At 43.7% G+C, this 72089-nt stretch overlaps 1 protein-coding gene and 1 long non-coding RNA gene across 12 annotated transcripts; one reads left to right on the forward strand and one right to left on the reverse strand.

The window, feature by feature from the left end:
• Positions 1-2737: 2737 nt before the first annotated feature.
• On the reverse strand, positions 2738-54138 carry SKOR2 (SKI family transcriptional corepressor 2). 10 transcript variants are annotated; one of them, XM_039545815.1, is made up of 10 exons: positions 54010-54138; positions 52021-52243; positions 39010-41180; positions 38068-38131; positions 37672-37743; positions 25080-25145; positions 24597-24695; positions 18730-18797; positions 6889-6954; positions 2738-3481 (listed from the first exon to the last, which is right to left on the reverse strand). In XM_039545815.1, the coding sequence occupies exons 1-9, from the start codon at positions 54094-54096 to the stop codon at positions 6892-6894; spliced, it is 2913 nt and encodes a 970-aa protein (XP_039401749.1). In that variant the 5' UTR covers positions 54097-54138; the 3' UTR covers positions 2738-3481; positions 6889-6891. The 10 variants fall into 10 exon arrangements, with proteins under 10 accessions (XP_039401749.1, XP_039401753.1, XP_039401751.1 ...); XM_039545819.1 differs by lacking the exon at positions 24597-24695; XM_039545817.1 differs by lacking the exons at positions 2738-3481; positions 6889-6954 and adding an exon at positions 10263-11600 and having other exon boundaries at positions 24597-24692.
• On the forward strand, positions 39101-43437 carry LOC120408657. 2 transcript variants are annotated; one of them, XR_005600849.1, is made up of 3 exons: positions 39101-39237; positions 42011-42063; positions 42732-43437. It is a non-coding gene; the product is annotated as an uncharacterized LOC120408657 (long non-coding RNA). The 2 variants fall into 2 exon arrangements; XR_005600850.1 differs by lacking the exon at positions 39101-39237 and adding an exon at positions 39774-39924.
• Positions 54139-72089: the final 17951 nt, after the last annotated feature.

Here is a 72089-nt window from a genome sequence, read left to right on the forward strand (position 1 = left end):
CTGAATATTTTGTAATTTTGTAATTTTGTAATTTTTGGCATAAGTGACCATTTATCATTAAATCCATTTTGTCTGGGTAGCAAGATAGACTGGAACACCCAAGGGGACTGTCTGTAACTCCATGTTAGGACCATTACAGAGATCCAGGAGTCCACATTTGTTTCTCGACTGGTAAAATCTAATGATAGAACATACCACCAGCTTGGGGTGTCTGCTCTGCTTTTGACACTGTCCTGAGGTTGGCACGCAGTCATGAGCCACTCCAGACACTGTGGTAGTCTGCTGCTTGGGTTTACCTTGAGCGGGTCCTGCGGGAGGGTGCTCCCCGCACCCCAAGCCCTCTGGACCTCTTCATAGGCCTTGTGAGCCGCCAGGCCGCCCCACCCACACACCCCAAGCCGGCTGCATGACCTGCAGCCGGTTCATTTTCAAACTGTGCCAAGGGCATATCTGTACACACTCGTGCTCCATACTCTCCATTTCCTCACCCTCGTGTCCCGCCCTGATGCTAAGTGGCAGGACCTATTGCCACCTATTGAGGGTGAGGAACCCCAGTGGGCCAGCCGATATTCCACCTTGGTTCCATGGCCTACTGGGAATATTGGTTGGTGGCTCCTTCACAGAGCTGTGAGCACGGGCGTGTACTTGGTGCGGTTCACCTCTGTCCTTGATGCCTGCCCCTTTTGTGGTGTGAGAGAGACCCTGGCACACATCTACCTAGAGTGCGCCAGGTTGCAGCCCCTTTTCCAGCTTCTCCTTGACCTACTGCTGCATTTTTAGCAGCACTTCTCCCCTCACCTCCTTATATACACACACCCTACCTGTGGCGCCACAAAGTCACAGGACCTCCTCGTCAATCTCCTCCTAGTGATGGCCAAAGTGGCCATCTATAAAGCCAGGGAGAGGATGTTGGCTGAGGGGGTTCTCTGCGACTGTGGGGCCTATTTCCGATCCTCCCTCTGTTCATGCATCCAGGCAGAGTTCCTCTGGGCGGCGTCCACTGGCTGCCTTGACACTTTCGAATAGCAGTGGGCGCTGTTGAGGGCTCTCTGCTCAGTGTCCCTTCCAGGGTCCCTTTGTTTTGACCCTTAACACCTGCCTTTGTTATATTTTCTGTTATCCCCTGTATTCATTTGAGTTCCTGGGCTCAATGGAACCTCCCCACAGGCTGGGGAAGGGTCCTTTAGCCGTGGGTGGGCTTGCCCCCTCCCACCTCCCCAAAACCCAATAGGACCCTGTCACAGTGCCTATGAAGAATCCTAAACACACAGTCAGTAACTGGAACAACAATGCCAAGGTATTACATCAAAATCTTTGACCAAGTCTATCCAGACTCCTTTGGCTGGTGCCATGCCATTCTAAGTAGTAAATTCCAGTAGAGTATGACTCTTGGCAAGTAGCAAATCAAAGACATATGATTTTAATGTCTAAAGTGATCAGGAGTTGGACTCAGGAAAAAGTATTCCCTCATTTGCAACTGGCCAGGTGTTTTATAAGGTTTTTGCATTTCTTTGAAGAATCTGTTGATCTGTTGTGGTATGGCAAATCTTATAGGCTTGTTTTAGACAGTATTCCCAGTAATAAGACTTTAGTGTTCTACTTCAGATTGCAGATGTCATTTAGTTATATTTATACCACGATTCTCACTCAACCAGGCATGCCCAGATTCTATGATCCAGCAAAGAGGATGCACAGAACCTAACTCTAATTTGCATGCCGTTGGCAAGTCAGTTCTTGATGTACAGTGCATTTGGAGTAAACATGAGCTTGCAAAGCAGAGGGCATACCTGTTTTCTTGGATTACAGGATAAATGCTTTTTCTTTTAAAAAGAAGACTACAACTTTAGTATCTGCTTGTTGGGAGTCAATAGGAGCTGTGAGCACTCAGCAGCTCTGAAAATTAGCTCCCCATTTAGAAACTGACAGGGTTCCTCTTCTAACTGGATAACCTTCGCTATTGATACAACTCTAGAACAAGGGTGGTCAAAAGCACAACCTGAAGGTTGAAGGGAGTTCTACTACATAACTAATGGATACCTTCAATTTTATTAGAAGAGAGACATCCTGCAGAAACTACAGGTCCCAGCATGCAATGGGACCCGCAGCCTCTGCAGTTTGCACCTCCATCAGAGTGCCTTCTTTCCACTACATTTAATGCCACTTTGGCCCTGAGTCTCTTTACCACTTACCAACACAGCTTTGTTTGGGTAAGGTCTGGAACAAAGGTAAAACTCACAATGGTGCCGAGGGAGCATATAAGGTCCTTCACACCCCGGAACCTCTACACTGAAGGATCATGCGGTGTCTAGGGCCTAAAGTGGGTCACCTGAACGGGGGTGAATTTTACTCAGCATTAAAGAAATCATATTGCATATAATTTGGAAATACGTTAGCAGACTATGGGTGTGATTTCAAAAGCCCTCAGAACTGGCCTAAGTCTACTCCAGTGATGTCAATGGTAAAACTCTCGTTGACTCTAATGGGAGCAAAGGTCAGCTAAAACCGCAGAGCATATTTAAAAAGCGTACATCTCTAGTAACGTCATTCATCTGCTGCCAAACTTCACTTTCTAATAACCATTTAAATGGATTTCCACTTTAAGAATAAATGCATTTAAATGATTACAAGCTAAAATATTTCCTTGAAGAAAAGTCCCCATGTACAGAATTCCTGTTCTTTTCATTAGCAAATCAATGTACCATGAAACGACAGGGAAGCACAACTATTATGTCAGTTTTCTTTTTTTTTATTATAGACTTTTTATCCACATGAATGATAAAGAAACTACAACAGAGTTAAATACCTTTTTTTCGATAAGTGATTATATTCTTAATTACACTCAATATTAAATTGTAAAATATTTCCAGAAGAGTACAATCTTAATTCATACAGCAGGCAAAGTACCGGAGGAGGAGGAGGAGGAGGAGGGAGGCCGGGAGGAAGGGGGCGTTAGAATTTTCAGTCTGCTTTTCAAAAGCACTGTGTATGGCTAATGCTTTTCCTTCCATTCAGTCAAAGGTGATTCTGGCCCATCTGATAAGACACACATTTCTTTTCATAAAACAATCACTATTCAACAGCAAAAGATGAACTTGCAGATGTTTCCAGTGTTTGTAGCGTTGAAAGGTTTAGCAGTTCCTTTCGCAGCTTCTCCATGTGCTTCAAAAGCATTTTCTCAGACTCTGTCAAGTTCAATTGTCCTTCTAAAAACACAGAGACTTAAACTTTGGTACCACCAAAAGATCCAGGACAGGCATTTTTTGATTTTTTTTGTTTTTACTAATAAATGGCTGCTACATTCTATTTTACATGGTTGTCCATGATGCTTTGAGGTCACTTGTCCTTGGGCTCACAGGAACCTGAATTTTTTGTTTGCATTTTAAATTCCCAAGCCCTTCCATTTCTCAGTCTTTATACAAATCAGATTTCTGAGTGGTGGGTTGTATCTTACAAGATAACAGCTGCAGAGGATCCTGTGCTTCTGTTATTAAAAGAGAGGGAGAGAGAGAGAGCGTGAACACGAGAGTTTATCAGTGGTAGCACTTTTTTATTTCTTTACTCAATTTTACAAAACGGATGTCTCCCTTTTATTTCATAACAGTAAATTCAAATGGAACAGGTAAAAGAGCACTTCTTCATCAAGGGTGTCACCTAGTGGTTAAAAGAGGGGAATGGAGTCAGGACTCCTGGGTTCTATTCTTGGCTCCCTGTGTGACCTTGGGCAAACCACTGCCTTTCTTGTGCCTCAATTAATGCCATCCATTAAACGGGATAGAAATAACAACTTACCCACCTCACAGGTACTTTTGTGAGAATTAGCTAGTTATTGTATCTAAAGAACTGTGAGAGCCTCTCATGAAAGGTGAAATGCAAAGAGTTAACAAAGCGTGGTCAATACACCACAATACAGAGTACAAACAATATCCCACTTCAGGGCAGCTGAAGGAAGCAGCAGTGCCAAGCACACAAAGGTTTGCTGAGAGGCACAGAGCATTTTCTAAAAACCGTTATATGGTTTATCGGAAGGAGGCTGAACACTGTTACAAGAAGCTTCTTCCCCTGGACGTTCACAATACACCTGCTGGCAGTGGAAGGAGAGATGATACTTCAAGGGTGACTTTCATCAGACACATCAGGCATTAATTGAGTAGCCTGTGGCTGCTCAGCAATGCAAAGTTTCTTTACCTCCCTCAGAGTATTTTATGTGTGTGCACATTTCCTCTTGAGGCAACTCCTTTTGGCTTGGCACATTGAGAATCAGAAATTACTTCTAACAATATGGTTGTGATTCTCCGCTTGGCTGATTTAGCTTAGCATTTAAGTAACCACTAATCTTTCAAAAGCACTAGGGTCTACTTAGAGAAATCCCTGTTGTCTGCAGGGATGTCACTGAAAACAAAAACAGCATGAGAAATGCATCAATCCTTCGCTCTTTCTGCACATAAATGTGAGGCATTGCTAGCTGTGATGCCACTGTCATCTCACTGGTACCAACAGCTTCTGTGCGGTGCATAACTGGGTGTGAAAACCTGACCTCTAGCACAAGAGCATTAGAGGGCTAATGTCATGCTCAGACAAATGGTTTTCTTTTAGATCAACACCTTATTGAATTACTCCAGTGGAGGCCCCTCTCTCCCTTAGGGATTTTTTTTTAGTATTAAATTTATTAATATGTTTTAATTGTATTTTAAATTGGTATTTAATACAGAATCTATTGGAAGGCAGTCAGATAGTATGGTAATGAGAGTGGTGGAAGAACCTATACAGAGTAGAATAGAATGATCTGACTGTTATGTTGACCTGTGTAACTAACTATGCGATTGCTTGGGGGCAGGGAGCATTAGTTATCAGTCTAGCTACTCTCTGTTTATGTCTAAGTTTTTTATTTTTAAATCAGTTCCCCCCCCCCCCAACAAAATGCAGGCAAGCTTTAATAATCTATGTTATCAGAACTTTGTTCAAATGCCCCAGACTTTCTCCATAATTCCTTCCCATTGAGGATTACCGTGATCTCTTTGTGTAAATAGAAGCTCTCTCTTTTCTAATCTCTCTATTCCTTTTGAGGGATTTATTCAGCGATGCCACAATACAGAGTTTGTGACATGATAACTCACCACCAAGTCTATATGCTTTGTATCTCTCTCCCCCTACCAGCCTTCTTTGCTTTGCCAGACAAACAACAGAAACAAAAATGCCAGGGGCTTCTGCCACCTGGAAATGGAACCTCCAAAACTGCCTCATCCTCCCAGGACTTTGGGAATGTTATTCTTCCTGCAGTGCCTTTGGCCCAGGTCAGCAAAGGGACTTAGGTGCCTAGAAAAATCACTGGAATCCCCAAAGCCTGAATTAGGTGCCCGAGTTCTTTATACAATGCAGGGGAAGAGAGAGGTCCAAAGAATGGGATTCTCAAAAGCCAGCATGCTAGGTGGGGTGCTGCCTTGGTTAGCCAATGGGAACGGCTGGTGAGAGGGATGTGTCCTAAGCCCCGCCCCTCTCATGGAGCCTGGTGCCTAAGTCCGGGCTGCAGGGAGGCACCTCTCTTTGCTTGCCATCCACAGCCAGGAACGCCTCTCCTGCAGTCAGGTGACTTCGGCACCCAGGCCTTTTCCCACCAAATGGCCAAGGAGGGAGTAGGAGGAGGAAGCCTCCCATCCCATCCCATCCCATCGCATCCCATAACCATTAGCCCAGTGGCTAGTATATTCACCTGGGGAGGTGGGAGGGGCCTGGCTTGATTCCCCCATCTGCCTGAGGACAAGGAATGTGACCAGTGGTTTCTCCCCTCCCACTGGGCTACAGAGCGATTCTCATTCTGTCTGTGGTCCAATTAATATTTAACTATTTAATTTAGAGAACAGCTTCTACAAGAGAGACTGAGGGAGACCCACACCAGAATATCCTAGAGTCCCAGTGGTTATGGCACTCACCTGAGAGTTGAGAGGTGGGAAACCCCTGGCCAAATCCTGTCTCCTCAGCAGCCAGGTGGGGGAATTGACCCAGGATCTCCCACATCCTAGGTGAGTACTGGACTAGAGGTTCTAATGGAGCCCCCATGCATTTTGTGTGGAATTAGACATGCTCAGAGCACACCTACCAGCTCAGGCCCTGCAGGTGAGATAGAGCAACACCTGTCTTCCCCTGGCTTGAGAACTGCACCGGGGCTAAGGCATGAGATAGATGCCTCAGAGCTGGCCTGAAGCAGCAGTGTGCATGCCCAGAGGCAGAAATGTAGGCACCTAGAGGACCTTTTACAGCAAAAAATGTAGGAACCGAGTGAGTTTAGGCATCCATGCGGTTAGGTGGTAGCTGAGTGGGGCTTTTAGGGATCGCAGCAGTGCCTAAATCTGGGCTTTAAGCACCCAAGTCCCTTTGAGGATCTGGTCCTTTGAGTCCAAATCCCTCTCTACTCTGCCTATAGAATGTACAAGACTGCCAATTAGAGACAGCACTGAAGAACCCAGCAATGACTTTGGAAAATCATCAACTTGGTCAATACTGCCATCAACATCAGGACGAGATGGTGGAATTAAATTATTAGGTGCAAGACATCACTGAAAATATGAATTATTAAAAAAAACCTAAGTTTGGGAAGTCTTTAAAGATCACGTGCACCCTAGAATTATATCCATTTCCTTCTCCTTCCTGGCATTTATAGCATGCTGTCCATGGGAAAACCCAAATCCTGGACACGTACCACATGCATGATGGGTGAACCCCTCTATAGATACCATCAGGCCAGAGTACTGACTAAGCCAAAATAAAGCTTTCGGGCTAGTACTGGTAGCAATGCTTCTGTCTCACACAACGAATCTCTTAATACTTGCAATGGCAGTAATTAGAAATATGAAGAGTTAGTTGCCAAAATACATTCCTTTTTAACAAGTTCACCTTTTAGCTTTTGCTGAGGTGTGTGCCGAGCTTTTCTTTCCTGATCAAGCTTGCTGCATAGGGAATCTGCAACGACACGGAGACAAAGCCATTGCGGTAAGCCAAGAATTTGATAATAAGGTGTCAAAGCCAGATCCTTCAATACAATGGAATCCTTGGAAGTTAATTTATTTTGCCTCGCTGTAATATTTTAGGACAAGATGGTTTGAAATAAAGCAAGGAGATCTTTAAGCAGTTGGTACAAATGTGAGGCAGAGACAAAATAAAAACAACACACCAGGTCTTACAAACCAATGTAGTATATAAGTTCTGAGAGGGTTTTCTTAAACACATATAGCAGTAATCTAAAAAAATGAACCAACCAACCTAGCAGCAAAAATCAGCTGCTGTGTAATAAAGTGGGCAGAAGTATTTACCTCTGTACAATTAGAACAAAAAAAAGTAAGGGTCTCATTCCCTATTCATTTATATCAGCATAGCCCGTTGGACTTTATAAGTTTCCCCTTGATTTACACCACCTACAGTGGAATCAGTAATGAAAAATGGAAGGAGAACATAGAAAAAAAGATACATACATGAGAAAATATTGCAGCTGGGAATGATTTATGCAGTAGGCTACAGAATACAGCAAAACTCTGCCACACCCAACATTTCTTCATGTTTGGGAATCCAAACTACTAGAGATTTACCAAGTTTTGACACTGACTTAAATGTTCGGAAGTGCCTTCATCATGACTGCAAAATGTACCGCGCGGGGGACACAAACAGGTAATTGCACATGAGTGACCTGCTTTTGCTTTCAGTTACACCAGTGTAAATCAGGAGTAACTTCAAATAAACCAGTGTAAGTGAGATAGATCAGTCAGGCCTAAAGCCTGAAGCTGCTTGAGCAAAAAGGACTGACTAACTGTGCAAATCTTTGAAAGAGGTCAATGAGCCACTTTGCATATACAACTGCATATTTGACACAGGAAGACAGGGATTTGCACTCACATACATACATTTTGTAGGCTTAACCTAAGAAATTATTTCTGAAAATCAACCCCTCTCAGTTGTCCCAAATTGTAATATTTTAAAGTCCTGTTCTGGTTTTCATTACACTGAACCCCACAGCATCCAAGAGTATCTGTATTATACTCAGGGTATCAGTGTACTTGTGTAAGTTACCATACCTCAGTGTTATCCATCATCGAATGTGCTTGGTAACCATATATGGGAGTAAATGAGAGACCTGGTAATTCCCATGAAAAGACTAAATCAAAGAGCTTCTACAACTCAAGAGTTATAGAAACGCCAATGAAGGGAGGCCAGTCCAAATGAAAGTGGCCTGACACTACAAGAAGGTGCCCAAGAGCCACAACAATGAGATGTTAGAGAGAACAAATGCATGAGCCTTCTTGGCTCTAGTCCTTCAAGAAGTATTCCCCTCCCACTAAGGTGCAAACAGCATGAGAGGGGAGTGCACACGGACAGAAGGGGAGAAAGAAAAACAGAAAGAGGTGGCCTAAAAAGTTCATGATTTTTCAAAGCTCAGCTGTTTAAATGGCTAGTCCTGCCTCCCTTTCCCTTCAGAGCAGGAGAGGCCTGCTGCCAGAGCCTGGATCACAGTAGAGAGTGCTCTCTCCCTGGTGGAATCTGCTCCTTCCAATGGCCCTGCACTATTTGAACCTAGTGATCTCCAGCATATAGTGAAAGGCTTCCCCTGTTTACACAGGCTGGTAAATTAGCAATCTTTCAGGACAGGGATTATATACATGTATTTTATTGGGTTACTCATTTGGGTGACTCACAGTCAATGCTGTTAAACTGAATGTGAGATGCCCAAACACTAATACAATCAGTGTTTTACGAATAGTTTCATTGCAGTGTTCTCACCAGAAGGTTTAGAAATCTTGCCCATACACACAATTGTTAGCAAACAACATCCACTTGGATGGCTGGCACGAATACCGGAGATCTGCCAAGGTTTTACAGACCATGCAAGTATAACAGGTTCATATTATCACAAGTTAACTGTTCTTAAATAATTTCTCTGATATATTTGGCATGACAGGCTTTTTCTCCACATGTGTAGGTCTGTCCGTTTTACCTTTACAAATATGTAGCTGTAGGCCAGGAGGGAAATTTCCATTTTGTTCCAGAAGGAGTTCAGCTATAGGGCAGTACCAAATCATCTTCTGTGTTCCTCTCTGGAAGATTCCATTTCAAGCCTCCACAGCAGCAGTGGAACTAGCAGAGTTTAATGCTCTTCTCTGACAACAGGGTCCCCCGTTTTTATGCTTTTGTGGTGGTGATCACAATAGAGATAACCAGAAAAGCAGGAACGATCCTCAAATAGACATGAAGATCCAGTGTATTCCTTATATCCTACGTCACAAGAATGTGTGCTGGTATCAGCAATAGTAAAGGAGTTTCTGTGTACCATCCACTGAAGGTGGCTCCATCATTGTGTCGTAATCCTATGTGAAATACACGTGGTTCACTGTACTGACTTGAAATCGTTACCTGTGCGGTTGAAAGTTGGAATCTCCATTTGTCCAGTGCCCTTGTTTTAACTCTGTATCTGAATAATCTGCTTAGCCAAACTGCTCCAGGTGGGTAGACACACAAAATTAGTCAGACTCTGGTTTAGCTAACGCCTACCACAAAGACTATCCATAAAGGGAAAGAAACAGATGTGTAGTTTAACACACACATCAAATGTTGCTTCTAAGAGCCAGACTTTCAAAACAGCCTGTATTTATGCATGTGGTATTTTTGCATAAACCAGGTATCCAAGCCAAAAAAGCATGCGTTCAGAAACCTCCATTTAGCATGTGCCAACTGGAGCATAAATTCAATGCAAATGGGTTTGCACTGGAAGGGTGTGATTCTCTTCCACCTTGTGCAATCATTTAAACAACTATGGAGAGTGAGTATCAAGCTCTTTCATTGTGACTGGGTAGTAGTGTAAACTGTCACTTTTTTGCACTTTGTGCAATCAGGTATGGTGCGTGTATATTCTCTCATATGTATAAGAAACAGAGCACAAAAATTGCATGCTTTTTTGTGCACATGCACAAGCAGTGGCTAGTTTCAGGCCCCTTTGGAAAGCTGGCTTTGGATACATAGGACAACCATTTTTCAGTCAAATGAATAAGTGCCGATGACTCTATTACAAAATTACCTAAAAGGAAAGCCATTCGGTTTATCCCTCTTTATTTTTACTTTTTGCAACCACTGACTCCACAATCAGAGGGGTAGCCATGTTAGTCTGGATCTATAAAAAGCAACAAAGAGTCCTGTGGCACCTTATAGACTAACAGATGTATTGGAGCATAAGCTTTCATGGGTGAATACTCACTTCGTATTCACCCATAAAAACTTATGCTCCAATACATCTGTTAGTCTACAAGGTGCCACAGGACTCTTTGTTGCTGACTCCACAATGACATCCTTTTCCAGTCTGGATTTACCAAACCTTGGGAAAGGAGCATTGTTCCATCTTATTAACATAGCACATTCAGGGACACAGGTACAGGTTTGGTATTTTAAAAAGTAGCCATTGGCAACCAAACAACTAGATAAAATGGCACCTGATTACCCAGCAGAGCAGCTTGCTGTATGTATTCAGAGTCATATATGCTGACGTCAGTAACAAAAGGAAGTTTTACTGCTTTATGCCCCAGCAGAGCCAAAACCAACTGTGGGGGAAGAGAGTTGGATTCTATTCCAGCTCATTCACCAGAGTTGTTAATCAAGCAACTGTGGGACTAAGTTCTGCTCTCGTTTATACTTGTCTCTCTGTAAAGAGGTCAAATGACTGCAGAATTTGAAGACAACAGGGCTGCATAGTGTCACCAAACATAGAATTTGGCCTGAAGTATCTCCATTACTGGTGATAATGCATCAGATGGAGAGAACCAAGCTTGCAGAACTGGCAGGTATGTTTGGGAAGGGAAGGGAAACATCTTTTCATTTGTAAAGTGAGACAATCTGACTTGGATATCAGGAAGAAACAACAATGGGGTCCCACAAAGCCACTTTTTACATAGTTAGCTGGGTATCAATGGACATAAGTACCAGCTGAGGACAGGGCTGGGCTCGAGGAATCCAGAGCCACTCTGTAACACTGATTTCTGCCTCTATCCTTGCCAAGGTTAATATAGTCTAAAAACTTTAGGCAAAGAAACAAACTGGTAATGCCATTGACACACTGAGTTGCATTGCTACTCGCAGCCAAAGAATTCTGAATGGCAGACAGGTCCTAATCTGACTCATTCACATACAACTAGATACACTCTCACACATACACTGAACATCGTGGTCATAAAAAGGGGCCTATCCTTCATAGAACATAAATTGTGAGCTCTTTAATTTTAGTGCAACTCCATTGGTGGGTTGTTTTTTTAAATTACAGTAGCACATTAAGGACCCAATGAGGAGTGTGGTCTCCTGCCCTCAAAAATCAAATTGTTGGGCAGAATTTTGTTTTTTGGTGGCTCATGATCATTTAAAAACCTGCATGAATGGCGGGACTGAGAGGTAGACATCAATTCTGCAGTCAAATAGTTGCTGGATTACTCGGTTCTTCAAAGAGGCCAGAAATGGAGATAGCTCCAAAATGCAGCACATCCAAACTCTGAGGAAATTCCAGTTGGATCAAATTATGGATCTGAACTTTGTGACCAGCCCAAAGTTGAGCAAACAAAGAGGAGGATTTGCCAGAGTCCCTTTAAAATAAAAACCAAATAGAAAGTGAGGTCACTGTTTGAATGGTTTACATTCCTAGTTTTTATAAAAGCACTGCTGCATTACACTGTAGAGTGTAGAAGGGTCTATTAGTTACCCTCTGGAGAGCTGAATTATAATCATAGGATAACAAAACAGTAACCTTTTCTGTTGCCCTGAACAGACTAAAATGTCACCTCTGATCTGTTCCACGCATGGGAAGACCGTATGAAAGGCGTTCGCCTCACCTGCAGGATGTATTTGACAGACAAAATATCCAAGGATATACAGGAGCATACTAGACGTCGATCAGAAGCCATTGTGAAAAACAGGACAGAGTCAAATCAAAACCAAAATGGAAGCATTTGATGAAAACCACTGTGCTCTCTCCATCTTTGGAACACAGGGTGTTGCCCATTGTTTATTGCTGCCCAGGTTTTTTCCATCTGGTGCACAGATGGATAGGCAACTGCTCAGAAGACTATACTAGCAGATTTGTCGGACCTGGAGTCTCAAGCAGGTGCTCAGAGAGTAGCTGATTAGATTTTTGAAGTCTGGAGATGCTCATCAGTTTGGTCAAGTTGGACCAAAATCAGACCTACCATAAGCCACATCTCAACTGGGGCTGCACCCATTTACACTAGGTCTGAATTTACCCCACCCTTCTAGGAGGAGATTTTCATTCTCATGAGCCATTAGGTCAAGTGTGGTGACCATTCTGGCTGAAGCCGTTGTATTTTATTTCAAGCATGTAATCTTCCTCCGAACATAACTACTATACTTTGTCAGTTTTTGGTGAGGGAGAGGACTCCAATGTTTTAAAATCCAGTTTCTCATTAGAGGCGATGATTAGTTTCTTCTCACAGGGCTGCCCAGAGGATTCAGGGGGCCTGGGGCAAAGCAATTTTGGGGCCCCTTCCATTAAAAAAAGCTGCACTACTATAGAATACTATATTCTCGTGGGCCCCCCGCCCCAGGCGGCCCTGTCTTCTCAGCAGAAGGAGCGAACAGATTGGAACATTTCCACTCGCTACAGTGCACGTAGTGAATGAACCTGTTGTTGATCGACTCTTTTCTCGTTGACAGTTGCTGTAGCTCACATTGGGGTCAAACTGCTGTTAAAAAAAAACCAACCCCACACTGGGCCAAATTCTGCAGTCAGTTACCCCCACCAAAGTCAGTACCCTTTGCAGAGGGTGTAGCTGAGCGCTGAATTTGGCCCATGATTTTTCCAGAAATTAGTAATTTTGCTCCTGCCTGTCAGGAAGTCATAAAATAATCTTTACAAGTCCATAGTGGAAAAAACATTAACATTAAATGTATTGATTATTTTAATTGAAGTTTTTAATGGAGAACTTTAAAACTATGAAGCGTCCTGGCTGCCATAACGTGCAGTAATCACATGGAAACAGCAGAGGGCACTTCAAGACTAATATATGGCTTCAAAATACCTGTCACTCCAGTTCATCCAATGTTGTTGGTTTAGCAATTTATTATCTATCAAGTGTTCTGCATTGCAATTTCACAATGTAATTCAAGAACAGTGACAAAAGAATGTGCATTCAACGTAAGTATTAGCTGCACATGAGGCACTAGCTTCAAATACTGTTTCCACATTAACAATCAAGACACAATTGTCATTTACATTAGAAAGTCTTGGGAGTAATTGGCATCTGAAAATGATGCTTCAGGCTAAACTCTCTCATGCTTAGTCTCAGCCCAATGGTGATTTTTTTTGTCCTCAAAATGCTATTTTTGCGCTTGAATAACTCAAATTCAACTTATTTTTAAAATTCCAAATGAACACTGGCTTAGTCAGCAATGATCAGACCTGAACAACTTTGGTATAGAACACTGGTTCTCAACCAGGGGTACATATACCCCTGGGGGATGCAGAGGTTTTCCATGGGGTAAATCAACTCATCTAGATATTTGCCTATTTTTACAACAGGCTACAGAAAAAGCACTAGGAAAGTCAGTACAAATGAAAATTTTATAGACACAATGACTTGTTTATATTGCTCTATATAAAATATACACTGAAATGTAAGTACAATATTTATATTGCAATTGATTTATAATTACATGGTAGAGATTAGAAACCAAGCAACTTTTCAGTGATAGTGTGCTGAGACACTTTTGTATTTTTATGTTTCATTATGTAAGCAAGTCGTTTTTAAGTGAGGTGAAACTTGGGGGTATGCAAGACAAATCAGACTCCTTCCAGGAGTCTGGAAAGGTTGAGAGCCACTGGTTTAGAATGAGCAAAGTTATAAGTGTTTGAAAATCATACAGTGCAAGCATGGTATGAATTGTTTTTAATATCATGAGGTGAGGAGCTAAAGACATATCTATGCTCTTCCGGAGTTCTGCCCATTGAAATAAACATGCACAGATAATATATTCACATTACACGACCCTATACACATGAGAACATTCATATAAAACTTGTTCAGTGTGTTTATGTGACTCTTACATTAAACGAATGCAGTTGGTCGAATTCTGCAGTCAGTTACACAGTGTAAATTTGGACTAACTCCTATGAAGTTAGTAAAAATACTCCAGTTACACTCTAGTGAAAATATAATCAGAATTTTGCCCATGTGTTTGTTTGAATAGGCAACAAATAGTTCTTCTCTATATTCTTCTTTAAGACTTCTTTCAGTATAAAAGGAAATTCAGTGCAGACAACTAAATTAATGCAATGCTATCACTGGATGCACAACCAAAAAAATCAAGAAATTCAAACTATGATTCCCAAAGTACCCACAACGTACATATATTTTAAACCAAATTAATCTATGATGTAAATCCCCTGAAATTAATGGAGTTATACCATGGATATATTTGGCCTATAAAGATTAAAACCATATGTAACAAAACAGAATATACTCATATGCAAATAGCTTACAGTTCCTGTAGGAAGCTTAACTTCAAATGTACTGACTATGTGTTTAAATTCTCAAGCGAAATATTAATGAAGATTTTTGCACTGAATTTAAAGAAATCATCAGCTATTTACTGCATTATTTTATGCTAATTCTTTAAATACAAAGGGCCATATTCTGACCTTAATTGTACTGATGCAGCCTTGCTGATATTAATGGGGCTGCACAGATGTGATCAGAAATTGGCCTAAAAAGTTGTTATTCTTCCCCCAATATTCTGACAAAATTAAACAATAATGGAAATTAGGCAGTCCCAGTGAATGGAGAAGAGACACCTAGATTTTTGACACAGGACTTAAAAATACAGGTTAGAGCTTGTCACTGTAAATGTACACATGCAGTGCTATGTAGCCATTTATTAAACAACTATTAGTATATTTCTGGCAGGCATTGGGAAACGAAGATGGTATAAATTGCCATGATCACATTTCTATTCCTGATCATGAAAACAATAAAACACTGAACCTTGTGATTTTTGCATTTGCTGTAAATTAAGGAAATTTTCCTAGTTGATTGGATGGAGAAGAAAATCTGGGAGATCTAGTTTGCGATATAACTTCAGAACTCTGATTCCTCAAAACCTATGAGCATTACAGAGGTGCAACTATATGTTGTCGAGGCAAAGCTGTTGTGAACCCATCTAAGTGGCTACTATACAGGGAGGCAAAATGCAGCTTTAAATTGTTATCCCAGTTTCTGATTTTACTAAAGAGATTTCAGAAAAAAAAAAAGTGTTTGACCCACCACCCGGTTTGGAGGTTATGCTATTTAGCTGCATATCAATGACCATAGTAGTCTGCAGCAAGTGAAGATAAAACAAGAGGATTCCAGGGGATGGGAGGGGAGAGAGCTAATTGGGCCCTGTAGCAGGGCAGTCACCCCGCTCTGGCTCAGCAAGGGTTAAAAGCCAGCCCTTGGAGAAGGCTGAGGCTGAGAGACAATCAGAAAAGGCGGAGGAGAGACAGCCAATCAGGCCAGGCTGGGCCCTATAAAAGGGCTACAGGGCCAGAAGGCAGTGAGTCTCTCTCTAGCTGTGGAGAGAGAAGGACCTGGCTGCCTGGGAGCTAAGGGAGTAGAGCGGGGCTGGGGAAAGACAAGAGGAGCTGGGGAGCCCCAGTCTGGCAAATCCCCAGGCTGTGGGCCTTGCTAAAGGCCAAAGCAGGTATTGGGGTTGCAGATGTGCAGCCCGGGGTTAGAAAGAGGCAACTGGTCTGACCCCCTTGCCAATGATGAGTGGCCTTTACAGACTGCAGTTTGCCCCAGTGGGAGGGGACTAGATGCTGACTGGCAGTAGCCAGTGAGGCAAGGTGGGGGTAGAGGGGTGGAGGTTCCCCTGAGAGGGGAGACCCCAAGAGTGGGAGTACTGCTGGGGCAGAACTCTGAGGTAAAGGGGCACTCAGGTCTGGGAGGGACACGGGGCCGGAGGCAGGTGGGACACCGGCCAGCAGAGGGCGCTCTGGAGCTGGAGTTGAGCTAATTCCTGAGATGACCAGCAGGAGCCCCGGCATTGGTGACTCTTCGACACTGCTACAGGCCCCAATTCTGCAAACACTTACACATTTGCTTAAATTTTACTCCCAAGAGTGTTCTCATTGAACTGAATGGAACTACTCAAGTCTTAAAGTTAAAAGCACTTGTTTAAGCATTTGCCAGATTGGGACATTGATCTCCAGCTATTGCTACTAAACTATAAACAGGTCTGACAAATGTTCCTGCCTGACTTCAATGGAAGTCTCATGGCAAAGACCAGTCTCATGGCAAAGACCAGCGTATTAGCAAAAGAACCCTCCAAAATTTGTGAAGGAGAGAAAGGGATGGAGACTAACAGCAGTAATCCCAAAACACGAAAATTTCTTAACCATGGTCAGGTTTTCTTTGGACAGAGTTTGGGCTCCAAAATAAATGGCCTTACTTTTAGAGATACTGAGTACCCCCAGCTTCCAATGAAATCTCTCTGAAGTTAGCTGGAGTTGGGGAGCTCAGCATCTCTGAAAAAACAGACCACTCTCCTGGGTTCTCACCATGGGTATTTGATTATTTTGGCCTTCAGCTTCCCTATAGTATTCCAACAACATCTTCTAGGTCATGACATTAACCAGAGGTTGGATGACCCCAGGGTCTGTGACAGACTCAAGGAAAATATAGATCCTCAATTGCAGAACTGATCTAGATAAGCGGGGATATTTGGGGAGCCTGTCTCATAGAAGTGTTAATAACGCCAGGCTGATGACTGTGTATGAAGAAGGTTTGGCACTTACAAGATGAACATTAACTGAAACTCTTCCATTTACTAGATACTTCTTTCTCTGTGAAAGATTACCCACAGTTCTTTGACTTGGAGCAATCTCAACTTCTAATTTCTTTGTTTGTGTCAGTCTAGGTTAAACCTTTGGGACCAAATGTTCAAAACAGACCAATCACGTAGAAAGACCTAAGGCTACATGTGTAGACATCGACATTCATGAGCAACATACATTACTTATTCATGTTAAAAAAAAAAAAAGTTTAACAGCTACATGTGCACAAATTTTGCTGGGCTTAGAAAATCTGACCCTTAATTCTGTTAATCACTTTTTGTAAATGGGTGAAATTCATCCCTATGCAAACAGCCACTACAAGTCTATACGGACATAAGAATGGCCATACTGGGTTAGACCAAAGGTCCTTCTAGCCCAGTATCCGGTCTTCCGACAGTGGCCAATGCCAGGTGCTCCAGAGGGAATGAACGGGTAATCTTCAAGTGATCCATTCCCTGTTGCTCATTTCCAGCTTCTGGCAAACAGAGGCTAGGGACACCATCCCTGCCCATCCTGGCTAACAGCCATTGATGGACCTATTCGCCATGAATTTATCTAGTGCTTTTTTGAACCCTGTTATAGTCTTGACCTTCACAACATCCTCTGGCAAAGAGTTCCACAGGTTGACTGTGTGTTGTGTGAAGAAATACTTCCTTTTGTTTGTTTTAAACCTGTTGCCTATTAATTAAATTTGGTGATCCCTAGTTCTTGTGTTATGAGAAGGAGTAAATAGCACTTCCTTATTTACTTTCTCTACACCAGTCATGAGTTTATAGACCTCTATCATATCCCCCCTCTTAGTCGTCTCTTTTCCAAGATGAAAAGTCCCAGTCTTATTAATCTCTCCTCATACGGAAGCTGTTCCATACCCCCAATAATTTTTTTTGCCCTTTTCTGAGCCCTTTCCAATTCCAATATATCTTTTTTGAGATGGGGGGACCACATCTGTATGCTGTGTTCAAGATGTGGGCGTACCATGGATTTATAAAGAGGCAATATGATATTTTCTGTCTTATTATCTAACCCTTTCCTAATGATTCCCAACTTTCTGTTCGCTTTTTTGACTACTGCTGCACATTGAGTGGATGTTTTCAGAGAACTATCCACAGTGACTGCAAGATCTCTTTCTTGAGTGGTAACAGCTAATTTAGACCCTATCATTTTATATGTATAGTTGGTATTATGTTGTCCAATGTGCATTACTTTGCATTTATCATTAAATTTAATCTGCCATTTTGTTGCCCAGTCACCCAGTTTTGAGAGACCCTTTTGTAGCTCTTCTCAGTCTGCCTGGGACTTAACTATCTTGAGTCGTTTTGTGTCATCTGCAAATTTTGCCACCTCACTGTTTACCCCCTTTTCCAGATCATTTATGAATATGTTGAATAGGACTGGTCCCAGTACAGACCCTTGGGGGGACACCACTATTTACCTCTCTCTATGCACAACTTAAAGCTTGGGCCTGGTGCCAACCTTTTGCAGAGGGGTGAATTTTACCCAGAGTGCATCTATGATAGGAGGAGCATTGCTAGCACAATATGCAGACATTTAATTGCTTACTGTTCATTAGACTGGTGTAGGTTAAGTCCTCAGTTTCACTGAAGATGTACATCTGTCTGTTGAGTCAACCCATGGAAAGTAGTTCCTATTTAGCTGAACCTTGCAGACACACCTGCTGACTGTATTTCTAAGTAAATCTCCTGGTAATTAGACTTCAAAACAGCGGAGAAAACTGCACACTCAAGCCTGACTATGTAGAAGTTAATATGGGCTCAGTAATAATACACTTGTATTGCTTAAACAAAATTTGAAGAATATATTTATCAATGTAAATAAGAGAGCACAGGGATAGTTCCTAACATTTCCTGTAGAGAAGGACAACTTACAATTTGTAACTGCTGCACCATTTCTTCTCTGTATGCCAGCTCCCGTTTCATCTGATCTTGAAAATTATCTGTGTGGGTTGGGGAAAAAAAAAAAAGAGTGGAGGTGCATGAATTAAAACCATCAACCTGTACCACAGAATTTGTAGAATAAAGTCAAACCACCACTAAATGCAGCACAGTCCTTTGTCCAAAAATTATCTGCCTCCAGTGATGGGCAGTCTTGACAGAAGCTTCCTATCTGGGATAGAACATGGGGATGACTCCAGAAATGTTCTGGATGGTTCAAATTTAGTTTCACCAAAGACTGAGTTTTCAAATGCTGGCAACTAAGTTTAGGTGCTCATTGTAGGCATCTAGCATTCGGGTGCTCAAGTCAGTGCTAACTGGACAGAAGAAACTGGACATCCCAAGTCATTCTTTCAATTGCAGGCATTGCTTAGGCCATAGACTTGGGTGGGAAGAGCAAAATCTCCTAAAGAGTCAAATTCTGTTCTCTGTTACTCTGGTATAAATCCATTGACTCCAGTGGAGATATTCAATAAGTGAGAACAGAATTTGGGTAGCAGGCTATAGGATTTGACTCAGGGCTTGTCTCTGTGGCGACTTAGCGTGCGGCAAGCTGGGGTGTGAATCTATTGCGCATTAGCACACTCTGACTTACTAAGACCACTACAGAACATTTAGTGCATGGCAGATGGGTCCACTTAGTGCATGACAGGTTAGTGCTACAGATTCACACTCCAGGTTGTCATGCTCTAAATCACTGTATAGATAAGCCTTGAATCTTTATAAAGCAGGGCTGGAGACTGAAAGCCCAAGCAGGAGACTCAGGAAACACAAGAAACTCTATAAAATACAGTAACTGGAAGGGAGAGATCTTTGAGGAGACAGAACACCATGTCCTAGACAGCTGGGTTACAGGGCAAGCTGGCTTTCCTCTGTTTGATTCTAAGATAAAGCAACAGCCTTTGGTTTCTTTCTTGATAACCATTTCACACTAAAGGTCTTGGAGGAAAAGCTCAATAGGATAAAAGATTTTTTTTTGTTGGACTGTGTGTCCCACTAATTTATAAGGGGGGAAAATGAGATTCTAACTTGGACAAATACAATCTAAAATAACGAGCTTTATTTGAGAAATACTTAGAAAGCATCAACATTGAAGGTGACCTGGGGCTGACACTGGACAACTGGATAGGAACTTTCTATACAGTGTGGTGAAAAACCAAACCAAACCAAACCAAACCTAATGCCATTTTAAGCTGGGAAGCAGAGGCATTGCCCTGGAGATGATAGTCCTCCCCTGCACTGATGATATTGCACATAGATTATTGCATGCAGCACCTCAACAACAGAGATGCCAACAAATCAGAGGGAATTTGGAGAAGAGCAACTATATGAGGAGGGATTTACTTAATGAGTAAAAGAACTAGACATACCCCTTGGTTACCAGGACACTAGCCTGAGACTTAGGAAATCTGATTCAATTCCCTCCTCTGCCCTGGACTCCCTGAAGCAAGGCATTTGGCCTCTCTGTGCCTCAGTTCACTATCTGTAAAATGGGGATAACAGCACTTCTTTCCTCACAGTAGCATTGTGAGCATAAATACACAGAGATTGTGAGATGCTCAGATATCATGGTGATGGGGCCATATAAGATTGCAAGATACATAGAAAGATTACAGCCTACAAGTGTCTGAGTATAAACAGCAAGGAAGGAAAGGAACTGTTTAGGGAGTTGCAAAGCAGAGAAAGTTATAACATGATCCAATGGCTGGAAGTTTAAGCTAGACAAATTCAGATGGGAAATAAGGCGCACATTTTTAGTTATAAGAATAATTAATCACTGGAACAATTTACCAAAGGTTGTGGTGCATTTTCCATCACTGGCACTTTTTCAATCAAGACTGGGTGTTTTTCTAAAGATCTGTTGGGAATTATTTTGAGTTCTATGGCCTGAGTTATACAGGTCAGACTAGATGATCACAATGGTCCCTTCTGGCCTTGGAATCCATGAATCTATAAGGAGTGATGTGATGAAACTTGAAATTAAACAAAGGAAAATTTGGTCTGAATATTAGGGAAAAAAATCTGACCAATGAAGTCTGTTATAGTGTGAAACAGTCTCTCCCAGGGAAGTAGGTGGAGCTCCACTATTTGAGTCACTGAGAACTAAACTGGACCAGACCAAAGCCCTGGAAAACATGCTATAGGAAACAATTCTGCATTGCCTAAGAGGATTAACATGAGGACCACATAGTTTTGATTCATCTCCAATTTCTCAGTTCCTAAATGAGCGTCTACAAAATCCTTTGGCCACTCATCTCTAAGCTGCCTCAACAAGAAAGAGCAACTGATGGAAATGAGACATTTGCAACTTTTGGAAGGACTTCTCCCTTGTCCATTAAAGAAACCTGAATAATACAAAAACGTGACTGATTTTTTATATAGTTACAAAGAGGGAGCAAAGTTCTGCCTTTGGGTGGACACACCTGTTTTGCATTGAGAAAAGCTGGCATACCCAGGCCATTGAGAAATTACACCCCCCCCACCCATGTAACGTGCACTGTTTTATCACAGAGGGTATCATTTTTTCAGTGTGAATGGCTTAGAATTTCGGTATAGCTCGCTAGGGAAATGGATTTATAGTGGCAATGATAACATTCCACAATACCGAGGGGAACAGAGATGAATATTTAAAGACGACCTTGTGGCACTGCTCTGGATGGCAGTGCCAATGCTATTAATTCATACGGTGCCCACAATTTGCTCAGTGCTGTACAGACATGCAAGCCATGGGTCCCACCCGGATGGGTTTACAATCCAAGCTGCGGGAGATAACTTTAGTTGGTTTGCCAGGCTATTACAGTGCTGTCTTCCAAGTACATGTGTTGGCTCACTGCCCTATGGCAGAGATGAAAGCTTCCCTCTTTTTTTTTTTTTTAAATACATTTGATTGTGAAGGTGTGAACTGTTAGACTTGTTAGACCAAAGGCTTCTTATCCATAGACGAGGTATAGAAGAGGCAACAGCAGCCCCAGCACTGCAAGGGGAGGTGCAAGATTTCCCAGAATTGCCCCCCCCCCAGTATGCCTTCATCCCAGCCAGCTCTAGGGATGGGAGAGTAGCTTCACCTCCGTAGCCCATTCAAACCTTTGTCTGATTTGCTCAAGATCACATAGTGAGAGGATTGGAAATCAGGACCTGCTGCTTCCCAGCTCCATGCTCTTTCTTCAAACTCTGCTGCCCTCGAGTCATCAGTCTCTCACAAAGAAGAGGTCCATTTTCCTTCTAGTGCTCATTTTCTGTACTTTTAATTCCTTACCATTTTCAATTCAACTGCCATCTACCATGAGATTTATCTATCTGGTCCTTCTGTGATGGCCCCAGCACAAGCTGTCAATGTGGAGCAAACCTGGGACCTACAGAACCAAAACCCAAAAAATTCTAGCACTTGAGCTTAAAAAGAAACTCCTTTTTCAGGTAGCAGCAGAGCTGCTGTGGAACAACCTGTCAAGAGGGTCACAGCTAGTATGTTATACGTGTTTTCTTTAGAAAGGCCTGTTCTCCCATTTTACTATATATGTTGGGGGGAGGGGGTTGGTTGTTTGGTAAATCTAAATCTGTAAACAGGTTTTACAGTCACTTGCATCTAGTGTTTATAGCACAAGTACTTGTTTTCTATTTTAAACTAGAGTAAAATTGACCACTGCTTTGCGGTGTATTGAAACCACCTATTTTTCATGCTGGTGTGCACGGATGCCACTTCCTTGGTCAGCAGTACACATTATTTTCTTTCATATGAATTGTATTTCATGTGGTTTAATTGCAGGGTTTATTTACATGGCAATGATGGAGTATTAATTTTACTGCAGAACAAAAGGATAAATGTGAGACCTGAATGGCATGATTCCAAGATGCCATTTTTACAATCCCATGAATGTAAATGCTTTCAAGTACGTGAATTGAAGTACACCTCTACCCTGATATAACGAGACCCGATATAACACGAATTCGGATATAACACGGTAAAGCAGTGCTCCAGGGGGCAGGGCTGCGTGCTCCGGTGGATCAAAGCAAGTTTGATATAACGCGGTTTCACCTATAATGCGGTAAGATTTTTTGGCTCCCGAGGACAGCGTTATATCGGGGTAGAGGTGTACATTAATTACTTTAAAATCCTCTAGCTCCAAGCATAATGACTGATTTTGTACTGCATATTCGGTTATCCTTATTTTATGGCATATTTCACATATCTTCAGGATTTGCTTTGTATTAATTTATGAAGATGTACTAATCTTTTTGATATCCAGGCTAAAGATGGGAGACATTCAGAGAGACCTTCCTTGCATTTCTTAGCTTTTCTGTATTCTCCCTGATGTCATGCCTTTTGGGGGGAACAGGGGGTAAAATTCTACTCTATCTACTTAAAGGTGGGGAAAATACTGTTCGTACTCCCCTTTCCCTTCTCTGGGATGTGCAAAGGCCTGTTCTTCTGTTTGTTTTTTAAACCTTGGGAATATCCGGCATATCGAGTCTTGTCTTCATTGATTTTGCGGAAGGACTATTTGCAGGACCAAAGAACTGGAATGGTTTGCAGCTGAAGAAATGGCATTGTTTAGAGCTTTTTGCCCAAGTAATCGTCCGTGCCTTTAGTCAGATAAGTGATAAAAAAACAAGCATCTGACTAAAATCCCTTCCCCTCCCAGCTGATTGAGTTTCAGCTTCTCGGCTTTCGTGATGTCCTAAAAACAAAAATGCAACCAAACTTTCAGGCCTTCTTTAGATACCAGGTAGAAGCAGAAAAGGGCACCAATGGTTTAGTTTTTTTCCTTTTTGGGACACCTTTAACGCTGAGCCTCGCTCCTCCACTCTTCAGTGGAGCAAATGGCAGCAGAGGATTGGGTGCTTGAACAGCTGCATGACAGTGACATCTCCTTATGCACAGTGGGCTGCACGTGGGAAGAGCTGAACTGCAGTACTCAGTGCTGTGCTGTGTGGCATAACAAGAAGCAGAGAGCTGCAGAGGCACCTTGGCTTGCCCAGCGCTATAGAATCATACAAATCAGAAACCGAAAAGGCCTATTATGTCGTCTAATCTGACCCTGGCCAGTGCCGGATTTTCCCTTGCAGCTTATTTTCCACTCCTTCAGTCAGTCTCTTTTGAAAAACCTCAAGCAATTGGTCGTTCACCATAGGGGAGACAATTCCACATTGGTTTTATGACGTTCCTCATAATCCTTTGTTTGTATGGAATATTCCATCACCTCTTAATGGGCCAGATCGTCAACAATGGCCAAAGAACACGCAATCCATCTCAGGATGGAAAATGCAGAAGTAGCCTTTGAGTGCCTCAAATTTAGGCTGGGCCAGTCCCCCTCCATCACTTAGAAAAGCCTGAAGGCCACTGGCTACCAAGGCCTCATGGGGTTGATGCAACAGATGGGCATTACAGGGTATAGTGAAGCCCCAACCATTCCCTTTTGGCCAGCTGCAGGGACAACAGGTATGGCATAGGCCCTAATGCTGTAGGTTCTTATGCTGGCTTTATGGTCAGAATACAATAGTAGTGCAGGTCTTGGTGGACCCCTAATGTTTTCAACAGGGAGAGGAAAGTTACCAAAGCCAGTGAGACAAAATTCTTGTTTATACTTATCCAAAAATATACAACATCTTGCTTCAAGTTTATGCCTGAAAGGCCTGACCTACTGCCATTGAAATCTATGGTAGAATTCCCATTGACTTCAGTGGGGCCAGCTCAGGTGTCTAGTGACAAACACACCTATGAACATCACTCCTATACTTTTATAAATTGATAATAAATAATGATGACATTCTACAAACAGTGAAAACATAGAAATGTGTCTTACTGAATACTGGGAAAGAAGCGTTTCCTTTCAACACTTGGAATTCCTGTTCTAATCTCCTCCGTAAATCTATTTGTTCAAACAAAACCTTCTGAAGTTCTTCTAACAAAGAGAAAAGAGCTGTTTTACTAATTTGTATAAATAACTCTTGAGCAAACTGCTATGTGTGGCAATTCATTATTATAAGAAAATATTTTAGTAGTTTAAAAAAAAAACATTGTATAGATCTAGGATAGATTTTGTGCAGAAATCCATGAATATAAATCAATGTAATATATTATTTTAAAGTATTGTATTACAGTGTCATGTATTGATTGATATGTATGCATTAATCTCAATTATATCCACCCAAAGGTCCATATATTATTCATATGCTACTTGTCAAGCTTAAAATATGATGCTGAACAAAAATACTTCCCTCTTATCCTTATATTCTATTAAAACCAAGAGCATTTTAATAATATCAAAGCGGGGGGGGGTTGTTACCTTTCCCCATGTTTTCTACATCCTTCTTCAGTGAATGAGGTGAATTGGTTTCTTGTGTGTGCTCACCTTAATAAAGATAGGAAAAAAGTTATTGATTTATATACTTGTTTTTTATTGGCTATTGTTCTTACATCCTCTTTGAAAGTCTGGACAGAAGGTTTCAGCATTCAGAGCTCACTCCTGCAGTCTAGGACAAACCATCATTGATGTCAAAGGGAGTTCTGCCTTTGCAGACTTCTGATGTCATATCTTCTATGATCTTAAGTGTTACCATGGATGTCCAAGGCTTCAGAAATGCTCTGCACGAAATTTCATTGCTTAGAAGTACTTTTTATAAACAGAATTTATCATCACGCTGTTTAGTGTACACTAACTCCTAATTTTAGATGGTAACTACTTGGCATACGTGCTCCGCGAAGGTCAAAGCAGGTGCACAGATGAGCAGGGGATAGCATTCCTTCCCCAACTCAGTGGCAGGGTGGGGTTCAGACCATGCTGCAGACCATGCTGCTGCTAGTTTAAGGACAGGAAACGTGATAAATGGAGGGGGGAATAGTTACTGATTTACATCAATAAGAGAGAAAGCAAAGTCCAAATCTTGCTGTCCTTCCTCCAAGATATATCAAAGTCCTAAACGGTCCTCTCTCCGATAGCTAAAGAAATTGCATCCATTCTTTGACTATGTCACCTCCCTCTTCTCTGGCCTCCCTGATATCCACATCACCCACCTCCTACTCATCCAAGATGTGGTCACTAACATTAATTTCCTCCCCAGATATGCCCATGTCAACCCACTCCCCAACTATGCACGGCTCAACTGGCTCCCCATTCTCTACATCAAATTGAAACTTCTTGTCCTCACTTTCAAGGCCCTGCATAATTCTGTCTCACTCTACATCTTGAAACTTGTCTCTTACTGCGTCACCTCTGCACTGTCACAGATACCAACCTCAATGCCTCTCTCATTCACTTCTCCCCCAAACATCACCCTACCTTCTTCCATCCCACTCCCTATGCACAGAACGCCCAAGCTACTGCCTGCTCTTCATTCACATCCCTCCTGAAGACTTACTGAATCTATGATGCCCACAAAAAAGTGACCCAATAGAGGGGCAGGACATTATTTGGATTTATTTTGCCCATCACAAAGGTGTGTTCATCGGCAGAACCCTTTCCTGCTCCTACTGGCTAGAAACAGGCCAATTCTACAGACAAAACTCCCTTTGAAGCAGCCTCTTTCCTTGCATGAGGTCTCTGATATTAGGCCCTAATTTATAGCATGGACTTGATAAATCTGAGCAAACATGGTACATTTGAAGCATACTGGATAATTGGCCTTTGTCAATAAACTTGTATAAATAGGAATCCCTTTCTTTTGTTTTTTTAATAAAAAGATTTTGTTTTTAAAACAGATTAATTTGGTGTTTAGAATGCTTTAATGTAATAAATACTTTAAAATGAATGTGGGAATACAACAGATTGAATATCCTTTCTGGAATTAACTGGCAGAGTATTAAATTAGCACAAGATTTGAGGCTTGTGCAGGATGGAGGGAGGAACATGCATTCCCACTGGCAATGCTAATTATTGGGTTTTAGATTATATGCTCTTCAGAAGAGGGACTGTGTCCTCTTTTGTGTTTCAAAGAGGCCTAGTACATTCTGGGGGTCAGCACAATCTAAATTACACAGAACAATCTCATCTGTTTAGGAAACATTTCTATTTCCATCACTGTCATTGGCTTAGGAGCAAGTTTTCCATTCACTTTTGTAGTATTGGTATTTAGCTCTTTGCAAGCACCGGGCAGGCCAGATTCTGCAAAACTGCTGTGTGAAGAACTCGCTTTGACTTTAATGACAGTTCCAAGAGCAGAGGGCTTGAAAGACTGTGGACATGGGAGTTAGACAGCTAGGTACTTCTGAAAATCCCACTAGGTGCCTATCTACATTTTCAGGTGCCTAAATACCTTTACAAATCTGGACCGTAGGAACCTAACTGAAAGTCAATGTGATTTAGGCTCCTAAGTGTCCAAGATGCATTTGAAAAAGGAACTTATGCGCTTTTTTAAATTTTACCCCATAGCTTTCTTGGCTACCTTAAATATATATCATACACTTCACTGCAGGGACTGCATCTCTAGCAGCTCTGTAGGGTGAGAGATTTATAATGCTAAATCAATACTAAGTAACAGGGAAAGCAGAGTAACTTTCATTTGTGAAGAGAGAGAAAATCAGGCATAAGGATTCAGTGAAACAAGTCTTGCACAGCTTGTGTTAGAGGATATGGTAGAGCAGATGTTCCCAAGCCCAAGTTCCACCCATTCGGCTCACCCTTCTATTTTTGAAAATTCTGATCTGGGCTTAGTATTGTAGCATCTAAGGCCCCAGTCCTGCAGTGAGCCTGGCCTAAGGAATCCAATTGCAAGACTGGGTTCTAAGTAAATAAAACATGCTGTATTTACTATAGGGAGCAGGACTCCTGATGTTTACCTGCTTGAAATCTGTGAAAAAGCCAGATAGTTAAAATAATTCCTGGGAACCTAGACTTTGTTAAATATTACACTTATGCAGACTAGCAGAACTTTAAACATTTAAAATTGATGAGGCTCCTTTTATACAAGTTTTTAAAATTCTGTGCAAAGACAAATAGACAAAGGTCTTAAATTTTAAGCAGAAAGCTAGTTACACGACTAGACAGGAGGCTAGGTGATATAGAGACATTAATGCCTGCCTCCTTCAGTCCCCCAGCGTGAAATCTGGTTTACATCATACTGTAAATGAAATCATTTTGATGTTCCACACTTAGAACCTAATGGATATTTGCCCACATTGTAAAAGATGTGGTATAATTGGCAATCTCTGCTTAGAGATCTAGAACTGAATGGGATTTGCAGAGCAGGTAATTGGCAGAACTTCAGGGGGATGTTTGCAAAGCACCTTACCACATTTGGCTGACTCTAGGCAATACATTCAGATTTAGCAGAACTGCATTTCAACAAACTGAAAAATAGGGATAAAGACAGGCTCAAATTCTGGCTCCCTGTGCAGTTATGCACACCAGAAACAGCGCACAAGCCAGCGAAGAGTGGGATGCCCCAATTCTGTCTCTCTCAAAACACACAGACAGCCCTGATCTGGAGAGCCTGTACTACAGAAGACATGAAGAAGCACAGTCAATGGTGACATCTGCAACATACTGGGAGGAACCTCCCCTCCAGATTCCTGCCCAGGACACTGGAATAACCAAAAAAGAATAACCCCAGAGATTCCATCTCACATTATTTAAAAAAAAATAAAAATGAAACACTGAGCCCCATGCATGGTGGGATAGGAATTTGGAAGTTTAGCCTGGCCTGCTTGATTGCAGCGGAGATATGATTAATATAGTTTATATCAGTGATTCTCAAACTTTTGTACTGGTGACCCTTTTCAAATAGCAAGCCTCTGAGTGCGACTCCCCCTTATAAATTAAAAACACTTTTTTATATATTTAACACCATTATAAATGCTGGATGTAAAGCAGGGTTTGGGGTGGAGGCTGACAGCTCACAACTCCCCCGTGTAATAACCTCGCGACCCCCTGAGAGGTCCTGACCCCCAGTATGAGAACCCCTGGTTTATATACTGGTTGCCATTAAAATGTCAGCACATTTTCCCCAGATCTAGAATAGCAGATAACTGTGGTATCGCAGATACTACTATGTGATAATCATTTGAAATGATGACTTTTTAATAAATACTCCTGTTTTTTATTGTTTGTACAGGTGCTACTCTCCTGCAACTGAGACTGGAGTCCCATTGTGCTAGGAACAATGACAGTCGCTGCCTTGAAGGACTTGAAATCTAAACAGACAAAGGGTGAGAGAAAAGACATATTAGCCTCATTATACAGATGAGGTACTGAGTCAAAGAGAGTTTAAGTGATTTGCCCAAGAACACACAGCAAGCGTATTGCAGAGCCAGGCATTTCCAAGTCCAGTCCCTTGACCACATGTCCATCATTCTTTTGTTTTGCACTTTGCAAGTAGACTTGGTGCTTTGATGTGCTCCCAACACTAAAGGTCTCAACGCAGCAAAACTCTTAAAGGCTGAGATGGGAAGATTATGCCTGTTTCAAGGGGCCTGAACCACATAATATAAACACAGGTATTATTCCTATATTCTTGCTTGTTTTCCCATAGTCTGTTTTTCACTCCGTTCTATCAAATTTAATCAGTTTCTCCTTTTTTGTATGCATGTTAAAAATTTGCTAAATTTGATTTGGTTATTTTAATTCAAGGTAAAACTTTTAAAACCCTAGGAATGAAAAAATAATGCAAATCTCACACAATGGACTAGATTCGGATCTCAGGTACACCCATAAAAATAAGTCACTTCACTGAAATCAGTGGAGTTTCACTAGATTTACTTGGATATAACTGAGATCAGTATTGATAAACTTTTTCCAATGGCAGTTTTGTTCATATGGAACTACTAGATTGACTACATTTATAGAGAATTTACAGGCCAAATTCTGCTCTCAGCTATGCCAATGCAATTCTGGAGAAACTCCATGGAAGTCAAAGTCATTTTGATGCAACTTTTGGTAATAGAGAAGGTGTAAATTTTCTGGATTACATACTCTGAGTGTAATTCTAGGTGTATATATGTTCTCTTGAATTTTTTATAATTTTTTTAAAAATGTGGTTACTTCATATAGAGAGTTATCAAACTAAAATGTAAACATTTTGGCATAAGGTACTATTTAATTATCTTCTGGAAAGACTTGACTTTTTCCCCTCTTGAATTTTCATTAACTCTTAGAGATCTGAGACAGAAAATGTGGAAAATAAATTATTTTAAAAATATAAGAAGGACCAAACCATGCTCCCATTGAAATCAGTGGCAGATCTGCTATTGTTTACGACTGAAGCAGCACAGGACCCCAACATTTTGAAAGATATTAATTTGTTGCCTAATTCTTCAAAATGTACTGTTTTAGCCAACAGACCAATTCTGCAGATACTTGTGCACATAAGTAGTCCCACTGAAGTTAGGTGAAGAAAGTTATTCATGTGCTTAAGAATTTGCCAAAAAGAATCTTCAAAAAGGGCTATTCTTAAAAATATGAGCAGTACAGTACTAAATAAATCACTACACAACATGCAAGTTGCCAACTATTTAGAAAAATCCTGAATGTTGTTGTGTAATTGGGAATGTGTTTTCATTATGAGCTAGTTTTAAAGTAAAACTCTTACATGTATTCAGAAGATTTACTGTGAAACATTTATTGTTTACTTCCAGAAATCAATGCACACTTACAACAAGTATGCGTGAAAATCATAATATATGAAACATATTCAACATGTACCTTTTCAACATCTGGTCTATCTTCTACATTTATTATAAAAGCTCATTTATGCCTATGTATTTATATAGATATAGTTTCTGTGGGGCAAGCATTTTCATTATAAGATGAGTTTATATAATAGGATTGTAAAAATTAATTCTGGGGTGATGTAAAATATACAAGATCTTTCAGTCCAGAAAAAATGTTTAATCAAAATAAATAAATAAAAATTAAAAACAATTAGGCTTTTAAAAACACATTAAAATAAGAGAAAATACAAATTGGATGATCAGTTTATACTTCTTTTGGGAAAGAGACTGGGTGCTTGTATAACTCAGAATTAATAACTTTTTTTAGTTACTAACATTTTGTTAAAAACGAACAGAATTGTTGACAGTAGCAGTTATTTTGTTACAGAAGTATTAAATGAGCATGTGAAAGATAAGTAAAAAAATTAAGGAATATAGCAGAGTTGAGACAGGATAGGATACAAATTATATTAAGCATGTATATTGTTGCTATATAAGTTACAGCCATAATTTCTTTTCTTAAATCGGTCCATCTCATCGGGTTTGTCTTTCCTCAAAGAGTTCAGGTGATCTTTTTTAAACTGTTATTCTGAGGAAAACATTACCATAGTATGATGTCTGCACCACAGCTACAGCTGGTAAACACAGTCCTTCAAGCTTTTCGTTCTCTACAACCACAGAAGCTGCGCCCTTAAGTATCCTGCAATCCCCCCATTTTAAAGGAAGTCACAAATGGCTGTCAGATTCTTGGGAAAGTTCAATCCTCTGACATCCTAGCACAGAAATGGAATAGTGCTAGGGAAAGTTCTTCCCCACTTGCTTGGTTAAACTTTAAAAGGATAGTCTAAGGTCATTGGCTCTCTGACTGAAAGCTGAATATCAGAATGGAGGAAAGGGCACATGGCATGATGGGTACCTCCTTCAGCTTCAACAAACAGAGATCTTGGGAGTAGAGAGGCTTCCTATCAGGCAGAGAAAGGCATTTTTGTAACTCCCCAACCCTTACCCTTGTGGGAGGCTGAGGGTGGGATGGGAGAAGCGAGACATTTAAAGGTGACCTGAGAAGGAGTTTTCTTTAATAATAGAGCATATGACGTGTGTGTGTGTGTGTGTGTGTGTGTTGTACAAAGAGGGCCTGAACCTTTTAAAAATGGTGTTTTTTCCCCTACTTGGAGCACGAGCTTTCGTGGGTGAATACCCACTTTGTTGGATGTATTCACCCACGAAAGCTCATGCTCCAATAAGTCTGTTAGTCTATAAGGTGCCACAGGACTCTTTGCTGCTTTTACAGATCCAGACTAACACGGCTACCTCTCTGATACTTTTTCCTACTTGTTTTTTACCTTAAAAAATATAGATATATATCTAGGAATGTTAAGTCTGGTCTCCCGTTTTCCCTGAGGTACTTCCCTAGGGGGCTCAGCATCCATTGTGTACTCTCACTCCTTAATTGAAAGGGAGGAGGTGTTGAATATTTAATGGCCTTCCTTTCTCTTAAATATTAATTAAAAGCTAAATAGATGTCTAAAAAAAAAACAAACAATAAACCCCCCAACAATTTTAATCAGTATAAGGAAAAATCCCTTCCCCTCTTTATAGCACAGCTATCACTCTGCAGGGCCTTTCCTACACACAAGCTTATGCCTGTCAAACTAAAGGTGTGTTTTAAAACCAAAGTAGTTAAATTGGTGCAAAGCCTTGGGTAGACACTTATTTTAGATTTAAGAGTGGCCAGTTTTGGTTTCGCTTAATCCTGTAAGAAAGCAGATTAAGGCCATGTCAACACTATTGGAAATATAGCAGCATAGCTACAGCACCGTAGTTTTGCTGGTATAACCCTGTAGTGTAGATGCAGACTACTGCAATGGATGGGGTTTTCCCATCACTGTAGGAACTCCACCTCTCTGAGCAATGGAAACATTCTTCCATCGGCCTAGCTGTGTCTACACAGGGAGCGTGGTCAGCATAGCTAAATTGCTCAGAAGAGTGCGTTTTTCAGGCCTAATGAACCCAAAAGCTATAAATTGTAAGTGTAGACCAGGCCTAAGCTAAACTGAAATAGGCCACTGTTAATTGGAAATAAAGAGTGTCTATAGAGGGTGTAGCGGGGCAGGCTCTGCTGCTGCCTCTTTGCACAACAGAAACTGGCTCAGACTCTACTGGTAATGTATCCACCGTGCTCCACCAACACCATTACAGGCCCATGCAACAAGGCTATTTACAATATCCTCTGCGCTTTAGACCTTCTCCTCAGGACCTGAGAGGGGTAGAGGTCTCCCTTCCCTGAGGTCTGCGTGGGACTGGGCTCAGCTAGCCCCATTCCTTCCTTCCTGTGTCTCTTTATCTTTTTGGACTGGTGGGCCCTTTACCTCAGCCAGCCTGATCATCTAATTACCTCAATCAGCTATCTGCAGGGAACTAATTGGTGTCCAAATGATCAGCGTGCAGGCTCACCTGTTCACTCCCTGCACTCTGTCACAGAGGGGTTAGCGCCAATTTAACTACATCAGTTTATAAACACACAGGCAAACAGGTGCAAGTTGGTGTGCAAACAAGGCCTTGGCTTTTGTGATGTCAACATTTCACTAGCACTCCAGTTGCCAGAGTAGCAAAGGCCTAAATTTCTAATTTAAAGAAACCAATTAAAAAACTAAAAGAAAAATAAAAAGCCCACATTTCAGAGCATCTTCCCACACAATAAAGAAACAAAAGGGACACAAACCCATGATTTTTTCTCCCTGTGTGTGTCACCTTAAGTGTTTTTCATTTCTATACAGCAATCCTTCAGAGGCTGTTCAAATGCTCTGTAAACAATGACTAAATAAGTTTCACACTGCCCCTGCTATACTGATGGGGAAAGTTGGTACAGAAAGACTAAGGGCTGGTCTACACTGAAAAGTTACATTGGCATAGCTAACTCTCTCAGGGGGTGTGAAAAATCCATCCCCCAGAGCGATGTAGTTAAGCCAACCTAAGTCCCCACATAGACAGTGTTGGGTCGAGGGAAGGTGGATTACCTATGGTGACAGAAGAACCCTGTGCCACTGTAGTGTTTCAAGTGTAGACAAACCAGCAGGTAAAATGATCTGACCCCTGGTGTAATCCGCCTCTCAGGGAGGTGGATTACCTATAGCAAAGGGAGAGCCTCTCCCATCACAGTAGTGTCTACACTGAAGTGCTACAGCTGTGCTGCTGTAGCATTTTAAATGTAGATATGGCCTACTTGATTTGGCCACAGGCCCACAGCAAGCCTGTATCAAGCCCAGGAATAGTATTTTCTGACTCAGTACTACGCTTTCCCTCCAAAACCAGTCTTCCTTTTCTCACAAAATTCCCCCTACTTCAGCACTTCCATGCAATTTATTTGTAGCCTGGTCAGCTGGATTCATGCTCCCCTATCCATAGCTGCCTTAGGGCTGTAGTAACTACTGCAGGCTAGTCCCTGCCTCTGCATCTCACTCCTGTCTGGAGCTGTCTATTGTCTTGTTTTAAAGACTTCGACAGCAGGCTGACTCTCCCCCTTGGACAGTTCAGCCTGCCATGAAGTCAGCATCCTTAGCCTGCCTGGATATATATCACTAAAAGGCCATTGATATTTTATGCTGGATACAGCCCTATGTACATAAACAACCAGCTGCAGTGGTGGAGCCACAAGAGTCTACTAGATAAATATGTATTTAAAAATATAGATAGATTTTTAACTGGAAGACTATGAGACCTCCAAAAGGAACCATTCTGTGTTAACAAGTAAATAACGGTGGCTTTAACATATATACAATACTTGAAGAAATCCTACCTAGGCATGCATTTACTTAAAACACTCAAACACCTTCTAAAGGAGCCATGTCACATTTTGGGATTAATAAGTATGTAAACCAGGATTCAGGAAAACACATAAGCACATGCTTAAGTGCCTTCCGGAATCAGGACGTATATAAATATCTCTCTCAAAAGCTCGACGTTTAAAGGTTAATTTACCTTTAAAAAAAAGAAAAAGAAAAAAGAAAAGAATATCCCTAAAAAGGAATCAGTTGTACTTCTGTGCAGATAAAGTCTATTTTATAGACTACAGTCTATTTTGTTTAATGTTTAAAAACAAAGAAATCAATTTTTTTAAAATCTATATGACTAGAGAGTGCATGAAGAATGAGCTCCAGTATTACCAAACCCAAAACATACAAAAACCATTATCCTCAAAAATCATGAGATTAAAAAAAAAAATCTTCCAATTTGAAACTAAAGAAATCATAAATCTGGGATTTTTTTTTTGCCTTTTGATTTTTGAGCCCTTAGGATACATATTCAAGTTTTCTTCTGCAAGCACAAGGGCTAGAAATTTACTTTTTTAATGGAAGCTAAGATTCTTCATGCAACCACAGGATTCCAGGAGCTGGGTTTACAAAACACCAAATATTGATAAAATCAAGAGACTTGGCAATACTGCTGAGGGTTCTTTGGGAAAAACCTGAAGAGACAGAAGCCAGTTATTTCAAACTGAAGGCCGCAATCTGTTCTGTGAGTGCAGATCCATTTGCTTATGTAGAGCCCCACTGAACAATTTGCAGGATCAAGGCCTAAATCTACAATTTTGCCCTTTTCTCGCCCCATACTGGAGTTTTGGCTTCTCTGGTTTTTGTCACCAGCTTGTGTGAAAATGTTAATGTCGTTTAAATTTGGGGCCTGGTTCTGAAGCCACTGGGGCCTACTTATGGAAATAAAGGCTGCAGGATTGGGCCTGTAATTTGCTGTGCTTAACAAACATTGGGCCACTTTGTACTCTCCATTACTCTGGTGCAAATCTACAGTAATTTCATTTACTTCAATTGAGTTACTCTGGATTTACACTAATGAAAAGGAAAGCAGATTTTGGCCCATTCATTATAATTTAGATTTTTCTGAAATCACTGCCATGTCATTCTTACAATTAAAAAAGATTTGAGAATCAGAAATGGTCTTTATAATTTTGAGCATCCACTTCACGACTCCCAAAATTTCTTCCTGAGCTAAAATTTGAGGCAGTTTGAGTACACTAGTTGTGGAACTGAGCTTTTCTGTAAACAATATGCAGTATTTGTAGTGCACCACAAATTGTGGCCTAGGAATTTCGGCCTTTCTATTCTTCAGCTCCATATGCTAAAGGAAGGTCAGGGTGGTAAATTATCACAGCTTTCCCAAAGAACTGGACCAGTTATATAAGTCAGTCACAGGTAGCTCTTGAAATAGCCATGGGAATTTGAATAATGTAGAACTCTTTCCTGAACACTTCTTGATTAAAAAGAAAAAAGAATTTTCACTGACTGTTGGGCGTACAGTACAGGCTGTTTCAGTCCCAATCTGCTTCAGCCTTGGAAATAGCCCTGGTTAATTTGCATGCTAGATTGAGTGTGCACGTGCACTATCCCAACTGTGTTTCTCCAACGCAGAAGATATTGAGCTACTTCTAAAGCTATTTTTATTCTGATGAACTGCTGAACATAATTTGAATGTGTCAAAATATTTCTAAACTATTTCTTCCATATTTTGAAATGCGTAGTTTTAAGTTTTAATTATATATAATTATATAATGTCATTTGAATACTTAGAAATTTCTGGGAAGCAGTTTGATAACACCGAATCCAACTGAATGACATTGTAAATATATTATGAATACCTTGACTTTGTGCAGGACCATTTGGGTCCAATCCTGAAAATACTTCCTATCATACCTAGTCCCACTGAAAATAATGGGACTGCTTATGGTAAGACAGCAAAACACCTAATAGTAAGCATTTTCATAAATAGGCCCTTAGATATTTTTTTTCAGTTCTCTAGCAGCAATTTGTTCCACCTCCAGTCCCAACACTTTTAACCATCAAAGTGTTGCTGATCATTCCTTAGTATCTTTAAGACTCTTAACAGATTCAAAATATGCAATGTTTTATACATCTTTGCGAACTAAAATGTACATTTTGTAACTGAAATATATGGCTATCACTGTTTAGCAATATCAGTGAATGCAAAGCATTCAGATTTTTGCATAAGGCTGCAATATAAATAGCTAAATAAAAACAACCACATCACTATAATTTGTCTAAAAATTAGCATAGATGGAATCACTTAAAAAAGCAAAATTGTACTTTAAAAAAATTGGCCACAATGAGGAATACAGACAATGTGCCCTGTATTCTTACTACATCACTCAGGATTACTTGTTACTGTCATGGAAGTTTAATCAATAGCAAGTATTTTAAGATACCCAAAATAATCAAGTGATATCTACTGACCCACAATAACATATCAATCTCTTCACATATTCACATGATTTAAAATGCTATTGCTTTCTTTCCACCCCTCCACATAACAATAATAAAAGGCATCACAGATGCATTAAGTATTTTAAGAAACATTTTTTCAAATGCAATAAATTTACCAATGCAATAAATTTAGAAATGTTTGTGATCTTTTTCAATTGTTCTCTGCTATTATATAAGATTTCTTTAAGATCCTATTTTTTTCATTTCCACTCCTTGTACAACTCTCTCTCTCTCTTTCCCCCCTCTCCCCGCTTGCTCTCTCTGTCTCATTTGACAGGCAAATTTGCAGACATTGCCTGAGGATAACAACCTCGTTTGACAGTCAATTAACCGTGAATAGTCAAAGCCAAGGCAGTTTGCATTACATAAATGGAAAATTAGATTCTTTTTTCCCAAGAAACAAAACCCTCTCCTTAAGACACTGCAATAGACAACTTAGTATCAAAACTTCTAATCACGTCTTTCCCAAACCCCTTGGAGACATTTAGCAATCAGTAAAAGGTGGTTTCATTTAATTTGTATAATGTAATTTTTGTAAATGTATTATACATTTTGTGTAGAGATCATTATCATGGAGATAATATAAATGTTGGCATAGATGTCATAAAACACCTTTAATGTCTTTCTGACAGATATTAAAAGCAATAAGCTGTGATCCTTTTTAATGGAAGGTTTCAAAGAGAACATTTCAATTATTGTCATTTTATGCTTTTCCAGCCTGTTTCATTGTGTAACCTGATATATTTCTGAAATTTCTGCTGAAATATGCCCAGCAATTAATAATCTTATTGCTATTAATGTCACTGTTTTCCCCCATTTGCATTTTCCTTAGTTATATCTACTTGGAATTGTTTTTATCTTTACCCTTGCACTAAATATTCAGACATTTGATTATGAATTTTAGTCTCTGTCTGCTTATCCTCTACACTTTCCTGAGCATACCTGCTATATCTCGCCAGAAGTCTCCTCCTGAAGGCTCTTCTGTGATGAAAAAATTATGCTCTTTGTTCTTATCTAAAATAAAAAACAAATGCAACACTTAAAATGCTTTCAGTAGCAGGAAATAGCATACCCAAGACAACAGTAGACTCCAACAAAAATAGATACCTAATATTCAAACACATACTCAGATGTGTTTTGGATGTGAATGAATATAATGTTAAATTGCCATCAAAGAGTCTATTAGAATGTTTTTTCTTAATTGAAATCATGGAAGTGATTTATTTTTGTTTAAGTCATGTTATAGAGAACAAATTGATACAACCCACAGAGCTGTGGTTTATTAAGCCTTTTGGTGACTGCATCGATTTTAGAAAAAGAAAATATATTTGTCTTTACCTGAAAAGTTGCTGTCCTCTTTTGTAGCCAAAATGACTTGGTTACCTTCCTTGCTTTTCTGATTCTACAGGAATAAAAATAATTAAAACACACAAAATCAAGATCTAGAGACAATCATATGCAGATATACAATCCCAGGCAAATACCAAGTCAGCAGAAAAAGGACATCAATAGAAGTGACTATTGTGGAATCCCCCATGACATTATCTTTGATGATTGCCTTTTTGGAAACCTTATAAACCTTGTACAGGTTCAATATGTTACAAGCTTCTATACACAACTTCTACTTTCTGTGTTTGTGGGGTGACGGGTAATGGAAATTGGAGGTGTGCAGGTTGGCCTGGATTATTTTCTTCCTTGAGCTAATTTGCCACTGGTAGATTTAACTGGACAGGAACTATCAGAAAGGACCTAACGCTTTCATCCACTGAAAACAACTTACTGTAAGGAGCCATTCTATACTGGCAGGGAGTAAGACAAGATGACCTAATAAATCTTCTACACCTCTTGATTTCTAGTACTAACATTTAAATACAGAATGAAGCCCCCAAACCCTCCTGTGGTCTGGTTTGAATTATGTCTAAATTGCTATATGTTTTTAAAAACATGGTTAAGGCCTTCAAGTGACCCATTTGTAGGAAACAAAAATATTCTTTGGGGAAGGATGTAACCTTTGGAGCAGATAGCTCTCCCTTACTTCTGTTTTAGGGGGTGATTTTTCCACTTTACAAACCGAAATCTACTGTAAGGAAGAGAAATAACCCTCTACATTTGGTCTGAATTCAAGAACAATTGGGCCGATTTGTATGAACCACCCCGCATATTTTATTTCTGTGGGGAACGCGAGCGATCCATCTTCCTTACGCATGTGGAACCGATTCAGCCTAAAGGTGCATTTCAATAATAATAATTAGCTTGAAGGAGCCTAAAGGGGATATTTACATCTTTGTAGGAGGGCTGCTCCTCCAGTGATGGATGGTGCACTGGGCTGCTGCTGCTGCTGCTATTCCCCCCTTTCGGGGGGCCAGGGGGAGGAGGATGCAGCTCTGCACTGGTGTCCCCTAGTTTCTCCTCTTGCTGCTGCCTGGAGGAGTTGATGGGGAAGAGGCCAGTAGCAGCAGCCCGGTCCCTGCTGCCTCCTCCTTTCTCCGTCAGCCCCCGGCTCTGGAGGTACCGGCTGCTCCCCCCTAGGGCGTCCACCCCTTGGTCCCCCTCCTGCTCCTCCTCCTCCGGCTGCTTGTGCCCCTCCACGTCCACCTCCTGCTCTTCCTCCTCGTCCTCCTCCTCCTCCTCTTCCTCGCTGCTCTCCTCGCTGGGGTAGCTGCAGCTGGTGCCGCCCGGGGAGAGGAGGCGGTGGGGGGCCTGGGGCTGCGGCAGCGGCGGGTGGCGCTCGCAGCCCGGCTCCTCCTGCACCAGCAGCAGCGGGGAGGCCGGGTGGTGGGGCCCGCCGCTGGCCCCGTGCAGCTTGGCCAGGCTCTCCGAGTCCTCCTTGCCCCCGACCGGCCGGAAGGCGCTGGAGTGGTGGTAGCCGCTGCCCGCCTTGCGGCCGGCCTGGCCCTCCAGCAGGTGCGGGTGCGGGTGCGGGTGGCGAGCCGGCACCCTGCCCCCGCCGCCCGCCTCCGCCGCGGGGGACGCGGCGTCCCCGCCGCCAGGGGGCGTCTCGAAGAGCGGGTCCCTGCCGCTGCCGCTGGCCGGGGGAGCGGGAGCCGGAGCGGCCGCGGCCGGGGGGGCGCCCAGCCCGGCGGCCGCCGCCTCGCCGCTGGGCTCGGCCAGGTCCAGGAAGGCCTGGCGCAGCAGGCCGGGGCTGTCGCCCAGGGAGCAGCTGAGGGCGCTGGGCGGCTGCGGCGGCGGCTGCAGGTAGGTGGGCACCGGCAGGCCGCCGGGGGCGCGGGGCGGCCAGAACATGCAGAAGGGCGGGTAGAAGGCGGCTTCCTTCCGGCCGGGCCAGAAGAGGCCCGAGAGGCCGCCGGCCGCCTTGTGGGCCTCGCCGGCCGCGCCCTCCTCCTTCTTGTGGCAGAGGCCGAAGGCGGCGGCGGGGAAGCCGTAGGGGTGCGGGAAGAGGCCGCCGCAGCCGGGCAGCTTGTGCAGCACGCCGCCGAAGGAGCCCTTGCTGGGCACCGGGATGACCGGGTAGCTCCGCTGGCTCTTGCCGCCGCCGCCGGCCGCCTCCAGCTCCTCGTCCTCCTCGAAGCGCGCCCGCTTCTGCTGCAGCTCCGGCGGCGGCGCCCCTAGCAGGTGCGGGCTCAGCAGCCCGCCGCCCACCACCGCGGCCGCCGCCTTGACCGAGCCCAGCGGGTGGCACTGGGCGGCCGCCGCCGCGCCGGGCTGGGGCGGGGCGGAGGGCAGGGCCCGCTTGCGGCTCCCGCCGTTGAACATGGCCTTGACGTCCTCCCAGGCGAAGACCAGCTCGTCCTGGGGGCTCTTGTCCGTCAGCTTGAGGTGGCGGCGCCAGGAGTTGAAGTTGGCGGCGTCGGGCTGCGTGTACTTGGCCTCCGGCGTGCGGTGGGAGTGGAAGATGAACTTGTTGGGCGAGAAGTACATGCTGCAGTAGCTGCACTTGATGCACTTGGCCCGGGAGCTGTTGTAGCGGGCCGGGATGAAGCTACCCCGGCAGCCCCAGGCGCACTCGTGGGACACGTCGAAGGCGAAGTTGTCCGGCAGCTTAGGGGGCCGGTTCTCCCCCAGGAAGGACTTGCAGAGCCGCTCCGCCTCCCGCTTGGTGATCATGCCGCAGCGGCGGGAAGAGATGGGCATGGCCCCGGCCCGCCGCAGGATCTCCAGCTGCACCGGGGTGCACTGCACGCAGGTGATGCCCAGCGCCACCCTCCTGTTGTGGATCTCGTTGTAGCTGAAGTTCTTCAGCAGGGTGTTGGAGATCTGCGCCAGGCACAGCCGCTCCTGGCCGTCGATCACCAAAGACACGATGGGGATCCCGTACAAAATCACCTGGCCCACTTGGTTAGGCTTCATGCTGCCGTGGCTGGCTCTCTGCTGGCTCATGGAGTCCGGCTGGTAAGTGTTGGACGGGGAGGAGAGCAGGATGTCCGTAGGGCCTGGCCGGGGGCTTGTCGCCATCTCTTCAGCGCGCAGCCTCGGGAGTCTTCTGTGGCCCACTGGAAGAGAAAAGAACATGGGTCTGCTGGGGATGGGACAATGAAGCGAGGAAAGACAAAAATCACTCCTTTCAGAGGCAGTCCCGAGAACATCTGCCCTACTGTATTATATAACCGCCGTCGCGGGCCAACCCACAACCCAACCGAAGCCCCACACTTGAGTTTGTTCTGCCAGGGTCTGGGACAGACTTTGGTCTATTTACAAGTGATTCGGACTGAGGAAAGTTAAACCTTTTGTTAAAAAACGTGGACGCGAAAAGGTTATCAGACCTGACAAGCGCTTATACACTTATTCCAGTCTAACAAGCGCTGTAAAAGTACAAACGTGACATCTACAAATGAGAGAGACAAGGTAGGAAATATCTTTTATTAGACCAACTTTTGGGAAAGATATTACCTCACTCACCTTGTCTCTCTCATGTCCTGGGACCAACAGGGCTAAAACACCACCTCTAAAAAGGAGTCATTTCACGTTATGATTGTTTTCTACATTTCTACCATACCTAGCACATCTATTGACTTCAGTGGGAGTTCTGAATGGCAAAGAATCTTAAAATGTATTTATCCTAAAACGTATTTAACATGACTCGATTGTCCTTAGTATCAGGTTTAATTCACAATTTTGAATCGAAAATTTAAATAGTTTTCTAACATGAAACGAAATCCACATCACCAACGTATTCCAGTGAGTGGTGGTATTTTTGCAGTGTAAAACGCAGTCTTCAGTCACTAAAAAGAAAAATTTAGAAAGCTTCTAAAACAAAACGGAAATATTTTAGTTAATTTTGGCGCATCAAATGTTAAAACCATATTATCTGTTTGATCAACAGGATGAATCTGGATCGCCATTCCTGAGACCCAAATATTTCCTAAATAGAAGAAGGTATTTGATTTGAAACCATTTTCAAATGTTTACCTATTACTATGTTGACATTAGAAAAGCAATGGGTGTGTAAAGAATGTTGCAGAGAAGTGGTTTAAGAATTCGACAAGGTTTCAAGGAAGCCACCCAATTACCACCCACACTCAGCAGAAATATTGAATTGATTACTTCCGCTTTCTCTGGTTGCTATCGGGACGTTTCCTCTATCTTCAAAAGGTGGATAGTGCCATCTTTTCAAAGGTCAGTGCTTTAAAAAGCATACATTCTAATATCTCAGGTTAGGAGAATAGTCAATTATTTAAATGCATCAGTTAATGTTTTCAAAGCAAATAATAGTTAAAATAAGGCTTTAGAATGAATCGTATCAAACCAAACAACAAAAACGCCTATGGGCAAAACAACTGGTTTTTCTTTTTACCTAATTTAAAAACAAAACAAAACACCATCTTCTCTCCCTAAAAAGCATTGGGCAATAATTGAACTAATCAAAGGCTACATCAGTTGCTTAAAATTGTCCTTCTCTGACCATCTCAACCGTATCATTTATATTTAATAAGTTGCAGGTCATATTTATCTCTGATTTGAAAGATCATTATACAATTCTAATTCTGCCTTTGTTTCATATGACATCGTTACAATTTCACAATATTGCTTTCTCTGATTCTCAGCTTTCATTAGACGGGTGGCCTTCAGGACTGCTGAACAAACCTAGACACGTTCAAACATGACAGGAACCGAGCTTGTCACCTCGGATGGATCACATACAATATCTCCGGCGGAGCGATAGTTACTTAATAGGCAATGAGAGACAACAGTTATACCTGGTTCCCCTACACAAACTCTTCAAATAGCTCCCTCACTGACCAGCTAAGATTCTTATCCTCTCAGCTACTATGCTGACTTTTACACAGCCATAGACACGGATCTGAATGAGATTAAGTCCCGCTAGACTTTCCTGGTACGATTTTTCAAGGGTTTTGTGAACCAGGCGTTGTTTAAACCAGTGGAAATGATTTAGAAATCATTTCCCCAATCTTCCCCCTTCTCTCCTCCCCTGCCACAGAGGGGGTTGGGGGGGGGGAAGTCATATATCAATACTGGTGAAAGATGTCAATAAGATTAAAAAAGACAATTGGAAGAAAGTAAAAGTTTTACTCAAGCAAACATCCTATAAAAGGTCCCTAGCACCCTCCCTTTCCCCAATTAATTTAATGTATAACCTGCCTGTCCCTCCCCACTACACCCATACACACACCCTGAACTTTATGCAGAAAACCTGACCGGAGCTAACATTGACCCGAACAGGCAGCGAGGATGAAATATTTACCTCCTCAATCACGGTGTTCTTTACATGTGTGTCCTCCTGACCGGCTTCCAGGGGGGGGGACTCAAAAAGGAGGAGGGAGGGGAGAGGGAAGAGACATCAAAGCATGTCCTCAAACCAAGCAGGCAAGGGAGTCTCGCAAGGCTTCCTCCGCTCGCAGGCAGGCTGTCCTCTGCGTTAATGATAGCGGAGCATGGCGGTTGCAGATGGCGAGCCGGATCAGTCCCCCCCCCCGCCCCTGCTCTACGCGTGCGAGCGGGTCGGCGCCCAGCCCCAGCTGGAGCGCTCGCGGGAGCTCCTTCCCCTCTGCCGCCGAACTCCAGGCGGACCCAAAGGACGACACCCAGTGGGCACGGTGACGTCACCGGCTCCCGGGCGCTCCGCAGCCAGGGGCTGGCATGGTGCACCGGGCGCCCTCTGGGCAGGCGGAGAGCCACCGGCAGCGCCCTGACCTCGCGGAGCCTCTAATGGGCTTTAAATGGGGGGCTCAGGGACGCCTCGGTGCAGCCACGCGTGGCGACCTGCCAGGGCCCCAACCCTGGCAGAACGAGGCATCTCTTCTCCCAGGATTCATGGAAAAAGAGGGTCTGTTGTCACCCGGTAATGTAACAGCCTCACCGTGCAATCCACTCCGATTACACACAGCAGCAGCTCTCACAACCCACCTCCCGCTGCTTCCCCAACAGGTGGAGAGAGGGGAGACGCCTCCCCCCACCCCTCCCCACACACAGTATGGAGACGTCTTTAAAATTACATCAGGGTACCGATTCCGAGACCCTTACTCCCCTTTTTGCCTGAATAGCAGCATCGAGCCCTGTGGATAATTCCTCTCCACCCCCTTCTCAAACGTACTTTGAAGAAAACCGGCACAAAGACTACGCCATGCAGACTACTCACTCCTAATGTCGGTTGAGTATAAATCTGTGGATTGCCTTGTGTTTAAAACAGATGTATTGTCCAAATGGGTAGCGAGGTGACCTGGCTGAGCTGGAGATGTCGCGGGTTGTCTTGAAAAGGGAATTTCGATCCACGTTTAAAATGACCGTAACAAGAACAAATAATCCTTTTTGCGCGATTCTTTAAGTAGCAAATCAACGGCTCTTTATATCGTGGCAAAACATTTGAACGTAATTTTGTGTCTGTCTCGTTCCTATGGCCCAGCGCTTCGGGACCCCCAAAAGCGATTAGGGCCCAGTGGTAGTTGGCAGTGTACAAACAAACTCAATGGCAGATTTGCCTAAAGAGAGGTTTGAATAAAGAGCGCAGGATATTAATCTGTTGTCAATATATTTGCCCCTCAACTGGCTAGAAGTTAGGACGGAGTATTACAGACGTTTTACCAGAGAGGGAAGAGCGTAGAAAGTTTAAATGACATTTAACTTGTAACTACAACTGTTTAAATGTTTTTGAGTGTTTTAAGCCTTAGCCCTGCCAAGAAATTGGGGGCGGAGGGGAGTCAATTGGAGGATAAAAGCTACTGTTTTGGAAACATTTTGGTTCGAAGAATGAGGATTACATGACATGGGTGCAATGTAACTTTTCTAGCAGACGACTCCGATAGGCTCAGGCACAAGAACTAAAGAACAAACGCAATGGACAGTCATAAACATGTGGCGCCCCAAGCAAACTAAACAATCTAATGCAGACAGCACAGACATATTGAAACCGGACTCCACGACGGCTCGTCGTGAAAATCTCCCAAGGAGACGGGTTGGTTTTTTGTGTGCACAAAATTGGCAAAAGAAATGAAGAAACGACCATGAAGTAGGTCTTAAACAAGATAGTAAAGTTTGCACTTGTATTTGTCAAGCAGATAATCAGCGCTTTTAACTTCCTGACAAAAAGAAAGACACTGGCGTTATTTTCAGCATATCGCAGGAAAAATATTCGATCTAACTATCCACGTTTATTCCTCCTCGTCCAATTATAAGTAATTTCCACGCCTAAGCTTGACACTCCCTCTTTCTTTTGACTTTAAGGAACTTCTCAAGATCTCGAAATATTTCTCCCCCTTTCCTTCCTGTAGCTTTCCAAGAATGCCAGGCTACAGTTTAGCTTATGCTTTGGTCTCCTTGATAGAAGCAGAGGTGAGCATGAAAAGCTGTATGCTATGAAAAAGATCAGCAGTGGTATCCTTGCGTTGTATGAACAATCGTTCATATGTAGCGGGTCTTCAACACTTCTTCAAAGAGAAAACATTAGAGCAATCACCCGATTGCCCCCCCGCACCCTTAGATTTGACAAGATATGTGTTTGGACTGACCAGGTTTGAACTTTGTATTGATAATAGCAACCGGACACGAGAAGGGGTTTTCTCATTCTAAAGTTTGTCAGGTCATTGCTAGTAGTGAAAGCAAAACCGAATAGCATCCGGCAAACAGATCCAGCTGAGGTCCATTTAAACAGCAGGATGGATCTAGGGCCAAGGGATTGGGTATTTCTAAATATTCCTTAGATTATTTTTTTAAAGATTTTTTTTAAAGATCAGGGGAAACATGGGAAACCTTTCCGCGTGAATTTTAATCCCGAAAATGCGTTTTATAAAGGATCCAGTGCATGCTAAAGCGAGCTGCAGCTTTCCTTTTCGACTCTTAGCATAATTTACCAACAGATATTCCAGAAATATGGAAAACTCTTTTTAATCTTTACCTAGACAGCTAACCTGCAGAGCCCTTGCAACGCCTGGTCCTCGCTAAAACTTTGAAATGCAAAAGCCTATCTTTATTACTACTTCTGTCACCTTTTATTAAATCCTGCTAGCCCGTACACAGCAATTGTCACAAAGGGACCTCCCCCCCGCCCGCTTTTCTGATTCTCTTCCATATCGGAGCCTGCTGCTTTCATGTGAGCAATAGCTGTACGCCTCAGATTGGTGACATTTTAATCAATGCTTCCTAGCCAGACTGACATGAATTTTACACTTCAAAACTCTCCTCCGCAAGCTAATTGATTCAAATTGTTTTATTGGTTAAACCAGTGTCACACATTGTATGATCTATTACCACGCCACGGAGAAATTTCCTCTCCTGTCTTCACTAAATTGGTATTTGATTCGTATATGGTACAGATAGGAAAGGAGCGTTATATATACATACACGTATGTATGTGTCTGTATTACATTTGTTCGCTCTCTCTCTCTCTGTATATATACATATGTGTTTATTACATAGATTATATATATAAAATGCACATTATCGGGTAAAATATTTAAGAACAACGCCTCTTTGAACAAAAGTAAGAAGAATCACAAAAATATGAGATCCAGTTTAAGGCCTTTCAGCCTCAGGAGAGCCAAATCATTTTGGATTTTGGTATTATTTTTGGTGATTTCTTAGACTGGCTTGTCTATATCTGAAAATTTAGTTATTTAGATTGATATTCTAACAGTACATTCATAGTCAAAACTGCATATATTTCCTCAAGTGTGTTGGAGCCTGTTTCTGAACAAGTTTTGACAGTAAATTACAATAGTTTACCTAAATAACTTCAGAAGAAACCTAATTGCAAGGAAATGCAGAGGTGGAGATAAACTTGTGTCATCCTATCTCCTGCCTAGGTTTTGCAGCACATACTGAATAAATACACATTCATTTCAATGCCTGGGGATACAAAGCCCCAATTCCCATTAAGGCTAATGGGTGTTAGGCCTGTAAATCCCAACAATCAAGAGGAAAATCTCGTACATAATTTGTCAGATCGGCCACCGTTTAGATGCCCGATTGCTAGAGTCTCTGCTTCAACTTTTTGTGTTCCTTTGGTCTTGTTGGTTCCAAGTTAGATCATCACTTTGTTTTGTGCTTGACGGATGCTATTCTGCAGCAGCACAGAAAAGAGGGAAATGGTCCTATAGAAATGCATGCAAATTCACATGTTATCAGGATGCCACCAGTGCATGTCTATAAACATATTTGGACAGCTTTTCAGATTGGCAAATACCTTTAACCAGCAAACCTCCCTCATGAGCTAAATAATACAAACAGGAAATACATATTTAAATTAGTCTAATTCCGAAAGAACCTTAGCCAGCGTTTTATATTTAGCGTCTTATATTTTTAAAGAAGATTTTTAAACGTGTTTTTGTTTTGCCGGGTAGATTGTAATAGCTTGTCTGGAGCCCTTGGGTAACACTAATGGGCCCCATCGGGTAATACTAATGCAGGAGCAACTGGTTCTGAGATCCATGGAAGTTTTCCCTATTTAAGCACGGTGGTGCGGATTCACTTGGTAATTTACACCAGTGACGAAATCTTGCATCCGACGAAGTGGGTATTCACCCACGAAAGCTCATGCTGCAAAACGTCTGTTAGCCTATAAGGTGCCACAGGATTCTTTGCTGCTTTTACACTAGTGTAGAAATTAGAAGTAACTGCTCTTAAATCAGCGGAGTAGCCAGGGTAAAACTGGCATACGTGAGAGGAGACTTGCCCAGTTAAGAAGCAGGGCGAGGCGTCCTATTAAGCACGCGGAGCCTTTTAGCCACAATCCAGATTTGCTTGTGGAAAACCTTGTGAAAAGAACCGATGGTGATTCGTGCAGGGCGCAACGCAACGTGGTTGTTGTGGATTTGCACTGAAAAAAAACCTATTCACTATCCGGACAGGCCTCGCTCAGACGTGGAAGAACTACAGAGTGAGCTTTGCACTGGCTAACAGATTCGCTTTCTAGTGGGAGCGTCTGTCATTTAATTATGCAGCCAAACAGATTGTAGGTAAAGAGATCCGCTCTCTGACCAAGGAGCTCTACCTTCTGGTCTCACTTATACGGTGTAAATCCGGAGTAACCTCGGGGAGTCTGGAGTTACACCGGTGTAACTGAGAGCAAATCTGGAGGCATTCTCCGTCAATTGCCACCTTGAATGGCTTATTTTATAAGGAAGGACCGGGGCCAGGGGCCACCTCTGAAGAAGGACTTGAGAGGAACCGTGGGCAAACTTCTATCAGATGTGGACAGAGAAAGTCACTCTTTCGCTTGGTCTGCGCCTCCCCCCGCCCCTCTTCTGCGTAAGCGATCGCTCCGGATTCAAATAGAAGTGAGTCCTGTTCCCTGAGGAATGGCTGATTTGAAAGCAACTGTAGAGAAAGGGGAAAGTACCATAGATCCAGCTCAGCCCTTCATGTTTACTCCACATCAACCCTCCCTCACAGCTTTTATTTACTCCAGCAGCCTTAATTCTACCAGACATGGCACGAGGAACAAGGTTACCATGCATCCGACGACGTTCATGCGCCAATAAGTTTGTTAGTCTATAAGGTGCCACAGGACTCTTTGCCAAGGTTACCTTGCTGCATTTAAAAGCCACAAAGAAAACCAACCCTTGTTCACATTCATTATGCGCACCCCACCCCCATCCCAGTGAAACTTGCAGCTATAAGTAATAGGCACCCAAGGTGTAATTTCAATTTGAAATAGATTCATGTACTGAAGCATGATTTTTAAAATGACTGATAATGATTTTATGTTGGGACTTTTTGTTTACACGGAAGCCCTCTTTCATAGTTGATTTAAAAACAACAATAACAACAACGTTATTTTAATCGGCAAGCAAAGGGGGCATTTGGAATTGAGATGGTCCCATCTGGAAAACCCCGGAGCTCATTTAGATCACATCACTTCAGGCTTTTGTCTCTGCTCCTGAATAACCTCCTAGCTAAACACAACAAAAGGGCAGAGATCTAGGTGGAGTTTTCACTGGCAAAAGACGCGTCTAAAAGATGCAGCTATAATCAGAATCATGGGGAAAGAGGCACAACACGGTCTCTTTCTACTGACACTTTAAAGGCAGTGGGAGAGTTTAGGGAACTGATATTTCTGTGGATGTTGCTGGGGTCTTCCTCCTACTGAAGACCTATCAACTGCTGACTGCACGTATGGGAGAGGGAATTAATTTAAATGGTATCTTTTGTTTGAGGCAGCTCTTTTAACTTCACCGTTAAATATGCTTCGAGTCGTCGAAGGCAGAGATTGTGATTATTCAAGATATTTGCAAACCTTTGTAAGCATATCCGGATGGTTCCACTGTAGGCATATTAAAGTGGTATCATAGCAATCAACATTAAACCTGCTGTGTTGGAATTGTATTAAAGGTGCAATCTGTTATTTTAATGCTTAGTACGAGAAATTACACACTAGATTCTTCCTAGGTATCTCTTCTTTACGCTTTTTGGGACCATTATACCTTAAAAACTCAAGTGTCCTTATTTCTATAGCTTTGTCCTGACTATAGAAGTTAATATGGGGGGAGGGGAGCAACTGCATATTTAGACATTGGTGAATTGACCTCCAGAAAATAAACCTCGGCTATTGATTTTTAAAAATGTATAAATTAAACCATTCTTTGAAATTCTGAAGCCAGAATCACGTTTGTTTCAAGTTATTTAAAAGAGAAACAAACTGTTACAATTGAAAATGAGGCCTTAACCAACTGGGGTTGGAGGAAAAGCAAGACCAAACTTTTGAAGAAAACATGATGTGATCATCTGAAAACTCAATGCTGGTAAATAATTAAATTCTGCATCTTTTAGAACCAAGTAACCTTGGGTGTCTTAGAAGCAAATTGTACAAACAGGCAATTAAGAAGAGCACTGAGAGTTTCAGAGGAGATATAATGAACCAACTTTAATTACTATCTTGAAATTAAAAATGTAATATACAGATTTAAATTTATTTTCACCTAAATTGTGTATAAAATTATATGGCTTTTTTTTCCAGGCTAAGAAACGAATTGCCACCAAGCCTGCTACTAAAAAGTCTGAAGTACTTTCCAAACCCAGTTCCCAGACACACAGTAATAATGATACATTTATCATTACTGATGACCACCCACTGGTTTATTATTGCTTTGTTACAACTATTACAATCAAGAGATTTCTTTATTTACTGTTAACATTCACTTAAAGCTGAATGTTAATGACTCTTCTGAATTCACCAAAGAGAGTTTTCTGTTATATTTCAGGAGTACTTACGTTTTCTGTTTCAGAAATGGAAAATCATAGCATAATAGAAGGCGGAGCGCTGGGCGAATGTGTTGCTGTTGTTTTGGTATTTAAAGGGGTATTTTAAAGGATTTGTCAACTCAGATTTTCCACAGAGTTGCAAAAGGGTTAGCATAATGCACATACTTGGCTGTAGCTAATTATGTAAGTATTTTATTACAGGAGATTCATTCATTATTGATAAATGTTTGCAGTAACTTCCTGCTTTGTAGAGTTGTATTTTATGAGGAATAAACAATCTACGGGTACCATGTTTGTTTAGCTTTTACGCTCCTCCATAATTTGATAGTTCACGTTACCCACTTATGGGTCTGTTAAGTCACAATTTGACTCTCATCCACCAAATGTAAGTTCTTTACTGTCCCATTACCATATTTCCCCCTCACTGTCATGATTTCATTATTATGTTAAAAGTTATTTGTCAGGGACCCTATTATACTATAGGGACATTTCCCCCAAGGATTTTGTAATATAATGGATTATAGATCACAACTGGACTGCCCGTGTTTTGGAAGGAGTTGATTAGAAGCCACAGTGATATCTGTGCAACAAGCATGCAGCTCGCTTAATGAGGCTATTACCCTATATTAGTATAGAGATGTCATTCCTAAAGGCAATGCTGCAACCATATTATGAGGGTTTATGGCAACACGAGTGTTTTTTTATTCTTTGTTTTTATACCAACGGGTTATTTCTTAGACCTCAAAGTCATTTTACAAACACAAGGTAAAATCTGCTCCATGCAACATGCTTCACTTTTGTTTCCAAGTGTAGATTCGCATGTCAGAAAATATTGCTCCCTTATAAACTCTCTCACATACACAGGCTTTTGACTGGCTGACTTCTGCCTCTTCTCCTCCACACACACTGATTTTTTTTCCAGGCCTTTCTCCAATTTAAATACAGATTCAAATTGCCTATCAAAGAGGAAGGTTGCTTTTTATTTTAAAGAAAACGGTCCGAGGTCTGCAAATCACCCGTTCGGGTGAGATAACCTGGAAATGAATTTACATGCAAAATGTACTGGGATGAAATGAAATGGGCAGAACTACCTTACAACCCACAACAACAACGCAGCAGGCCTGCTTTGGCTCAAGTTGGGCTCCGTTTTCAGCCGACCTTATGCTTCAAAGTGTTAAGACCCAAAAGGGGCTGGTGGGGAGGGAGAGATACGACGTAGTCTCACCTGATTAACATACAGAGAGACCCCACCCGAGGCGGATAATTGCAAGTTGCAGGAAGCACTTGGGATAGGCTAAGTAGAGGGTGGTATCCCAGAGCAATGGGGAAAGTTGGCTGTTGAGCAAAGGGACGGCGGTGGGTGCTGAAAGGACAGCTCCTTACCCTGCCTCTGCAACGAGAGTAGCTCCGCATACACAGCTTCAGCGGGAATGGCGAGCGACACTCCCTGCCCCCAGTTACCCTCCTGGAATGATCCCAGTCTTTTCCTGTCCGTGAAACAGCTCTCAGCAGCCCAGTGAAGTGGTTCCCTTCAGCAGACCCCACGCTTCGGCCCTGCTTACAGCCAGCAGAAGACTCTCTCTCCCCTTGCACTTGGCATCAGTTATTTATGACCAGTGTTAATTAGTCACGGGAAAAAAAAAACCCACAAGACGAGAGAAATGAAGCGTTTCAATGCACCTGTAAGTAACAAACGCACGTAGCTCCCGTTCCTATTACTCCTGATCTCTCCTCTCTCTGCCACGCTCCAAACTTGCCAAGAGGGAGCCGGGCAGACACTAGTTGAAGATTCACTGAGCGCACCCAGGCTGAGCGCGGCATTTCTCACTGGAGCTGCCGAGTGGAGCTTTCGGAAAAGCCCTTGCAAAGGCGTTTTGTTTTTGTTGCAGGTGACACCAGAGCCCTGTAATCAAAGATTAATCGCCTTAATCAAACAGACCCACTCTCAGCCATGGAGGCTTGAGCAACAAATGACACACAATCACTCCAGTCTGCGGGGGTCATTATTTGTGCCTTTAAAAAAAAACAAACAAACCACAACGCACTCAGATAAAATAATTCTGCTCATCATCGACTCATCAGTGAGAGCGTCACCTTTCAAGAGAGGGAGCGGTTGCGTGGCTTGTGCCGATGAGGCGTTTTAAGGGAGCCTGTTTCAAATCAGCCGCCTCTCAGCCCCCTTTCCCCCCCCCCCGGAGCCAGGGAGGGGAGGCAGGGGGCTGCTGCTTACCTGTTAGACTCAGCTGCCGGGGGATCGTGGCTCTAGCGCCTGTGACAAGCGCCTGGCAGGGACGATACCGCAAGGCATCAACGCTGGCTCAGGAACAGGGGCCAGGTGGGACCCGAGCCCCCCCCGCTCAGCCCGCTGCGTCTTCACAGCGCCGGGAAGTTTTCCGGAGCGCGGCTCCTCCGCCTCTCTCCCCCTCCTGCGGCGGGGGATCTCGGACGCCTTCTAACCGCCAGGCAGCGCATTGCAAGCCGCAGGCAAATCGCCCTCTCCCCAGGGGTGCTGCTGCCAGCCAGCCAGCGGCCCACCCCCCGCCTCGCACAGGAGCTGCTCGGGGTGTCCCTCGGGGACCGGCCGCTCGGCTCGGCTCCGCCGTCGCCTCTGCAGCCTGTGAAGGCAGCGGCTCCGCTGATCGAGGGGGCTGGGACGGGCAGCCCCAAGGGTTCGCCGCGCTCCCCAGCGAGTGTCCCAAGCCGGCTGCCTGCGCATGGGCGTGTTCAAAGCTCCTAGACACAGTGAGGAAGGCGGGCAAAGCTCCCCTTCCCCAGCCCTGCCCGACCTCATCTCCCCCCGCTAAGCCCCCTAACTCCATCCCCTTCCCCTCCTGCTCCAACCCCCTCCCCAGCTTTCACTTCACCCCCTGTATCCCTCTCCTCAGCCCCCAAACTCCCTCCGCCTCCCCACACCCTAGTCCTGTCCTCTTCCCAATTCCCCGACCAGGCCCCTCCTCTCCCCCCTAGTTTCAGTGAATAAAGAAGTTAAACGCACAAACAGCCCCCCCCCACCACGTTAGCAACCCTAAGAGGGGCTGGGAGTCTGGGCAGACTCCTTGGAAACACTCGCCCCACAAATGATCCCTCTGTGGGGCTAGATTTAAACTAGGCTTATTTTTCCTTCAAACGAGCACCCCCATCCACCTCCACGAATAACTCTCGGAAGAGCCCAGGGTTGCCCAAACTGCAGCGGAATTGGAGCCACAACCTCCACTCCTCGCTAGGGACACGTCTCTCCCATCACATTGCTCGGGGCAAGAACAACTCCAAAGTCCCCCCGAAACTTTCCAGCCTCCTGCGCGTCTATCGAGCCCGGCTTGCAATGCGGAGCGCGGTTCCTCCCCGCCTAGGCAAGAGCCGAGCAATCATTACGCGTTTTATTTCCCCCCAAAGTCGCGTTTTTCACCCGAAGAATTGATTTACAATATCTTCCCCCTCGCCTAATAAACAGCTCCCGTGGATTATTTGACGCGCAGAAGAAGGCGGCTGCTTAAAAAACAAAAAAAGCCATAGCCCTAATGAGTTCAATTACAATGTGGTAAACACATTGCCTCTACGCTTTAATTAAGCCTGCTGTCCAATTTTAACTCATTAGTAATTCATTAAGAGAACAGCTTTGAGCTGGCTGAAAGGCAAAGCACCACGCAGCCCGTGCAGTTACACACATACCCAAAGGTATTCTGGTAACGTCGCCGAGTGGATAGGAGGCGAAAGGAAATATTTTGCTACGCGATTGTTCCCGTAATTGGGGAACATTTACCCACGGAAACTCGCTCCGGTGCAGAATTCCACCGGCGCCGCTCCTTGACTACCCTTTGCCACCGAATGAGACGTTTATACCTTTGTCCAAAATCACGATTCACCTGTTGTTGCTTCAGAAGCGTAGCTCCTCTCGCGTGGCAGGGGAATTATCTCAGCAGGGCAGGGCGTCTTCGACATCAAGGGGGACGGGGAGCTGTATGGGGGCGGGGGGCAGAATCAGGCCCACCGTTTGCAACGCGAGCATTGCGGGTGATCCTGGAAGTGAAATTGTCCAGGAAAGGCTTATACATCAAAAGGACTCCTATGGTCCTCGGGTGCTTTGGGGAATCTTTCCCCAAATTACGAAGTAGGATGTAAAGGCGTCCGGGGTAAGCCCTTCCTAAAACAAGTGTTTAGGTGTATAATAAACAACACCTTCTCTGCAGTGCATTTAGTGTTACCTTTCAGGAATAGCTCTTGCTGCAGAACACCCCCCCCCCCAGTTTAGATTGTTCAGAGCCCTTCATGACTTTAATCTAAAGATCCAGATATATTTAGGTATAGATAAATGCAGATGTGGATATTAGTTTATAGATAGATAATCTAAATGTATCCAGATCTATCTATGTTCCTGCTTGCTTGTTCTTGGTATGGTTTATGTCATTTTAATTGTGCCTGGGTAAATCTGTAGCTCATTTGGTTAGAAATCCGTTTGTTTCCTGTTGCTAGAACAGACTCTAATTTGAAGTGATTTGATCACAGAAATGTACAATTGCAACCTCTTTTTTTTTTATCCTGGGGGACCTAAATATATCATCTGTTTATTGTGCTTTAATCAATGATAGGTTTGCAGCCAAAGAGCAATATACTGGTGTCTTGTTAAAAAATGAAGAAGGCATTTACTGACAGACAGGATTAGTTCCATTTAAAACGTATCTGGAACAAGAAATGGGGAAAACTGACCCTGCGAAACGTTTGGTCTTGTGCAGGAAGACATGAATCTACTTAATACAGGACCCGATCCTGCATTCCAGATTCTTGTTGAGTTGAATGGGAGTTCGGGGAATAGATGGAGGACCGCCTGGTGAGTTTCTATAGGGGAGATTAATGTCAGGGTTTTCACAAGCTGATCTAAACTGCCTGCTTCACTACCTCCTCACAGAAGTTTGCTGCAATGACTGTACTTCCTATATCTATCTATCTATCTATCTATCTATCTATCTATAGATATATAGATATATAGGAAATACATATATATATATATATATACACGCAGTATCTGTACTGTGGATATAGATATATATAGATATGCAACACACGCTGAGCAGCCTTTGAACTGGATACAAACTAAAATGGCACATCCCCTCCATATCACCTCCAAGACGTTGCTTTCTCTAACGACAGCCGCCTCGATGCGCTCTGTTTCAAACGGATTCAGGCAACCAGCCAGTGTGGAAGAGGATAGGAAGTTTAGCAACTGGTTGGTCAATTTCAGGCACGCTGCAAGTTCAAATGATAGCTGCGCTCAATCTCGCTACTCGTGGGGTCTAATTCTGCAGCCCCTTTTGGGGGAGCTGTACTGCTGGATCGTATCCTGGGGGGTCAGAGTGAACATCCCTTAGGGTAAAATGGATGTATATTATTTTGCCTATATCAATTTGCACCCCGCACCCCTCTTGGAATCCACAGAAAGCAGCTCAGCCTTCAAAGGACAGTATGATTTCACATTTTAGGCGATTAGTACTCCAGCCACCTGCACGGGTTAGATTTCCTGTCTGTATTATTATTAATATTGCTTATATGAACGCTCTGTAAATAAGATGCCCGCGCACCGACAGTAAGGTCCACACTGAAGCAGCGAAAGGCAAAGCTCTTTGGAGAACTAGCGAGCTTGTTTTGGCAGTGTTCGGTGGCTTAGTTACCCAGATACCCCAGCCTCTTACTGACAGCACCCTGGATCCTGGACAGCCGGCAAACTGGCACTCGACCCCACTCCTAGCTCTAGATTCTAATCCGAATGGAATCTGGAGTCTATAATGCGGTTTGTTAGTACCCTTTAGGGTGTGCGCTCCTTTTCCAGCGGTTCCATAGCAGAAACAAGATCCTCAGCGCCACACACGTTTGACGCGATTGTTATTTTTGTCGCTGGTTTAGCATGCTGCACATTTCAGGAAGGAGGCACGTTGCCCTGGATGGCTTTCCAGCCGCAGCGTAGCATGGTGGCCAGTTTACACAGGACTATTTGCTGTTTAAACAGCAAGGTGTTTTACTTGGAAATACGATCTTCAGCTTCTTGATGAACCTAGAAAGGTGCTCAGAAGGAATCAGAACTGGATCCCATTGAAAGCGGTGGCAAAACTCCCAGGGATGAACAAGGACTTAAACTGCATTCATAATAACAAATACTTATTATCCAGAAGCACCCAGATGTGCCACTCCGAGATCTAGGCCCCACTGTGCTAGGTGCTGTATTGATCTAAATCCAATGTGACTCTTTCCCTCAATCTCTGCAACAATATCCAAAGTCCTAAACAGGAACATAGGAATTGCTAAACTGGATCAGGCCCGAGGTCCATCTAGTCCAGTGTTTTTCAAACTGGGTACACATACCCCTAAGGGTACGTGAGTGCTCCTTAGGGGGTACCCAATAACAATCCTGTGATGGCAGACAACAGGTTTTATTTAGAGGTTTTGAAAGTGTGGGGTGCACCCCCTTAGGAGGGCAGGGAGGAATGTTGGGGGGAAGGGGTGACATCACCAGGCAACTCGGGCCAGCTCCATGCTACCTTCACCCCCTGACTCACCTCAGCCTGTCTGGGGTAGGGGGATGCAACAAAAATTGGGACTCAAAGCGGGGGCTCAGCTCAAAAAGTTTGAATTTTTGAGCTCCAATGTGCCCCCCGCCCCAGACAGGCTGGGTGTCCCGCTGAGGTGAGTCGGGGGTGGAGGTAGCGCTCCCTTCCTGGGTCCCAGCCACACAGGGCTGGCCTGAAGTGCCCGATGTTGCTGCCTTTCCCCTCAGTCTTCCTCCATGCCCCCCTAAGGGGGCATGCCCCACATTTTGAAAACCTCTAGAAGCTGTTGCTAAAAGGAAGCAGAAATCTGGGGTGGGGGGTGGGGGAGAGAAGCGCATGATCCCACACTTGTCACCTCTGTCTATCTCAGATGGGGGTACACGGTAGACTACATTATTTGGAAAGGGGTATGCAGCCTAAAAAGTTTGAAAACCACTGATCATCTAGTCCAATATCTACGCCCCACTAGTGGCCAGCACCGGATGCTTCAGAGGAAGGTACAAGAAATCCTGCGGAAGGACATTCTGGGATAACCTTCCCATAGGAAAAGTTCCAATACTTATGCTCCCAAATCATGCAGGTGCTTTGGAAAATACTATCCATTGTTTAAAAAGGTTTACAACAGCGATCAATTGGAGTGGAGAGGAGAGAGAGAAGAGAAGGTTTCAAGCCCATTCCTAAAAAGTGATCTCGGTCATTCTGGTCGGTAGTTTTGCTGAGGCTGGCATAAATTTATCCACAACAATTACACCGCTCCTTTGACTTTTTCAAATCACTCATCTGAAATGTAGGAGTGAATGATCACTTTGCTTCTCTTATTGAAATCAATGATGTTAAAAACGGTCTTGTGGGCTGAGGCTCAGGTTGATATTGTTCTTCTTCAAGCAGTGTTGAGAGTGATTCTGGGTATGTTTCAAAAGGCCGACTCCCTAGACCGGGAATAATTAGAATAGTGGGATCTATATAGGAATTAGAGCTGGAGCTCCCTTGTATATGGGGGTATGAAGTCAATGGAAAGACTCTCATTAGGTATAGGTCAGGCTGTGGGAGACAAATCTACCTTTCCTCCCTACCCCCCAGTGTCCTTTCTACCTTGGAATTAATTCCTACTTTGGTCTGAAATAGCTAGAATCTGTTGACCTTCATCCCATCTCTTTGAACAGGGCATGGGGGAGGACTGAGATGTTTACTTTCCCACCAAGGGGCTGGCAGGACAGAGATTGCTGATTTGCCAATATGTATCTGGTTGGTGCAATGTGTGAGACTGGCTGCTGCTTTTGTTTTAGAGTTATGGACAATATTGTTAATTGATGGTTGGGCACCTAGAGCTAAATTTTGCTTGCCTGGCTTATGTGAATAGTCTCATTCACTTCAGTGGGGCTACTGATGTCAGTAGGGTGAGCAGGATTTGGCTCATAGAAAGTAATCACCCCTCTGACAGTACCCTGAAAGTAGTCTGTATGAGAGAGGTGTGGTCTAGTGGTATGAATACACAAATGGGCACCAGGAAATCCTGAGTTCTTCTCTCACCTCTACCAGTGAATTGCTGCGTGGCCTTGGGGAAAGTCACTTAGGCAAATTTTTTCAAAGGTGAGTGCTTAAAAAGTTAGTTTCTTAAATAAAAATGGCTTGATTTTGAGAAGTTGATAGGAATTTCATATTGCAAGTTATCTATCCAACTATCTATCCTGAGTACCTGCGAAAATCAAGCCATTTTCATTTAGGATCCCAAATATGGAGTTAGGAACCTAACTTCAGACACCCAAGTTTGAAAAATTTGGTCTTTCTCTTTCTATGCATCAGCTTCCATATCTGTAAAATGGTGATAATAAAATTTTATTTAGTGGTATCTCACGGGAGTATTAGGAGAAATAGTTACTATTTGTAAGGCATATTGAAGCTGGAAAGTGCTAAATATTTTGGTGAAAAATATTGATACTACTGATTCCTAAAGAGTATCCCAGCCATTGAACTTTATATATGTCTTTGGGTACTGAAGCACATGTATGGTGTATGGGATCAACCAGGGTTTGGATATACTGTACTGGCAATGCAGAAGCAAAACGCAGTGGAAGAAACATGCACTTTTCTTTTCCCTTTAATGTCTTGACTTCTGGTACAATTGAAAATAAATAGGCAAAAGTACCATTAACATGTGATAGAGAATGAGACACCCAACTGCTAATACTAAATTAAAAAAGGGACCTAGTGTTATTCTATGGACTATTTCATGTCCATTGAAGTTAATGGAAAGACTCTCACTGACTTCTGTGGAGCTGGATCAGATCCATGTATCCATGCTATTCCTCTGAGCCATTCTAGTGAATATTGGAAATGTGTGCTAATAGATAATATGGTGATGGGTGCTATATAAAATCAAGATAGATAGAACCATTTGCTCTCATGAAACTCAGTGGCTCACTATGATTGATGGATGATTGATTTAAGTCAATCAGTCTGTCTCTTTAGCAGAGTGATTGAGATTTAGGGGTCGATTGTGGCAGATAGCCACAGCCCCACATTGAGGGTGGTGCAGAGCAGCATTGGCCCAGTGGGAGCGCTGGAAGCATTATGGTCTGTGGCAGTCAAAATGCCTGTGAGAGCTCCTCAGGAGCACTGGGGAAGGACACCTGCTGTACCAGCCTCATGAGGTTGCAGGATCTGTGCTGGGCCCACTTTCTCCCCTTCCCCAGCTTCTTTGCAAAGGCAACAGCAGCACTGGCCCCCTGTGGAGTTCTCACCTCTGAATGCAAGGACGTTTGCCAAGCCTGGGCCTGATGCAGGAGGAGCAGGGTATTATTATGTATTATTTGTGTTACTGAGGCATGGAAGAACCCTTGTCATGGACTAGCTACTGTGCTAACAAACACAGAACAAGAAGACAGTCCCTGCCCCAAGGGGCTCACAATCTAAGGGTACGTCTACACTACAAGACTATTTCGAATCTACTTAACTCGAATTTGTGGAATCGACCTTATGAAGTCGAATTTGTGTATCCACACTAAGGACACTAATTCGACTTTGTGAGTCCACACTAACGGGGCCAGCGTCGACTTTGGAAGTGGTGCACTGTGGGAAGCTATCCCACAGTTCCCGCAGTCCCCGCTGCCCATTGGAATGCTGGGTAGAGCCCCCGATGCCTGCTGGGGGAAAAAATGTGTCGAGGGTGGTTTTGGGTAACTGTCGTCATTGAACCGTCAATCACGCCCTCCCTCCCTGAAAGCGCCGGCGGGAAATCTGTTCGCGCCCTTCTCTGGTCGGTTACAGCGCGGACGCCACAGCACTGCGAGCATGGAGCCCGCTGCGATCATCGCTGCACTTATGGCCGTTGTCAACTCCTCGCACCTTATCGTCCACCTCTTCCACAGTCAGCTGCTGAGAAATCGGGCGAGGAGGCTCCGTCAGCGCGGTGAGGACAGGAACTCACAGAGTGGCGCAGACCTCTCACAAAGCAGGGTACACCGCGCAGTGGAGATCATGGTGGCAATGGGTCAAGTTCATGGTGTGGAATGGCGATTCTGGGCCCGGGAAACAAGCACGGACTGGTGGGACCGCATAGTGCTGCAGGTCTGGGATGAATCACAGTGGCTGCGAAACTTCAGGATGCGTAAGGGCACTTTCCTTGAACTCTGTGACTTGCTGGCCCCTGCCCTGAAGCGCCAGGACACCCGGATGTGAGCAGCCCTGAGTGTGCAGAAGCGAGTGGCCATAGCCCTCTGGAAACTTGCAACGCCAGACAGCTACCGGTCAGTAGCGAACCACTTTGGCGTGGGCAAATCTACCGTAGGGCTTGCTGTGATTCAAGTAGCCCACGCAATCGTTGAGCAACTGCTCTCAAAGGTAGCGACTCTAGGAAACGTCCAGGTCGTCAGAGATGGCTTCGCCGCGATGGGATTCCCAAACTGCGGTGGGGCTATAGATGGGACTCACATCCCTATCCTGGGACCAGCCCACCAGGCCAGCCAGTACATTAACCGAAAGGGCTACTTTTCTATGGTGCTGCAAGCACTGGTGGACCATAGGGGACATTTTACCAACATCTACGTCGGGTGGCCGGGCAAGGTTCATGACGCGCGTGTGTTCAGGAACTCTGGTCTGTTTAAACGCCTCCAGGCAGGTAGTTTCTTCCCGGACCACAAAATAACGGTTGGGGATGTGCAGATGCCTACAGTGATCCTCGGGGACCCAGCCTACCCGCTAATGCCCTGGCTCATGAAGCCCTATACAGGCGCCTTGGACAGTGAGAAGGAACTCTTCAACTACCGGCTGAGCAAGTGCAGAATGGTGGTGGAGTGTGCTTTCGGACGTCTCAAGGGGAGATGGCGGAGCTTATTCACTCGCTCGGACCTCAGCGAAAAAAATATCCCCGTTGTTATTGCAGCTTGCTGTGTGCTCCACAATCTCTGTGAGAGCAAGGGGGAGACCTTTATGGCGGGATGGGAGGTTGAGGCAAATCGCCTGGCTGCTGATTACGCTCAGCCAGACAGCCGTGCCGATAGAAGATCACAGCGGGAAGCGCTGTGCATCCGGGAGGCTTTGAAAGCTAGGTTCCTCGGAGAGCAGGGTAACCTATGACTGTCCACTTGATTTACAGAGAAGCTGAACCTGAGCCTGTTTCAGTGACTGTTGACTTCGATCTGCGGTTACATACCCCGTTCTCCAGGTTTCCCCCCTTCCAACACACGTTTTAAAATAAATTTAATGGAACACTGATTATTAACAAAGTTTTCTTTAATTATGAATTCCTGTTCTAGGATTGAAACATGGACGCAGACTGTGGTGGGTACGGTGTGCACTGATGTACAGACCGCTTCTACACTAGAGGAATGACAGGCTCCTGCTCCTACAGCGGTCTCTGGGGGGAGGACGGTTGCGGGTGGGTGTGCAGGAAGGGGTGGGTTTGCAGGAAGGGGTGAGGGGTGCCGTCTTTGGGATGGAGTTTGGATGCAGGCTCTGGGCTGGGGGTTGGGGCGTAGGAAGGGGTGAGGGGTGTGTGGGAAGGGTGAGTATGTGTCCGTGGATGAGGGCTCTTGCTGGGGCTCAGGGCATCAGAGAGGCTCGTGGCTAGGGTGGAAGGGCATGGTAAGGGCAGCCTGCCTTGCCATTTGTGGATGGCAGGCGCTAGGACCCTGGGGCAGCATACACCTCACAGACTGACCCGGGGCAGCATACACCTCCCAGACTGACCCTGGTGCCTAGTGACTGCAGTCTGTGTGTGTCCTGCTGTTGATCCTGCCCCCAAGTCTGTACCCTGGTAATGGAGGCTGTCCTATGCAATTAAAAAACCCCTCCCCCCCCTTCACACAAAGTCTTCTGACAAGAAAAACGTGACGGAAACAGTGAATAACAACAAACTACTTTTAATACTCAACTACACAGTGGGGGGATGAAACTTGGATTTGGGACTGGGTGATCCAGGAAGGGAAGCACTTCTCAAAATTTATGGCATGAGAGCTGTGTGGTACATGAGCACTCTGCTGGGGTGCAGTGACAGTTTTCACGGCCCCTAGCGCCCCTCCTTCTTGTTATTTTGGGTGAGGGGGGGACAGGACTTTGTGGCGGGGGATGGCGGTTGCAGATACAGTGCAGGGGGGCTCTCTCCTCCTGCCTGCGGTCCTGCAGAACATCTACAAGGCGCCAGAGCGTGTCCGTTTGCTCCCTCATTAGCCCAAGCAGCGTTTGAGTCGCCTGCTGGTCTTCCTGCCGCCACCTGTCCTCCCGTTCGATGTGTGAGCGCTGGTGCTGACATAGGGTCTCCCTCCACTGTCTGTGCTCAGCTGCCTCGGCTCTGGAGCAGGCCATCAGTTCCGAGAACATGTCGTCCCTAGTCTTTTTCTTTCACCGCCTAATCTGCGCCAGCCTCTGTGAGGGGGATGGCGGGGCAGTTCGTGAAAGAGCCGCAGCTGTGTGATGGGAAAAAGGAAGTGATTTCCTTGAAAAGATACATGTTTGCGAACACTGAACACAGTCTACTCAGTTTCTGTGAACAAGACCATACAGGGCACCTAGTCTCATGAGCTCTCAGGACAAGTTCGAGATTTCGGAATACGCTTTCAGTGGCTGCGGTCTTGCACCGGAGATCAGACAAGCGGGGCGGTACAGCTGAATCCATGTACCAGCCAGGCCTGGTAAGCCCTACACTATAGGCTGCTTAACAGTTAATGGATAGCTGTGCCCTCCCGCTGAAGGCAATCTGGAAAGCATAAAGTCTGACCCTGTTCCAGCCCCTCGCGGCTGTGCCCGGGAAAGATCACTGTATGCTTTTCCTCTGCGGCCTCCAACACGTGGCTGTTAAACGAAAGTCATTGCTATGCAAAGTAAAAGTCAAGCATTCACAATAGTAACAGTACACTAATTGCCCTAATTAGATGCAGCAGTCGCTGAACGACATTACCCTGAGGCGGGTCACTCGGAGAGAGAGAGAGAGGATGCTGTGGGAATCCCTGCACAGACCAGGACCGTATGCAGCCATGCTGGTCGAGGCAATGATTCCACTGTACGTGAGGATGGCCTGGCGCGGAAGAGTGTGCTTCCACGGAGCACCAAATAAGGCACCTCTCCCCAGGAACCTCCTGCGGAGGCTTTTCGAGCACCTCTACGAGAGCGTCGTGGAAGTGTCCCAAGAGGATTTCTGTTCCATCCCTATATGTGTGGACCTTCTTTTTATATAGTTTTATATGGAAAACTTTTTATATAGTTTTTATATAGTTTTTATTCCTGTTTTTTAAAAAATAAATCTTTCCATGTTTATAGCACTTACCGACTGATCCTTCCCCTGATTCTGAGTCCGTGTTAACGGCCGGGGAGGGTTGGTAGGGGATCTCTGTGAGGGTGATGAAGAGATCCTGGCTGTCGGGGAAAGCGGTATTGTAAGCGCTGTCGCCTGCGTCGTCCTCCACAAACCCTTCCTCATCTTCCCCATCGGCGAACATCGCTGAGGAACTGCCCGTCGACACTATGCCATCCTCAGAGTCCATGGTCACTGGTGGGGCAGTGGTGGCAGACCCACCTAGAATGGCATGCAGTGCCTCGTAGAAGCGGCATGTCTGGGGCTGGGCTCCGGAGCGTCCGTTTGCCGCTCTGACTTTTTGGTAGCCTTGTCTCAGGTCCTTGATTTTCACGCGGCACTGCGTTGTATCCCGGCTGTATCCTCTGAGTGCCATGGCTTTGGAGACCTTCTTGTAGGTCTTTGCATTCCGTTTGTTGGAGCGCAGCTCCGAAAGCACAGACTCATCGCCCCACACAGCGATCAGATCCAGGACTTCCCGGTCTGTCCATGCTGGGGACCTCTTTCTATTCTGGGATTGCATGGACTCCTCTGCTGGAGAGCTCTGCATCGTTGCAGGTGCTGCTGAGCTTGCCCCGATGTCCAACCAGGACATCAGATTCAAAGTGCCCAGACAGGAAAAGGAATTCAAATTTTCCCGGGTCGTTTCCTGTGTGGCTGGTCAGAGAATCCAAGCTTGGACTGCTGTCCAGAGCGTCAACAGAGTGGTGCACTGTGGGATAGCTCCCGGAGCTACTAAGTTCGATTTGCATCCACACCTAGCCTAATTCGAGATAGCCATGTCGAATTTAGCGCTACTCCCCTCATCGGGGTGGAGTACCGAATTCGAACTAAAGGGCCCTCTAGGTCGAATTAAACGGCTTCCTGGTGTGGACGGTTGAGCGGTTAATTCGAATTAACGCTGCTAAATTCGATTTAAAGTCCTAGTGTAGACCAGGCCTAAGTAAGAGATAGGAGATGGATATAGATGAATGAGGAAAGGAGACAATATTGATCAGCATGGTAGGCAGTGATCTCTGCACACTAGCAGCCTAACTGTTTTTAACACCTCTCCTGCCCATGTGCATTTATGCAGGGCCGGGCACAGGATAGCTTTTGAAAACAATTGTTGATCATATAAAAAAATCATAGTAATTTTCAGGGTGAGTTGGTAATAACCATCTTCGGTCTTTATCCTTAACTCAGTGGAATTGGAGTTGCATGCACACATTTCTTTTCAATGAGATTAGTACCCCATCCATTGTAAGCTCATGATTTTAAGATCCATCCATCCGTCCATCTAGTCATTCCTTTTGTAAGATTAACGTATCTGAACCATTTAAAAAAATGTACGTACACCAGAATCTGTCTAGAATGTTTGTTAAATTTCAGGCTAATGCACATTTTTATGGCAGAGATTATAAAAAAATGCCACTTCCCTCCCACTCACCAGAATGTCAAGCCGTATAACGGAAACACAGAGAGAGTCTCAGTGTGCGTAGTAAATTCTAGGGCAGCCACAGCTGATATAAAATTATCCCAGGCCAATCTCTGACTCTCCTGGAAAAGGAGAGTTCTCTCTCTCTCGCACTACACAGAGCTCCTGCTTTAGGCATTTCAGTAACTTCCAAACTGTGATAAATCATGCATTTGCATTATGCATGAAATAATTGGACGTGCATAATTTTAATACCACATTATTAACTCTAAAACAAGCACTTACCTGCGTTGCTGATTGGATGGCACACATACCGAGTCTATCTGGTTAGTTCGGCAGGAGCGACGTATTTCATATGGCAGAAAGGTTTGTGCTGAAAGCTCTGGGCAATGACTGGGTTCGTGTGGCTGGAGAGAGCTCTTCAAAGTCGTGACATTTCCCTCTAGCCTAATATTCCACCTCCACTGCTATTGCAGCTGCTAGTGCTTTTTATTACAGTCACGGTTACTCTTAATATTGTAATAGTACTGCTGTCACCTCCCCCACTACTACTACAGTGTTACTACCACTGCCAAGCTGCTCCTACTACAACCACCCCTCCTAAGATTCTATTATTACTACTGCTGTCCCTGGGCAGCTACTACTTTAACTGCTGTTACCACCACCACCACCACTACTACCATCCCAATTACTCTACTGCCAGTCCAGCTACTACTAACACACCCACTGATGCTACTATATTACTACCACTACCTGCCACGACTTCTGCAATTACTACTACTGCCCCCATGTGCTACTCCTACCCCCTACTATTACTGCTACCCTTACCACAGCAATGACTACTGTTGCCCCATGCTGCTACTATCACCACTACTATTACCACCTCATTGTTACTATTGCTACTTCACCTTGTGCTGCTGTTACTACTACAACTAATACTACCACCCATCTATTAGTACTGCCACCTATTGGCTGCCACTGCTACAACAGCCAGCACCTCTCTACTACTACTACTACTACTACCTATGTGCTGCTGCTACTAGCACCTTTCTACTACTACTATGTATGTACTACTACTACTACCATCCTTTTACTGCTTCTGGCTCTGTGCTGTTACAACTACTATTGCCACCTTTCTACAACTATTACCTAGGTGCTGGTACAATTACTAATATCCTTCCCTCATCACTACTACCTTTGTGTTGCTACTACTATAACTAATACTACCACCCTCTACAACTACTACTTATGTGCTGCTACTACTAAAAGTACCAGCCGCTACCACCTACCCACTACTACTTCTCTGACTACTACCACCATCACTTCTATTGCAACTATGACTATCATTTTTTTACCACCACCACCACTTCTATTACTTCAGCTATTGCAACTGCTGCTGCTACTACCTTATACTTAACACTTACGTTTTCAAAGCAGTGCACAAAGATGAGCTGGTCATTGAGGGTTCCTTGCAAAGCTAAAGAGAGCTAGCATCGACTTCAAAGCGTGTGCAGGGAGCAGCTGAAATGATGCAAATGCAGAGTGAAGTACGTGGTGCTCTACAAGTCGAGAAACAGATGCTATTGTTGCAAGTCAACTAATGATGCAGGAAGATGGGAAATTCATGGGCTTGGGCAGGCAACATTCCCCGTATAGATACCCAAATGAGTCAGAATGTTACCCATCTTCCCAGGTACTTAGCCTATCATGGACGTTGGCATAAGGACTATCCTGCTTCCTCTTGACTATTCAGACCTCTTAGCTCAGTAGTTGGGCAAATAAATGGACACGCCTTTGCTAGGGAATTAAACATTAAAGATGAAATCCTGGCCCCAGTGAAGTAAATGACAAAACTCCCATTGACTTCAGTGGAAGCCAGGATTTCACCCTACAGGTTCCAGTCAAAAATATTTGTTTTTTAACTGTCTGTCTTCTCCTTGGATCTTCTAAAAGGCAGAACTGTGTGTAGACTGTATGCCCTTCAGAACATCTTCCCCTGAGAATAGATATTTGTAGCCAGCCCCTTGCTCAAATGCTCTTCTATGTATTTTAATTCATATTCTGGAGTTTCTCTCTCTGGGATTTCGAGTTTAGGAAGCAGTATGCTTGGCTTTTGGGAGCAGAGGCCCAATGAATGTCTAGCATTCCTTGAAAGATGTTTCAGGAGAAGCATCGATGGGCTTTGCAGAGTCCAGTCATCTAAACAAGGGCTCCTTAGCTGAGGAGGTTTGTGTGTGTGGGTGGCAGGGATAGGGAATAACTGTGTGGCAAGGTAATTTATCAACTGATCAGTTCTCTGAGTGTGGAACTCCAGAGTAGGAGGGATTCTCTTATTTCAAAACCTCCTTTAAACTTTTCTTTGCTGTGATCTCTACAAAATATTTGACCACGGTTAGGCTGGTGGTGTGCCAAGACCACTGCCTGTCACGCTGACTAAGATTGTCTTCTTTTTTCCTTGTACTACCCCATCTGCTTATATTGTATAATCTTTTGTCTCTTGTCTTATATTTAGACTATAAGTTCTCAGGGGTAGGGACCATCCTTTAGTTGTGTGTTTGTGCAGTGGCTAGCACAATGCGGGCCTGGTCCCTGGCTAGAGATAGCAATAATAATGATAAATTCCTGTTTGACCATGAGAGAAAACTGAACAAACCCCAGTGCTGACAATGCACAAGCATTTTGTAGGTTCCGGTCTCCTTTCCATGCCTGTGTGTAATTCATATTAGTTTTTGTGGCCTTCGCACGCATGTACTGAGAGGTAATTAGACCCCCTAGTTCACAGTCATCTAAAGTCCTGGAGTAACCTGATGGTTTCCTAACATATAGATCAAGAGAACTGCCACATCATTGGGCTCATGAGCCTGATGCTGCCTCTTAAAAATGCTTTTAAATGCTGCTGGCTTTTCACTGCTTATTCTTGAGCGGTGGGTCAAGGGCCACATTCTAGAGCTCTGCTTAATAACACCAGGAAAATCAATCAGTGTTATCCTTGTGTTTTTATTAGTGTGATGCTGCCCGGACCAATGTCTGCGTTTGTTACCTGCCAATTGAATGATAATCACAAATGGGAGCTGATGGTTACAGTTTGAGTTTCTGGGCCAAATTCATCCCTGATGTAACTCCATTGAGGTCATGGAGGTATTTGGTCATCCGATTTTTTTAAATAGAAAATGTGTAGCTATTACTTAGTTTTTTTTGCTAAGTGCTTTGAAATTGAAGGACTTGTAATGGTGTAAGCTGGATACAAAGCAGATGCTATGTGAATTCATAGCCATACACACACATTCACAAAGTTCTGCCAATGCACATCAGTTTTGGCTGGCAACATGTCTACATATAGACATATTGAAAACCAAAATAAGTCTTCTCATGGAGCTAAATTGAATAGAGTATTCATAGTGCATCAACAATTTCTGTTATAATATTAAAATGATGTAGATTCTGAAGAGATCTACCTGGTAATTATTGGTATGTAAATAACAACCTCCCTGCCCCTCCCCCCATCCCCCAGCAGATTAGAAACAGAGGGGATCAGACAAAAAGATAATGAAGAGACATAAATTAACTAAGAGTTGGAGTGTGTAGAAAATATGAGAAAATGAAGGAGGTGTCCATCTGCCTCTGGCCTGGTTGTGTCACAGGAACAGGAGAAACATGAGTAGACCAGAGTGGTAATTTCCTTCCATATGAATGTTATGTTTTGTACGGAGGGAATGTTCTGTGTTCATAGCCAGTCTTAAGCTCATGAGAAACATGGTATTACTTCTGCAGGGCACCACCTTGCCGCCTCAGTCTCGCTATAAATAACTTGCTTAGTAGTTTCTTTGCTGCCAGTCCATCACCTCCATGGGGCACCACTGCATCTTCTCAGAAGAGTTACAAAGCTGACAGTGCTGACTTAAATAATGCAGAAGTTCATTTCATAATTCTTCCATGCAGCTGACATAACGTTCTGGCTGAGGTGAGGAGAGAGACATTAACTAGTGTGAAATGCTGGTCTCCAGCAGAAGATATTTTGTCCTGCCTAACAAGGAAGGCCCATCAACACCAGACAAACTTGTGTGGAATATTAAAATGAACAAAATACTTCATTGTTTACTCCCCCTCCCCCATGAAGATGATTCAGACTTGTGAATTCCTCCCATCAGCTGAGTTTGCCGCTCATAGCACAAGGCGCCAGGGGAGAAGGAAATAAAAACCCCTAACAAGAAGGAGGTAGATCTCTATGCTGCTTGGACTTTGAGGGGCAAGGATTTCTAGGCATAAGGGAGAGAACCCCTTTGCTTAGCCTGTGTTAGCCCTAAAGGACATATAAAGGTTGTTTGTTATATAAGCTTTATTACCTCCTGAAACTTAAGATTGTAATTCGTGTGTGTGTGTATGTTTACCTGCTTTCACCTTGCAAATAACTCTCTTGTTTCTTTTTCCTGTTTAATAAATCTTCAGATAGTTTATTATAGGATTGGCTACATGTGTTTTCTTTGGTGAGAGATCTAAAATGCAATTGACCTGGGGTAAATGTCTGGTCCATTGGGACTGGGAATACCCTGAATACTGCTGTGATTTGTGCTGTAAGGGACCATCTATTACAAAGACAGGGAACGCAGGGTGGCAAGACAGATCAGAGTACCCAAGGGGACTGTCTGTGACTCCACATTAAGGCTGTTCTAGTGTCCGAGGAGCTTACATTTGACAATTGGTTGGTGGAACTCATAACCAATTTGGTGTTTGTGTCCAGCTTCCTTACAGTCTGCCCTGAGGCTGGTGCTCATGCTCTTGAGCCACTGCAGGACAGCTGATCACCGACAATGAGTCGTGGTGATGCAAAACCAAACCACAAGCGTTGCAAAGGAATGTTAGGGCACTTTGTGGCTCTCTGAGCACATCCACTGCAAGGTGGAAGTTCCTAACACAAATGGACTAAACACAGCACCATCGGGTTCCCTTGGCTTTTCACGGTCAATGCTTGTGATATTTTGAGGGCCTTCTGCTCTCTTCAGGAGCGAGAACTCTGCCCATCTTGATTATTGGGGAGTAACGGGTAGCTAATATGTATGCTTTCCTCATGCTTTGGGGCAAGTAACTTGCTTTTCTGTTCCTTCCTGCAGCAATGGGGCCAGAAAAATTCTTTACAGTCCTGCTGTTGTTGCCACATGACTGGCCTCTTAGCTCTGGGGCTACGCACCCCCACTTCCAAGAGTGCATCATGTCAGTGGGAACCCCCCCTTGCTAGTTAGATCTGCTGGCTTTTATGACTTTTCCCATTATGATTACCTTGGTTCCAGAAAGTTTTAAACCCATTCAGAATTCAATTCAGCTTTATCGACATCTATAGTTTTGCCAAACAGTTAAACTGAAACAGGCAGCATGAATTTCAGTTAATCAATATTCATTTAAAACTGGACACCCACATGTAAGCATACTTTCTCCTTGGCAATGAGTAAAAAGGCTAAACAATCAATCCACATTTGTATTTAAACTCCCCAACTGTATATTCAAAATCCTGCGCATAAGGCAAAAGTGAAGTTTTGAATAAGGCAACACGTGATTTCTGTTATGTTGTTGTTAATAATTAATGATTCACTTAATAACACAGTAGGAGTTTGATCCAAAGCCCATTGAAGTCAATGGAAATCTTTCCAGGGTGCTCAGTGGACATTGGAACAGACACTAAGTGCACACTTTGTTATTTCATGTGTCTTTAGCTTGGAATAGGACATTCTGATTGAAAGGTCTATGGCAGTGGCTCTCAAACTTTTGTACTGGTGACCCCTTTCGCATAGCAAGCCTCTGAGTGCGACCCCCCCCTTATAAATTAAAAACACTTTCTAATATATTTAACACCATTTTAAATGAATGCTGAAGGCAAAGCATTTGGGGTTGGGGTGGAGGCTGACAGCTCACAACCCCCCCATGTAATAACCGCCTGACCCCCCTGAGGGATCCCAAACCCCAGTTTGAGAACCCCTGATCTATGGGGGGGCAGAGGGATAGCTCAGTGGTTTGAGCATTGGCCTGCTAAACCCAGGGTTGTGAGTTCAATCCTTGAGGAGGCTACTTAGGGACCTGGGGCAAAAATTGGTCCTGCTAGTGAAGGCAGGGGGCTGGACTTGATGACCTTTCAAGGTCCCTTCCAGTTCTAGGAGATTGGTATATCCAATTATTACTTATTACCTTATGGTGTATTCTATATAATACTGAATGGGTCAACCATAGTCCTGGTGTAAGAAGGTGCAATTCCATTGGCTTAGAATAGCATTCCCTTACACAAGGGTTTGTTATGTACATTGTATAATACATATATTTATTATAGATGATCACTATGATATGTAGATTGTATATACTATTTATGACCTTCATATGTCATATATCACACATATCATAATCTCTCCACATTATGTAAAAGGCTGATATGTAAATAGCTCATGAAAAGAGGCAGGATACACTCACAGCATTTCAGCTAGTTTAAAACTTTCAGTGCCCTTTTCCTGGCTGCTGTTAACATCTCAAAGCCAGCTTCTGCAAAGTCACGCGACGGGTCACCTAGGACACTGCACCATGGAGACCATAGAGCAAATGTTGTTAGTATTATTACTTTTTTTGTCTCCCTAATTAACAAGTTGGGCTTGTGCCAGCTCTTTATGTCTAGCTGATACGGGTTGTTTCCATTGGGTTTAGGCAGACAGTCTTACTTTAAGAACCCTATTGATCAGATGCCATCCTCACGTGGTTAAAGTGCTCCTCTTGGGGAACTCTCTCGTGTTTTAAGTGCACACAGTTACTCTCATGACTGGCTTGTAAACAGGTTTTAATGGGGCTATTAGTGTAAAAGGACAGGAAACTTTCAAAAACAGCCTTTTAAATATTCATGAAGATGTTTAATCTGGTGCTTAATCACCACTGTTTGCACATAGCTAAGAGGGAGGGGAGCTGACAGCACTGCTTCACTATTAGCTATTGACGGGGCATTAATAAACGCTTTTAGACCTATGATTAATGTTGAAATGAC

The sequence above is a fragment of the Mauremys reevesii genome, linkage group 6 (genome assembly GCF_016161935.1).
Source record: "Mauremys reevesii isolate NIE-2019 linkage group 6, ASM1616193v1, whole genome shotgun sequence".
Lineage (NCBI taxonomy): Eukaryota > Metazoa > Chordata > Testudines > Geoemydidae > Mauremys > Mauremys reevesii.

Excerpts from the sequence above, each read along its gene's own strand:
- SKOR2 (XM_039545814.1), bottom strand. The coding sequence starts at position 54,096 with ATGTTCCCCAATTACGGGAACAATCGCGTAGCAAAATATTTCCTTTCG. Across the intron at positions 38,132-39,009 it reads AGCAGCCCTCCTACAAAGAT|AATCAGAAAAGCAAGGAAGG; the intron begins GTAAATATCCCC and ends TTATTCCTGTAG. Across the intron at positions 18,798-24,596 it reads CGCTTCTTTCCCAGTATTCA|ATAATTTTCAAGATCAGATG; the intron begins GTAAGACACATT and ends CAACCCACACAG.